Source organism: Fringilla coelebs (assembly GCF_963513975.1).
Source record: "Fringilla coelebs genome assembly, chromosome: 28".
Classification (NCBI taxonomy): domain Eukaryota; kingdom Metazoa; phylum Chordata; class Aves; order Passeriformes; family Fringillidae; genus Fringilla; species Fringilla coelebs.
The window spans coordinates 1,229,229-1,296,959 of record NC_140054.1 but is presented as its reverse complement, the minus strand read 5'-3'; the positions used below and the strand labels follow the sequence as shown (position 1 = coordinate 1,296,959).

Genomic DNA, 67,731 nt, shown 5'->3' with positions numbered 1-67,731 from the left:
TCCCCTGTGTCCTTGAGGAAGAGGAGGGTGTCACACTTCTTGCTCCAGAGGTAAAGCTCCGGCGTTTGACCCCTGATCAGCAGTTGGCAGAAGTCTATAAAGGATTATCTGAGCCTCTGTGGGCTCCCAAAATCTGCTGGCAGGGCACAGCCCTGCAACAGGAGAGGTCAGCACCCGAAAACTGCGCTCTGATCTCAGCTGCTCTCAGGTTTCTCCTTTCCGGAGGCGCTGGGCGGGCACATCCTGCCCCGGGCACGGGTCTGGCAGCGCCCGCGGCCCCGGGGCGCTCCGGGCTGGCTCTGACACAGCCCCGGCCCGGCTCAGGGGGTCTGGCAGCTCCCGCCGAGTCCTGGCTGGGTGTCAGAGCCCGTGACATCCGCAGCGGCAATGTCCTTCAGTCCCTGTGCCCTCGGAGGGACACATTGGCCGGGCAGGTGTTTGTCCCCTCGCTCCTGCTGTCCTTGCAGGCACATGAGCTCGCTGGCACGCCGGGAGCAGGAATCCTTCCGTGCACCCTGGAGGGACCCGTCCCGCCCCCGTCGCTGTCCCCTGGTCCCTTTGATGATGCCACCAGATGGCAGTGCCGGAGTGAGGCACTGCCGGACACCGGGGACGGTCACCGGCCTCCGTCCCTGCCGCTCCCGGAGCGCCACGGGCACGGCTGCCAGCAGGGAGAGGGTCCCCCCCCGCCTGGCAGCGGTGTCCCCCACCGGAGGCCACCCTACCGCCACCGCCCCCAGCATCAGCCCCCCGTGCCCTAGTGTCGATGTCCCCGTGTCGATGTCCCCTTCCCGGGAGGGGCTGTGGGCAGCCAGGGCCGCCCCGCCCGGGCGGGACCAGCGCTGTGACAGCCGTGTGACAGCAGTGTCACAAGTGACAGAGCCGTGACGGCCCCGCACAGAGCAGTCTCACCTCACCCCGCACCCAGAGAAATGTGGGATGGCACCAGAGCTCAGGGACATGGGGCTGCCTGCAGCCGTGCCAGCCCGTGTCCCACCACTGGGAGCATCCCTGTATCCCAAGAAAACTCCTTTTCTCCCCTCTGCTTCTTCTCCTGCATCCCTCAGCATCCCCCAGACATCTCTCCCCCGGTGTGATTCATTAGGGCACCCAAACCCTCAAATGTGGCTCATGAGGGCCCCATTCCTGCCCCCGTGGGGGTTTGTAGGGCTGGGGGAGCAGGGCCGGGAGCAGCCTGCCAGGGGGGCCTGGGAAAACAAACCCTCTCATGTGACAGTATCTGGGACAATACCAGCTTAGCTGTGGGTGCAGCCAGCAGGAATCCTGCTGCTCCCAAGCCCTGCTAGTCATGGATAAACCTACATTAGAGCAATTAATAATAATTAATAATTGGGACTGCATTTAGAAAAGCAGTTAAACCCAGCAATGCTCTCCAAAACAATGGCCTGACACAGAAATGCAGAAGGTACAATTTTGGGGTGGGGGGTTTGGGGTTGACAAACCCCTGGTCTGTGGGGCTGCCCTGCCTTTGGCATCCTGGGGGCTCTGGGGTGGGATTTAGGGCACGCAGGACCCTTCCCCTCAGCCCCCAGCTGCAATCAGGCACATCCCAGCCTTGGGGGTTGGGGGTCCCCCTTCCCACCCTGTGCTGCAAGGAGGGGCAGGAACGGAGCCCCCCAAGTGACTTTGCTCAGCTCTGCTGCCTCCCTCGGGGTGTGAAGCCCCAGGTGAGAATGGAGACAGGCACAAAGCCAGGCTGGGATGGGAAGGGTGAGTGCAAAAGGGCTGAGATGGAAGCAGCCCCTTCCCCTGCTCCGAGGATGCCTCTGAGGCAGGCAGGGAATTTGTTTCCCACTAAGCTGCTCTGTGATAAACAGAGACACACACGGGAGCAATGGGCCTTTAATTACAGCCAGCCAGGGTGTTCAGGGTCACAGGAGCCAGGATTCAGACCAGGGGAAATGAGGGGGATGATTTTCAGGAGGAGCACTGCAGGAATCTGCAGAACCTTCTATGCCTGAGCTCCTTTGTTGTCCATTTCATCCACCAGGACCCTCCTGTCTTCCCAGCCCAGAACATCTCAAATCCCACAATTGTGGATAACAGAATGTCCTGAGCTGGAAATCCACAAGGATCATCAATCCCAGCTCCTCTCCCTGCCCAGACCCCAACAATCCCAGCCTGGGCATCCCTGGAGCAGTGTCCACAGGCTCCTGGAGCTCTGGCAGCCTCGGGGCCGTGCCCATTCCCTGGGGCACAGCCCTGCCGAGCTGCCCAGCACAGGAGCCTGATGGAGCCCCAGAAAACCCTCTGAGCCCTCTTGACAGCCTTCCCACCCCCTGGCACTGCTCCTGGCAAACTCACTGAGCAACCGTGACCCTCTTCAAGGACCTTTTGCCACTGGGGTGACACAGAGGCCGAGGGGCTGTCACTAAACCTGTCCCTTGTCATGTGCTGGGGTCTTCCCCCCACAGCCCCCCCATCCAGGGGGATGAAGGGCTGGAAGTGCTGTCCCTGAATACTGTCGCCCTGATTTTTTAAAATATTTTCTAAGCCTGCTGATGTTTACATTCTTATAACGAACTTTCTCACACACTTTATGTAAATAACTCATTGTTTTGCATTCTTTTATCAAAGAGGAGAAATTTGATGGGCTGTTGGTTTGTCCAGTGTCACTGGAGAGGTGGCACTGTCACCCTCCAATCCACTGTCACTTTTGGAAATCTGTAAATGTTGGAGTCAGGATATTAAAAAGTCCCTTTTACCTTGAAAAGAGCAGCGTGTCCACATGGTGTTATTTGGTGTCCTACAGTGACAGAATCCTGGTTTGTCCTGGGCTCCCAGACACGGGGACAGGCTGGGAAAGCTGCAGTGCCTCCCCACTGAGCTTGGACAGATGCTGTTTGTCTTTCTGCAGGCGGTGCCCAGACGCCTGCCTGCTGATGGATGGCAGTGTCACAGCAGAGATTCTGCGCTGTCACAACCACTGGGGCTCTCATGGGTTGGAAAATGTGGGGGGTTACTCCACCGTGAGCTGATTTCCTCCCCAAGGATCTGAGTGCCAGAGGTGGGGGTGGGGACCCTGCCGAAGGAAGCAGCAGGGTGAGACCTTGCTCTGATGTCCTTCATCCACCTGGCAGGAGGAGCTGCTTCTTCCCTCCCCTTCTGCTGCTCCTGCTTGGATCCTCAAGACCTGAGCCCCTCAATTTTCTTTCCTGGCGTCCACCCAACATCACCCAAAGTCACCCAAAGTCAAGCAAAGCCACCCAAAGCCACCCAATGTCACCCAAAGCCACCCAACATCACCCAATGTCACCCAAAGCCACCCAATGCCACCCAATGTCACCCAAAGCCACCCAAAGTCATCCAAAGCCACCCAACATCACCCAAAGCCACCCAAAGCCACCCAATGTCACCCAACATCACCCAAAGTCACCCAACATCACTCAACATCACCCAAAGCCATCCAATGTCACCCAAAGCCATCCAAAGTCACCCAAAGCCACCCAACATCACCCAGTGTCACCCAAAGCCATCCAAAGTCACCAGCCTTCCTCCAAACTCCCTCACGGGCCCTCCTGAGCCCCTCCACGCATTCCCCGCATCCCCTGGCTGACAGGACAGCTCCAGCTGGGTGCACAGGGGCCAGGGCAATGCCGTGGGGATGGAAATTTGGGAGAGCTGCCCAAGGCACGCGCGGCTTTTGAGCCTCTTCATCTGCAGCCTTAACGATTCTCCCTCTCAGAGAAGGGTTAATGAGCCATGGAGATCTAATTAGACTTCCCTGCTCGACCTTTCACCTCCTTCTTGCCAGTTAAAACCAAAAAAGAGAAAAAAAAAAACCCACAAGTGGTGGCGTGGAGACAATTAGATCAGTGTGTGCTTAATGAGTTCATGGATGCAGCAGAAATGTCCCTGTTTGACAGGAGAGGCAGGAGCCGAGCTGAGCCCGGCCCCGGCTCTGCTGAGCCTTTGTGGGGTGCAGAAGAGCCCTCCGTGGGTTTGGGATTTGGTGACGAGCCCTCCGTGGGTTTGGGATTTGGTGAAAAGCCCTCCGTGGGTTTGGGATTTGGTGAAAAGCCCTCCGTGGGTTTGGGATTTGGTGAAAAGCCCTCCGTGGGTTTGGGATTTGCTGCCTGCATCCCGTGGGTTTGGGATTTGGTGACGAGCCCTCCGTGGGTTTGGGATTTGGTGACGAGCCCTCCGTGGGTTTGGGATTTGCAGACGAGCCCTCCGTGGGTTTGGGATTTGGTGATGAGCCCTCCGTGGGTTTGGGATTTGGTGACGAGCCCTCCGTGGGTTTGGGATTTGCAGACGAGCCCTCCGTGGGTTTGGGATTTGGTGACGAGCCCTCCGTGGGTTTGGGATTTGGTGACGAGCCCTCCGTGGGTTTGGGATTTGCAGACGAGCCCTCCGTGGGTTTGGGATTTGGTGACGAGCCCTCCGTGGGTTTGGGATTTGCAGACGAGCCCTCTGTGGGTTTGGGATTTGCTGCCTGCACCCTGTGGATTTGGGATTTGCTGCCTGCACCCCGCGGGCTCCCAGGGCTGTTCTTTGTTAGCCACAGCAGCCGGCCGGCCTTTCCCGCCGTGTTTTTCCAGGATCGGGGATGCTAACCAGCTCCAGATGCTCCAGATGGGTGGGAGCGCCGCGGAAAGCCGCGGGGTGCGAGCAGCACCGGCGCTCCCGGGCGGGGAGAAGGGACCGGAGCCCGGCCCAGCGGGCATCCGGGGCAGCGCGGGGTGACAGATGCCACCAGCGCGGAGCTGGCGGTGTCCCCCGGTGCTGGCGGCCCCCCCGGGCCGCCGAGGCTGCGGCGGCGCTGCCAAGCCCCACGTGGCCGTGCCGAGCAGATTTTGCTTGGCTGCCTGGGCTATATTTAGCCGCCTGTAAAAGGGGTTAGCGAGCAGCGCTGGAGCCAGTGGCACAGCTAAGAATGTCAACGTAAGAGCAGCCAGGGATAAAAAAAGCCCAGGCCGGGCGCTGGGAGCTTTGCACAAATCCCCGCGGCTGCGGGAGCTGCAGGCGGGCAGGGCGGCGGGCGGTGCCCGCATCTCCCGCCAGCACCGGGCCCTGGCCGCTCCCTGTCCACCCACCGGGAGGCTCCTCACAGTTTTCGGGCGGGTTTGCAGCGTCCCTGCGCTCAGCTGGGCACTCAGAGCTTGGAATCGGGTGGGTTTGGTGAAACCCCTGAGCTCTGGGGGTGGGTGTGCCCTCTGTGCACAGGCAGGAGCACGAGGTGCTCCCCCGGGCTGGGAGGTGTTTGTGAGGCTCCACATCCCCATCCAGGCATCTGGAAGTTACTGGAGCATGAAAATAGATTTGAGCGCTTCTTTTTTTGCCTGTGAACACATTTTTTTGGGGATGCTGCCTTTCTGCTCGGTTAACTCCAGCACACCTTTCCTCCCAACGCTCCCCTCAGCGCCCTGATCTGGCCCTTTAAAGCAAGAATGGGGCAAATCCCACCACGTCCCAGCTCTTCCAGCCCCATCCCAGCTCTTCCAGCCCCATCCCAGCTCTTCCAGCCCCATCCCAGCTCTTCCAGCCCCATCCCAGCTCTTCCAGCCCCATCCCAGCTATTCTAGCCCCATCCCAGCTCTTCCCAAGCAGCTCTTCCAGCCCCATCCCAGCCCTTCCCAAGCAGCTCTTCCTCCCCCATCCCAGCTCTTTGCACCCTACCCAAGTTCTTCCACCCCATCCCAGCTCTTCCAACCACATCCCAGCTCTTCCCATCCCAACTCTTCCCATCCCAGCTCTTCCAGCCCCTTCTGTGCTGCTCTGAGCTGTCCTGACCTTGCCTGGGCTCACTCCTGCCTGTGCAGCCCAGGCTGTGCCCAGAAATGTGGGATTGCAGCCAATCCCAGAGCCAATGCACAGGCAAGGTGGTTTCCTGAGCTAATTCCCAGAAATAATTTGCACGTTCTGCTGGTCCACTGGGGCAGGGGATGAATATTTTGGTGGCTGAGCCCCGAGAGAGGCACTTTGAGTCATCCAGTGCCCCCTTTTCCCCCAGCTCCTGCGATGAGCTGGCAGCAGGATGTGCCTCGGGCTGGGATTGGGTCTGGCTGTGGGATCCACCTCACCTCTGGGTCAGGAGGGAGCTTCTGCTGCTGCAAAAACAGCAACAAATCATTCTTTTGGTTGAAATTTTCCATTCTGCCGGGGACAGCCAGGCTGCAGATGAGTTGCAAAGACCTGTGCAACTCACTGCAGATATTCCAGCTGCCCTGACAGCCTGAACTAGGGGATAAAATCAGGAAAAGCAGCTGGTGTGCTGTCCCCCCGTGGGGCAGGATGCTCTGGGCAGGGCACACGCTGTGGGGGGAGGATCTCCAGAAGCTCCCTGATGTCCTGGGGGCAGATGGAGCTGCAGAATCCCTGTGCCCTGTGAAGGACAGGGCGGAGCAGCACACTGGGATGCAGATGGCAGAGTCCTGGAGCACGGAGGGTGCCTGGGAAGGGCACTGCTGCAGCTCTGAGATGGCCAGACTCTGCTCTGTGTGACGCCCCAGCCTGCCTGGTGACAAATCTTCTCCCTGGGAGCTCTTTGCTGGCATTTTCCCTCTGCTTTGAAATCCTGCAGGCAGGGAAACTCTCTCGCTGCCTTTGCCCCCGAGATCTCACAGGCAGGAAGGTTTCCCCCGAGGGCTGAGGGCGTTTCCTGCAGATCCATCCTTCAGGAGCCACCTCCATCACTCCAGGGTGGCCTCGAGGCCGTGTCCTGCTGGAGCTCATGGAAAGTCCCAGCCCCCAGCCAGGGAACAACTTGCAGGTCCCCAAACCCTGTGACCCATGTCCCAAAATAGCCCCTTAAGGGAGGCACTGACGCAGCCCCTGGGCTCAGGAATGACCTTCCCTGCGTCACCTTGTCCCCAGCAGGCTGGAAATGAGAAAGGTGCCTCTAAAAGGGGAACAGCAAAGGGCTGCTCTCCCCCAGCAGTGACTTTTAGCCCAGATCAGAGCCCACAGTGCTGGGCAGGGGAGGGAAAAACATCTCTGCTCCTTCCCTGCTGCCTCCAGGAACGCCAGGAGCCGCCCCAGACCTGCAGCAGCCCGAGGGTCTGTGGGGATTATTGACCCTCCTGCCCCAGGGAGATGAAGCAGCCAGGCAGCAGCAGCAGAACAGATTCTTCCAGACTGATTTTCTCCCAGTTCTGGATCCTGGGTTTTTGGGGAAAATGGGATTTAGAGCAGAGCAGGGAGCAGTCTGAGCCCATCCTCGCTGGCTTCACATTCCTGATTGACCAATCAGGGGCTCTCCCAAAGCTCGGGAAGGCACAAAGGATAGATTTTAGTCCCCTCATCCTGCTGGGAGCATGCTGGGAAGAGGATCCCCAGGCCTGCAAAGCCCCAGAGCAGCAGCTGGAGGAGCAGAGAGAGCACAGAGCAGCCTTTGCCCCCACGCTGGGGCAGCACCAAGCACCACGGCCCTGCCATGGACCAGCTCCCAGTGGGAGCTGCCTGAGCAGGGAATTATTTTGGAATAATTTGTCCTTTCCCAGCCTCTGTCCTGGATCCCTGGGGTTTATGCCCAAGTTCTGGGAGCTCCAGCTGGGGCTCTGGGCTGCTGCTGCTCAGCATGCCCTGGATGCAGGAGGGTTGGGAGAGGTTATTCCATGCCAGCATCGCACTGGCAGGATATGGAGGCACTCAGACACTTCTGGTGTGCCTCAGTTTCCCCAGCTCCCCCAGCCCAGCCATCCCAAAGGAGGGATGGGGAGGGAATTGTTCAGCCTCGGAGGAGATGGATGCGGTGTGGCTGCCCTTCAGCTGTCCCAGGGCAGAGCACCCGCCGGGGCCGCTCGGGAGCTGCAGAGAGGAAGAACTCTCCAAGGTGCTCCGAAGCCCCGCGGGCTCTCCTCCCGTCCCTTCCCATGCCCGCAGCATCCCCCCCCCCCTCGCTCCCAGCCGTCCCCTCGGCCCGCGACAGCAGTGTCACATCCGATCGGGTGCCAGGCAGGATAAACATCGCCGCTGCTCGGCCCGACACTGCTCCGGAGAGAGGAGACAGTCAAGGAGAAAGCGAAGCGTGAGCAGCTAAAAATAGCGGCTGGCGAAGGCTCCGCTCCCCGCCGGCCGCGCGGGAGCCGCCGCCGCCCGTCCCCGCCGTGAGCGGGCAGGATCACCTCCGTGTCCCCCCCCGGCTGCCGGGCACGGCCCCTGCCGAGGGTTTGGGGTTCGGGGGTACCAGAGCGAGCACCGGCCGTGTCCTGGTGGCGCCCGGCCGTGTCGCTGTCCCCTGGCGCAGCCGGGGCCGGCCCGCTGCTGGCTGCGGGGCTCGGGGAAGCATCGCCCGTCCGGGCCAGCAGAACCGCCCCACGAGCTCCAGGGGAAGGGACGGGATGGACACCGCGCTCCGAGTGCTGAGCATCGCCCGCGGCCATCGGCAGCGAGAGGAGCTCGGCCAGAGCCGGGAATTTGGGGTCACGGCCCAGCCCCGCTCCTGCTGGGAGCAGTGTCCCCCTGCAGGGATGGGGAGCACCCCGTCACCCGAGGGGGTCTCTCCCAAAGCACACCCCGCTGCCCCAGCCCTGGGGACAGCCACCTTCAGGGCCGGGAGGGGCATTTTGGAGCCTCTCACCAACCCCACGCGTTTCCCAGTGCGGGGATGCCGATGGAAGCGGTGGGAGGCGGCCACTGCTCCTGGCTGGAATTCCAGGCGGTTTTAATTCCCCCACCTCGCTGCCCCTGACCCAGTTCGGGGTGCGGGTGAGAACCCCCAGCTCACACCCTCGGCGTTGGCCTGTCCCCCCCTCAAGGTGACACCGCTGTCAGGCCGGGAGCAGCTGGTGGCATCTGCTCCTCGCCCAGGCTGTGCCCAGGCTGTGCCCAGCGGGGCCGTGCCCTGATCCGCTGGATCTGCCAGCCGCAGTCGGGGTCTCCCAGCCCCCCGCCCCCTCCCCCACCCACCACATGCCACACGGGTGCAGCCACGGAATTTTTAATTCTTTTTTCCCCCCAAAGATTGGGAGCCTGTCATTGGTTTTGGCCGCACTACCCGGACCTGTGTGGGCTGGGGTCAAACTGTCCCGGTGGGGGAGCAGAGGCCCCTCCACGCACCCCCCTGGGGGGCTCTGCAGCCGGGGGGCCGAATCCAGAGCAAATCGGAGGGAAAATTTCTCATGTCCCCGAGCAGGGCTGGTGGCCACGCCGGGCTGCGAGCCCCCCGCCCGGGCCGGGGGTCCGAGCGGGGCAGAGTCCCCCGGAGCTCGGGACCCGGGGGGATGGCACAGCCCTCCCTCCCCTTGTGTCAGCGCGGGGGGACGCGGGGACACGGCAGCCCGGGGGGGGGCCGAGGGGCGGCCCCGGCGGCGGGGGGAGAGGGGGGGCGGCGGGCGGGGCCGGCGCTGGGTCCCCCCCGCGCCGAGCAGGGGCCGGGCCGGGCGGGAGCGGCGGCGCTGGGCGGGCGGCGGCGGCGGCGGCTCGGCCCCGGGTGCCCCAGGGCCGCCTGGAGCCGGAGGCTTCCCCGCGGCTCCTGCCGAGCGCCGAGCATCCTTCCCCCGGCAGCCGGGCTGGCACCGGCACCGGCATCACCATCGGCACCGGCATCACCATCGGCACCGGCATCACCATCGGCACCGACACCGGAATCAGCATCAACAGCGGCACCGGCATCGCCCCCGGCACCGACATCCCCATCGCCCCCGGCACCGGCAGCAGCATCAACACCGGCACCGGCGGCGGCATCACCTTCGGTGTCACCATCACCACCGGCGTCGGCACCGGCACCGGGATCGCCGCCGGCACCAGGTGAGCGGCTGGTGGCTGCTGGGAGCAGGTGACGCGGTGGCACCGAGGCCCTGGGCCACCGCGGAGTGTCCTGGGCTCCCCGGGGCGAGGGACCAGGTTCCCGCCCCGGGGACTGGGCGGCCCCCCCGGAAAGGACGTGCCCACCCCGGGCACCTCCCTGGGAAGGTGGAGAGGCCGGAGGGTCAGGGGGTGGCGGTGGCTTCGGGGACAGATGGGTTTCGGGGGGATGAAAGTTGGCAGCAGCTGCGGTCAGGTGTCTCTCGAGAGCTTGGGGTGTCTGTGCCACCCTCCAGGGCCAGGGGGCTCAGGGGAGGATTTGGGGGAGCAGAGCTGAGGCACCGAGCAAGGCTCGTCTGTCCCAGGGTGGGCACTCAGATCAACCCCCACGGTGGCACCTCTGTCGCAGCCTGCATGTCCTGGGCCACCGCTGCCCCCTCCACCCTTCCCCCTGCCCTGTCCTCCTCTCAGCTCCCGCTTCTACCCCACCCCCAGCTCCAGCCCTCAGCTTCCCGGGCTGGAGCTTCCCAGGCGATTTGGGCCCGGGGAGCTGCGGGGGTCTCCAGGCAGCGGAGCCCCCCAGGGCCGAGCACCCCGCGCAGGGGACACGCTCGTGCGGTGCTTCCTCCCGGGAGGAAAGGGCTTCCCCCAGGCACAGCCCCTCCTCCCCGCCTTCGGGGCATCGTGTTGGCAGATTGCCCCTGCAGATGCTTGGATCGGGTCCCTTCGGTCCCCGGAGCTGGCTGCTGTCCCCTGGCTGGGTGGCAGTGCCACCGAGGAGGCGGCAGAGGCAGGATGTCCCCTGCTCACCCCGAATGCTCCCAGCCCGTGACCTTGGGGTGTCCACCAAGGGACACCCCAGTCCTCGCTGTCACAAGGGACCCAGCCCTGCCACTGTGCCCTGTCCTCACCCTTCCCCCCAGAGCAGGAGATGGGGGAGGGGAAAGGTGGAGGCAGAGCCCGATCCTCGCTTGGAATTGAGGGAATCCCGGCATTGCTGCCCGGGCTGGGGCGCTGGGAGGCAGAGGGGGGGAGCTCTGGGGGTTTGGTTGTGGGGAGACCTTGGGCTTCAGCTCCTGGGGCAGCTGGAGGAGCCCTGATGGGGGCTCCAGACCTTGGGGCACATGAACAGGATGGGGACCCCGGCCCTACTCTGTCCTTGGCTCTTGGAATGGCAATTCCAGCTCCTGGAACAGCAATTCCAGCTTCTGGAATGGCAATTCCAGCTCCTGGAAAGGGCAGTTCCAGCTCCTGGAAAGGGCAGTTCCAGCTCCTGGAATGGCAATTCCAGCTCCTGGAAAGGGCAATTCCAGTTCCTTGGGCTCCTGGAATGGACAATTCCAGCTCCTGGCTCAGCCCTGAGCCATTGGGACTGGCTCTGCTCCATCACGGATTTCCAGCCATGCCTCTAACCCCAGAGCACCTGCACAGATTTCGTCCCTCCTTGGCTGCTGGTCCCCTCCCTGCCAGCTTGCCAGGGCTGGGGTTTTGGCACAGGTGGTGGCACCTGGAGGGTCCTGATGGTGCTCCCACCCTCGGTGCAGGGAAACATCTGGATCACCTCCACGCAAGGCCTCACCACTGGGTGGGAGTTGCTGCCTCAGAGCTGGGTGCCCTGGAAGTTTCCCACCTCCCCGGGGCTGAGCTACAGTGGGAAGGATCCACAGGCACCCAGGGGCTGGGGAAGCCATGCCCAGGGCTCCCCAGAGAGACAGAGCTGCCAGGGAAGCTTCAGCTGCCTCTGCTCCCTGGAATCCCGGTGCTCCAGCAGGGCTGGGGGCCTCCTGCAATCCCAGCTGGACCAGGGTCCTCCCCAGGGTCCTCCCCAGGTGGCACCGGTGGCAGATGGAGAAGGAGCTCCTGCAGGGAGATGGTGTCTGAGCTCTGGTGCCACCCAGCCCGTGGCACTCCCGGCGTGGCACAGCCTGGGACGTGCTTGGTGGCACCCAGCTGGCACCCTGTGACAGCCCCCAGCTCTCTGGGTTTCCCCTGGCACCCATCCCGGTGCCACCCACACTCCACAGCCAGGAGAGCCGCGGGTGTCCCCGTTCCGTGCCTGGATCCTGCCCGGCAGCTCCAGCCGGGGCTGGAGCAGGGCTGAAAACCCTTTGGGGAGAGGGAGCCTGGGCCTGGCCAGGAATGGAACCGCTGTGCGTGTGGGTGACACCTTCATTATGCTAAATTACCTGGTTGTATGATGCAAATTACAGTTTGTGGTGTGTCAGAGCAGGGAACTGAGGGTTCTGCTGGGAGCTCCATTACCCAGGGCTCAATCACCCTAATTACCCTCATTAGATCACTTCCTTCCCCACGGAGAGGCAGAGCTGCTGTTGACTCCCCTGAGTCCCAGAGCAGGGCTGGGTTATCCAGGTTACCCAGGTTTGGTTATCCAGGTTAACCAGGCTGGTTTGTCCAGGTTATCCAGGTTAACCAGGCTGGGTTATCCAGGTTACCCAGGTTTGGTTATCCAGGTTAACCAGGCTGGGTTGTCCAGGTTAACCAGGCTGGGTTATCCAGGCTACCCAGGTTGGGTTGTCCAGGTTAACCAGGCTGGGTTATCCAGGTTATCCAGGCTGGGTTTTCCAGGTTAACCAGGCTGGGTTATCCACGTTAACCAGGCTATCCAGGCTGGGTTATCCAGGTTAACTGTATCCAGGCTGGGTTATCCAGGTTAACTGGGCTGGGTTGTCCAGGTTAACCAGGTTGGGTTGTCCAGGTTAACCAAGCTGGGTTATCCAGGTTATCCAGGGTGGTTTGTCCAGGTTATCCAGGTTAACCAGGCTGGGTTATCCAAGTTAAACAGGCTGGTTTGTCCAGGTTAACCAGGCTGAGTTATCTAGGTTACCCAAGTTGGGTTGTCCAGGTAAACCAGGCTGGGTTATCCAGGCTGGTTTGTCCAGGTTATCCAGGTTAACCAGGCTGGGTTTTCCAGGTTAACCAGGCTGGGTTATCCAAGTTAACCAGGCTGGTTTGTCCAGGTTATCTGGGTTAACCACGTTGGGTGGTCCAGGTTAACCAGGCTGTGTTATCCAGGCTGGTTTGTCCAGGTTATCCAGGTTAACCAGGCTGGGTTATCCAGGTTAACTAGGCTGGGTTTTCCAGGTTAACCAGGCTGGGTTATCCAGGTCATCCAGGTTAACCAGGCTGGTTTGTCCCGGTTAACCAGGCTGGTTTGTCCAGGTTATCCAGGTTAACCAGGCTGGGTTAGCCAGGTTAACCAGGCCAGGTTGCCCACTCATGCCCAAGGGGCCGTGGTGTTTCCCCCTTGGACTCAAAAAAGGAGCTGGATGCAGCTGATGGGAATGAGGAATGTGGGGAGGGAGGCTCACCCTGCACCTCTGCAGGGTCTCTGATTGGCACCCAAACTCCCCAGCAGGAATCCCTGTGCTCCTCCCACCACTCCAGCTGATTACCTTTAATCAGTTAATTAAAGGGAATTAACTGATGGGGGTGGAGGATGGAATAGGAATAGCTCTGGAACAGGTCATGGCCTACAGGCTGGAGAACACCTGGCTGGGCTGGGAGAGGCTGGAGCAGCCTCCATTCCTCCCTGGGATGGGGTGGGATCCATCCCTTCCTTCCTTCTGCCACTTACGCCATGTCCGCCACGTCCGCCACGTCCACCACTTCCTTCCTTCCTTCCTTCCTTCCTTCCTTCCTTCCTTCCTTCCTTCCTTCCTTCCTTCCTTCCTTCCTTCCTTCCTTCCTTCCTTCCTTCCTTCCTTCCTTCCTTCCTTCCTTCCTTCCTTCCTTCCTTCCTTCCTTCCTTCCTTCCTTCCTTCCTTCCTTCCTTCCTTCCTTCCTTCCTTCCTTCCTTCCTTCCTTCCTTCCTTCCTTCCTTCCTTCCTTCCTTCCTTCCTTCCTTCCTTCCTTCCTTCCTTCCTTCCTTCCTTCCTTCCTTCCTTCCTTCCTTCCTTCCTTCCTTCCTTCCTTCCTTCCTTCCTTCCTTCCTTCCTTCCTTCCTTCCTTCCTTCCTTCCTTCCTTCCTTCCTTCCTTCCTTCCTTCCTTCCTTCCTTCCTTCCTTCCGCCACTTCCTTCCTTCCTTCCTTCCTTCCGCCACTTCCTTCCTTCCGCCACTTCCTTCCTTCCGCCACTTCCTTCCTTCCGCCACTTCCTTCCTTCCTTCCGCCACTTCCTTCCTTCCTTCCGCCACTTCCTTCCTTCCGCCACTTCCTTCCTTCCTTCCGCCACTTCCTTCCTTCCTTCCTTCCTTCCTTCCTTCCTTCCGCCACTTCCTTCCTTCCGCCACTTCCTTCCTTCCGCCACTTCCTTCCTTCCGCCACTTCCTTCCGCCACTTCCTTCCGCCACTTCCTTCCGCCACTTCCTTCCGCCACTTCCTTCCTTCCTTCCTTCCGCCACTTCCTTCCTTCCGCCACTTCCTTCCTTCCTTCCGCCACTTCCTTCCTTCCGCCACTTCCTTCCTTCCTTCCGCCACTTCCTTCCTTCCTTCCGCCACTTCCTTCCGCCACTTCCTTCCTTCCTTCCTTCCTTCCTTCCTTCCTTCCTTCCTTCCTTCCTTCCTTCCTTCCTTCCTTCCTTCCTTCCTTCCTTCCTTCCTTCCTTCCTTCCTTCCTTCCTTCCTTCCTTCCTTCCTTCCTTCCTTCCTTCCTTCCTTCCTTCCTTCCTTCCTTCCGCCACTTCCTTCCGCCACTTCCTTCCTTCCTTCCGCCACTTCCTTCCTTCCTTCCTTCCTTCCGCCACTTCCTTCCTTCCTTCCGCCCTTCCGCCCTTCCTTCCGCCCTTCCTTCCGCCCTTCCTTCCTTCCTTCCGCCACTTCCTTCCGCCCGCCACTTCCTTCCTTCCTTCCTTCCGCCACTTCCTTCCGCCACTTCCTTCCTTCCGCCACTTCCTTCCGCCACTTCCTTCCACCATTTCTGCCACTTCCACCACTTCTTTTCTTCCTTCCTTCTGTCACTTCCGTCACTTCCACCACTTCCTTCCGCCACTTCCCTCCCTCCCTCCCTCCCTCCCTCCGTCCCCCCACTGAGGGGCTCTCCCTGCTGGTGCCCGGTTGGATCCCAGAGCTGTCTCCTGGTGCTGGGAATGAAGGCGCTGCCAGCCCTCGGGATGGGCCCTGTTCCCGCAGGGAATGGCCATGGCTGCCGGTTCCGGGCGCTTTCCTCACCCCTGGTGCTGCAGAGGGGACATTGCTGCTGTCCCTGAGCCCTGTCCCTGCCGTGCTCTGCCCAGCCCAGGGATCAGAGCTGGCCGGGGAGCTGATCCCTGCCCCGGGGCTGCCCTCCTGCCAGCAGCATTCCCAGAGCCCCGAGTGCCTCCTGGCAGAGGGACCTCGCCCTCACAGCGCCCCAAACCCTGCTCCGTGTGCTGGGGAAAGCCAGAAATCCTCCTTGGGAGCACAAAGAGATGGAAACATCCCCCAGGGGAGAGCTGGGATCCCAGGGGAGAGCAGCCTTGATGTGTGCTGGGCTGGGAGCTCAGGGGATGAGCACGAGGAGCTGGGATTTGGCATTCCCTCTCTGGGCTGAGGTTCTCCAGGCTCTCCATCCCTCCTGCAGGTTTGGGGTGCAGTGCCAGCCCATGGCCTTGTGCCTCTGAGCCTCTGGTGCTCTGCTCTCCAGTCAGGCCTGTCCAGGGCTGGAATCCAGCTGCTCCAGAGGGAATCACACAGCCAGGTTTGCCAGCTGCTTTCAGCTTCTTTCCAGGATGCCCCTCGTGCTGCTCCCAGGGGAAAAACACCTCGATTTTATCCCGGTGTAGACTCGTGGGAGATGCTGAGCTCAGCAGGGCAGTGCCAGGATTAATCTGCTGAGTCCTCTGGAGCGCTGTTCCCTGGCCCAGTGCAGGCCTGCAGGATCCAGAGGGGAATTTCTCTGGGCTCACTGCACGGTGGGGAAGCCAAGCCCTGGTGTGGGATGTGGTGTGAGCACCCCCAGGTCTGCAAACACCTGGATTTGGGTTGGCAGAGTTTGAGTTTGCCCGGGGAAATTTAGGGTTGGGATGTCCGGGAGCACAAGAGCTGGGCTCACTCCCACACCGGAGCAGGGCTTGCTCTGGTTTGTGTTTCCAGCACTAAAAACCAAAGGGACAGTTTATACAAGCAGCCTGAAATCCCTTCTGGACAGACTCAGCTCGGATTTTAGGCACAGCTGAACTCTGCCATCATCCCCCTGAGTGACAGAGCAATAGCAGAGCTCTGCTCCTGCCGGCGGCTCCATTCCGCGGCTGGCGGCAGCAAACCCCTCCTCCCCTGCACATCGCCCTGCTGGAAGCCGGGAACTGCAGGGAATGGAGCTCACCACCGTCCCAGTTCAGAGCCCTTCCTTCTCCTTGCCTCCAACAGGAATTTAGGTCTCAGCATCCCACAAGCCCAGCTGAGCCCCTGAAGGGAAGGGTTTATGCTTTGCCCAGGCTGGTGTTAGCTGGGACACGGCTCAGGTTTTGTGTGGAAATAAAAATTCCGAGTCCTACAGCTGGGAAAAAACCCCTAAAAAAAAAAAATTGTCATAGAATGCCTGGTTGGAAAGGACCTGAAATCCCACCCAGAGCCACCCCTGCCATGGCAGGGACACCTCCCACTGCCCCAGGTGCTCCAGCCTGGCCCTGGGCACTGCCAGGGCTCCAGGGGCAGCCCCAGCTGCTCTGGGCACCCTGGGAGAGCCCAAACCTCTCCAACCAGGCCTTGCCAGGCTACAAACCCCCTGTGGGAAATAGCCCTGGGGCACCTGGAACCTTCCAGCAAATCATTCTTTCCTTTCCTGGATCCATTTGCTGCAATGGGCTTTGCTCCTGGTTCTCATCCTGGATTCAGGAATCTGAATGCCAGAGTGGTTTGGGTGGGAAGGGATCTTCAATGCCAGCTCCTTCCAGCCCAGGGACACCTCCCCCTGTGCCAGGTGCTCCAGCCCCAATGTCCAGCCTGGCCTTGGGCACTGCCAGGGATCCAGGGGCAGCCACAGCTGCTCTGGGCAGACCCTGAATTGTGCAAAAGGAAGCAGAGGATGAAGGCTGATCTTTAAAAGGATTCCTGGGATCCAGGGAGGTGTCTGGGTGGAACAATTCAGGATTTGGGTGTGAGCAGGGATGGGACTGAGCCTAAAGCTGGTCCTGCCCATCTGCAGGGCAGCGATGGAGACCAGGCAGGGAGCAGGGGAAGGGATGTGAGGGTGATGGAGGGGACAAAGAGACCCTTCAGCATCTCCCAGATCCATGGGTGACATAATCCAAGCACAAACAGGAGTGGTGGAGAAGAGGGGAAGCTGGTCTGGCTGTGAGGATGAGTGTGCAAGAGCAGGAGGAAGGCCAGAGCTCAAGGCAGGACACAACAGGAGGGGGCTTAGAGGGTGATGGGGATTCCTCTGGAAGGGGAATTATCCCAGCAAGGGGGATCTGCTCCACAGAGAGGGAAGGAGTGGGAGCCACTTGTCCAAAGCCTTTGGAATGGGGGGTTTGCTGGGAAGGAAATCCTGGGGAAGAACCAACCCTGAGGGTACCAGGATGTGCCAGAGCTTTGGGGAGCTGCCAGTGTCACCCCTGCTTAGAAATCCCACTGGAACAATTCCTCAGAGCTTTGGGAAAGAGCAAAGGAGGAAAAGAGCCAGAGGAAAACTGGGGGGAAACCAGTGGGAGACCTTGCTGGTGCTCCAAGCAGGATGCAGGCTCACGTGCATCCCTGCACACTTCACTCCAGACCATCACTCCCGAGGTGCCCAGCGAGATCTGAGCTGGCCCAAATTCCTGCCTGGCCCACCTGGAATCCTGGGGATTTAGGGATGAAAATGCCAGGCCATGGTTGGAGAGGTTCTGCTGCCCAGGGCAGGCAGGGGGGTGCCAGCATCCCACAGGAATGGGTCTGGAAGCTGCATCCCTGCCAGGAGGGATCATCCTCTCCAGACACTCCCTTGTGTGGAGCAAAACCTGTCCCAAAAGTCGTTCTGCACCTCCATGTTCAATATTCCTGCACTATCCCACATTCCTGCAGCTTTTCCCCCTTTCCCAGGAAACTCTGAGTTCAGGACTGTGTTTATCCCCCTCTTTCCCTCTCCCTGGGATCCTGGAGCTGTCCCTGGGCAGGTGACACAGCCTGTTCCCACCTGGCTCAGCATCCCCAGGGCTCCTGCAGCCACTTCCCTGGAGAGGAGCTGAACCTGCTGCCTCCCCAGGGGAGCTCCAGGCTCTCCAGATTTTATCCTGTGTTTAATTATTGCCATCTGCTGCTCCCAGCTCCGGGGCTGCTCAGGCTGCCTGCTGGCTCCCAGGCTCTGGTTAAGCCAAGCCCATTGGATTTTCCTCCTGTGTGGACTCCTGGCTCATTTTCCTGGTGATGCTCCCATTCCCTTCTGACCTGGGGCATCTCTTTCCTTCCCATTCCACTCAATTTTACAGTTTCATCTCGCTAAATCCTTCCCATTTTTCATCCTGTTCATCGGCGTTGAGGGGTTGCTGGTGGATTTTTGATGGTTTGTTCCAGGCTGCAGCACTCCCTGCACAGATCCCATAAAATGTTGAACTAAACAAGCAGGAGGAACCCCCCAGAGAGAGGAAGCCAAGATCATTAAATGCCCCAAATCCCCTTCCAGAGGAGCTCCTGACCCACTAACAACTCAGAAGCAGAAGAAGCAAATCCTTGTGGTTAAATGAATCCTCAAGATTCCTGTAACACCTCCCAGGCCCTGAATTCCTGGAGCATTCCTGGTCTGTTGTCTCTGGTCTGGGGGAGAGCTCAGCCTGCTGTCCCAGCACACATCATAAGTGGGTGTGCCTGGTGGTCTCCAGGCTCCAGGTGCAGTTTGGGCTCCCTGCCACCTCCAGCAACCCCAAAAAGTTGGGACACACTGCTGCTGAGGGGATCATGGATGTGTGTGACCCTGACCTGGGCTCCTGTGACTGCTCCAGCCCCAGCTGGGTCTCTGTGGTCGTGTTTGCAGGGGGCCCAGGATGAGGGAAGAGATGAGAATCTTGACTCCATGTTTCAGAAGGCTGATTTATTATTTTATTATATATATTATATTAAAATGATATATTAAAACTATACTAAAAGAAGAGAAGAAAGGATTTCATCACAAGGCTAGCCAGGAAAGGAAGGAATGATGATAAAATCTTGTGACTGCTCACAGCCTTGACACAGGTGGCTGTCATTGGTCATCAAGTAAAAACAATTTCACATTCTGGGTGAACAATTCTCCAAATCACATTCCAAAGCAGCAAAACATGGGGAAGCTGAAGCTTCTCAGGAGAAACGATCCTGGCAAAAGGATTGTTCCTAAAATATGTCTGTGACAGGTCTCACCTTTCTCTGCCCCTTCAGCACCTTCCTCCCCTCCTCCAGGGCTCTGCTGCTCCCAGGGAACCTGACCAAGGAGCTCATCCCTGTCCATCTCCTCCCTCCACCTCTCCCAGCACCTTCCCTGCCCATCCCCAGTGGGGATTAAGGTTTATTTCTGCCCTTCCCTCCTCGATCCCATTAGGGGCATTAAAGCAGGAGCCAGCGGCCCCAGGACCTTCCATGTGACTCTGGGAGCTTTTTTAGGCTGAGACCAAGCTAAGCCACCAAAAGTGTCCCTGCTTAGAGGGGGAAATCTTCCCTCACCGGGTTTATCCAGGGGGATTTGCCCCGTTTGGGTTGGAATTGCCTGCATAGCTGTGCTGTGGTGGCCCCAGTGACGGAGGAATGATGAGGGGGACTCCACTGATATCAGAAGGCTAATTAATTACTGATACTGTATTATTCCATCTATATTACATCACATCTAAACTGAATCTGCCAAGCACTCAGCCCTGCACACACTGCACAGAATCTGGTGACTGTCACCCAACACACACACACACACACCTGGCCCTGACAGGCCAAGGAAACAAAACCCCATCACTCTGGGTAAGCAATCTCCACACTGCATTCTGCTTTGGCACAACACAGGAGCAGTAAATGAGAGAAGAATTATTTTTCCTTTCTCTGAGGTTCAGAGAATGTGAAACCCAGAAATATTCTTGGGAAGAATTGTGCCTTGCTTTTCTCTGTGAGGAGGAATGTGGGGCTACAGACCTGGAGGTCGTGGCATGGGGCAGGTGTTGGTGGCTTGGCCATTGTCCCCAGGGCGTGGGGACAGCCCGATGGGCCCCTGGGACTGCAGTGCTGCATCCCAGGAGAGCTCGGGGTGGTGACAGCGCCGGGTTTGTGTCCCCAGCCAGCAGCAGGGCCCTGGTCCCGGTGGGGCTCTTCAGAGCGGGTCCAACCCCGTCCCCATCCCGGGGAGCCGCAGGAAGGGCACGGGCAGGGCCGGGCGGGGCCGGGGCCGGGCGCTGCCGGCTCCCAGCGCTGTGTGCCGGGGGAGCGCGGATCCGGCCGGGCTGCGGCTGGGCTGGGGCGGGGAGTGTGCGTGAGTGTGAGCACGGGTGTGAGTGTGAGCACGGGTGTGAGGGAGTGTGTGAGTTTGTGTGTGAGTGTGAGCACGGGTGTGAGTGAGTGTGAGTGTGTGAGTGTGAGCACGGGTGTGAGTGAGTGTGTGAGTGTGTGTGTGAGTGTGAGCACGGGTGTGAGTGAGTGTGTGAGTGTGAGCACGGGTGTGAGGGAGTGTGAGTGTGAGTGTGAACACGGGTGTGAGGGAGTGTGAGTGTGTGTGTGAGTGTGAGCACGGGTGTGAGGGAGTGTGTGAGTGTGTGTGTGAGTGTGAGCACGGGTGTGAGGGAGTGTGAGTGTGAGTGTGAACACGGGTGTGAGGGAGTGTGAGTGTGTGTGTGAGTGTGAGCACGGGTGTGAGGGAGTGTGTGAGTGTGTGTGTGAGTGTGAGCACGGGTGTGAGTGAGTGTGTGAGTGTGAGCACGGGTGTGAGGGAGTGTGAGTGTGAGCACGGGTGTGAGGGAGTGTGTGAGTGTGAGTGTGCGTGAGTGTGAGCACGGGTGTGAGTGAGTGTGTGTGTGAGTGTGAACACGGGTGTGAGTGTGAGTGTGTGAGTGTGAACACGGGTGTGAGTAAGTGTGAGTGTGAGCACGGGTGTGAGGGAGTGTGTGTGTGAGTGTGAATACGGGTGTGAGTGAGTGTGAGTGTGTGAGAGTATGAACACGTGTGTGAGTGTGTGAGTGTGAGTGAATGTGAGTGAGCGTGAATGTGTGAGTGTGAACTCGTGTGTGAGTGTGTGTGAGTGTGTGAATGTGAGTGAGAGTGTGTGCGTGAGTGAGTGAGTGTGTGAGTGTGAGCGTGAACATGTGTGAGTGTGTGGTAGGGTGCGTGAATGTGAGAGTGTGTGTGAGTGTGAGTGTGAACACGTATGTATGTGTGTGAGTGAGTGTGTGTGAGTGCGTGTGTATGTGTGTGAGTATGAGCATGAACACATGTGAGTGTGAGCGTGAACACATGTGAGAGTGTGTGAGTGTGTGTGTGAGTGTGCCTGTGAGTGAGTGTGTGTGTGAGTGTGAGTGTGCACACGTGTGTAAGTGTGAGCGTGTGTGAGCGTGCACACGTGTGTGTGAACACGGCGTCAGGGACCCGCAGGGTCTCACCGAACCCCTCAGCCTGGCAGTGCCCGCCATCAGAGTCCGGCCGTTCCCTCGGCCACCGCCCTGTCCCCAAGTGCCACATCCCCGTGGTGGCTCCTGCGCAGCCCTTTCCGTGCAGGACCTCTCCCTAACGCCTGTGCTCGTGTGCCCACACCGGCACACAGGGTGTGTGTCCCCAACCCCCCGGGGACACGGGGGGACACCCCGGGGGTGGCACACGTGTCCCCGTGCCAGGCTCAGGCTCCCCCGGGTGCTGCTGTGGCACAGGCGGTGCCTGGGGAGGGACGTGACCTTGAGCGGGTGGGGGGTGGGACAAACTCTGGGACAAGGAGGTGACACGGCTGTGGCACCGGGAGCCAGGAGGGGCCACACGGGCAGGCACAGCGACAGGGAGTGCCACACAGTGTGGCAGGGGGTGTCACACAGGCCACATGTGGCAGAGAGTGCCACACTGTCACACAGACGTGTCAGGGAGTGTCACACACACACAGATGTGTCAGGGAGTGCCACACTGTCACACAGATGTGTCAGGGAGTGCCACACACGTACAGATGTGTGACAGGGAATGCCACACTGTCACATAGACGTGTCAGGGGGTGCCACACATGCACAGATGTGTCAGGGGGTGCCACACTGTCACACAGGTGTGACAGGGAGTGTCACACGTGCACACACCTGTATGGGCACAAGGAACAGCCCAGCCACAGGTGACACACACAGACACACGTATCTGTGACAATGCACACACACATGACAATTCACACACATGTGACAATGCACACACCTGTGACAGTTCACACACGTGACAATGCCCACACCTGTGACACTGCACACACATGTGACACTGCACACACCTGGGACAATTCATACTCATGTGACACTGCACACACATGTGACAATGCACACACCTGTGACAATTCACACACATGACAATTCACACCTGTGACACTGCCCACACCTGTGACACTGCACACACCTGTGACAATTCATACACGTGACAATTCACACATGTGACATTGCCCACACCTGTGACACTGCCCACAGCTGTGACACTGCCCACACCTGTGACTCTGCCCACACCTGTGACACTGCCCACACCTGTGACACTGCCCACACCTGTGCTGGAGCAGTGCAGGTGGCTCCAGGGGGCAATGGCTGTGCAGGTGTACAGGGAACCTTTGTCCCCACCCCTGCCTTTGTCACTGCCAGCCTGGCTCCGTGCCTCAGTTTCCCCCCTGAGCAGCACCCAGGTCCTGCTCCTGATGGCACAGCCACCCCAGCACTGATCACTAATTAACGAATCACTAATCACCTCCCGGGTTAATCATTTCTTTCTCCTCCTCCCCGCAGCTGTGGCCACCCCTCCCGTGCACACAGCGCCCGCTCCCAAGGACCTTGGCTCGTCCTCCCTGCAGTGACTCCCAGCAGGGATTCCCAGTGACTCCCAGTGACTCCCAGTGACTCCCAGTTACTCCCAGTGACTCCCAGCAGGGATTCTCAGTGACTCCCAGTGACTCCCAGCAGGAATTCCCAGTGACTCCCAGCAGGAATTCCCAGCAGGACACCGGTGAGTTCACGCCCCCACTGTCACCAGCTTGGGGACACCAGTCCCAGCATTGCCACCAACATCTGGCCTGGAGTGGATGGGGTTGCTGGGGTGGGATTTTGGGGTCCCTGTGCTCTGGGGGGGTGGAGAGGATCTGGGGGGGGGGGGAGGGCCCCTTGTCCCTGCCAGCTCCTGTGCCACCCCTGGGCCACCCCTGGGCCACTCCCCCCTCCCATGGCAAAAGCCCAAAGTGTTTCCAGAGCTGAGCAGACGCCTCAAGAAGGTCCCAGCAGTGTGGGCATCTGGATGGCTCCGTGCCAGTCGGATTTTCCTGGTTCCAGGGGCTTCCCAGGAGTGCCCCCACCCACCCAGGGCACCCCAGCAGTGCTGCTGCCAGCCTGGCTCAGCAAGAGCCACTCTCCAAGGGACACGGTGGTGTCCCCAGGTTGGGGACTCCATGCAGTTCCCTGGCAGTGCTGGCTCAGCCTCCATCCCTGTCACCTCTGCATCCCCATCCATCCATCCATCCATCCCCCATCCATCCATCCATCCATCCATCCATCCATCCATCCATCCATCCATCCACCCACCCACCCACCCATCCATCCATCATCCATCATCCATCCACCCACCCACCCACCCACCCATCCATCCATCATCCATCCATCCATCCATCCATCCATCCATCCATCCATCCATCATCCATCCATCCATCCATCCATCCATCATCCATCCATCCATCCATCCATCCATCCCCCATCCATCCATCCATCCATCCATCCATCCATCATCCATCCATCCATCCATCCATCCATCCATCCATCATCCATCCATCCATCCATCCATCCATCCATCCATCCATCATCCATCCATCCATCATCCATCCATCCATCCATCATCCATCCATCCATCCATCCATCATCCATCCATCCATCCATCCATCCATCCATCCATCCATCCATCCATCATCCATCCATCCATCATCCATCCATCCATCCATCCATCCATCCATCCATCCATCCATCATCCATCCATCCATCCATCCATCCATCCATCCATCCATCCATCCATCATCCATCATCCATCCATCCATCCATCATCCATCCATCCATCCATCCCTCCATCCATCCATCCATCATCCATCCATCCATCCATCATCCATCCATCCATCCATCCATCCATCCATCCATCCATCCATCCCCCATCCATCCTCCATCCATCCATCCATCCATCCATCCATCCATCCATCCATCCATCCATCCATCCATCTATCCTTCCACCCACAAAGGAGGCCCTGGGGGTGCTGTGGGTGCTCCCATGGGGTCCCAGCCCATGGTCACCCCCAGACCCGCTCCCTGCTCTGTTTTCACCCTCCTTTGTCCTGCCCCCATTGGTGACCCCTGCTCTGCCTCCCCCAGGTCAGGGCCAGAGGGGACCCAGCCAGGACGGATCCCTGTCCCCCGTGGTGTCCCTCACCTGGGCACGGGGCAGACGCGGTGCCAGGCCAGGCTGGAGGGTGCCCGGTAAGGCTGCCTGGGCTGGGGGGGCTGGTGGGACCCTGGGAGCCCCCTCCCTCCAGGCCGCAGTGCCCGGCAGAGATCAGAGCCCCCAGAGGTGCCAGGGTGGTGGCGAAAGCCCCAGGGGCTGCAGGGTGGTCCTGGGGGCAGGGGGAGTGCAGGGGGGAGCAGAGGGCACCAGAGCAGCCAGCCCGGAGCAGAGCCGGGCCCCTTTAGCTGGCCATGCTCCGGGGGTGACAGAGGGGACATCTCTCCGCAGGGTTAGCATGACCGAGGTGGAACCCGTGCTGGACTTCGCATCCTCGGGCAGGACGGGCCGGCGCAATGCCCTGCCCGACATCCTGGGCTCGCCGGCCGGCGTCAGCCCCGCCGACCTGCCCCTCAAACTGGCCGAGATGTCCCTGAGCGCAGGTGGGCGACCAGGAGCGGGGGGAGGATGCGGGGTGAGCAGGGACAGCGGTTCCCGTGTTCATCCCGTGCTGGGGGACAAGGACACTGAGGGGCTGGAGCGAGTCCAGGGAAGGGAACAGAGCTGGGGAAGGGGTTGGACCCCCAGGAGAGGCTGAGGGAGCTGGGAAGGAGCTGGAGAATTCCTGAGGGAGCTGGGCAGGGGCTGGAGAATCCCTGAGGGAGCTGGGAAGGGACTGGAGAATTCCTGAGGGAGCTGGGAAGGGGCTGGAGAATTCCTGAGGGAGCTGGGAAGGGGCTGGAGAATCCCTGAGGGAGCTGGGCAGGGGCTGAGCCTGGAGCAAAGGAGGCTCAGGGGGCCCTTGTGGCTCTGCACAGCTCCTGGCAGGAGGGGACAGCCGGGGGGTCGGGTTGTGCTCCAGGGACAGGAGCAGAGGGAACGGCCATGGGAGGTCCAGGTTGGATATTGGGGATAATTTCTCCTTGGAAATGGTGTCCAGGCATTGGAGCTGCCCAGGGGGGTTTGGAGTGCCCATCCCTGGAGGTGTCCAAGGAACGCCTGGTCACTGGGCTGGGGACAAGGCGGGCATCGGGCACAGGCTGGACTCGATGCTCTTGGAGCTCTTTCCAAGCCTCGATGACTCCGTGATTCCGCGTTCTGACCCCTTGCCATGACTCTGTCCCCGTCTCTCCCGGCAGGCAGTGCCCAGGACATGCAGTCGCCCTCAGCGGAGGTGCCCCCTCCGCAGCCCCCCAGCCCCGAGCTGAAGGACACGTCCTAACCCCGCCGGGGGGACATTTGTGACCGGCGGAGGAAGGAGGAGGCCGTGGGGCACCAGCCCAGCTCTCCTGGCTCAGCCGGAGTCCGCTGGGATTTCCTCGGTGCTGCCGCAGCGAGACCCCGGAGCGTCCCCCGGCCATGGGGGAGCCGCGCGTGGCGGGGACATGGAGGGGACATGGAGGGGACCTGCCGTGACCAAGGGGCGATTCCCACCCACGCCCTGGGCCAGGACTCGGGGGGGTGGGATGTTTTGGCCTCCCCGGGGGGAGGAATATTTTTCTTCTGGGGCATTTGGCGGAGCCGAGCGCGGGGGGGTCCCGGGGGGGCCCTCCTGGCCGCAGGAGCAGCCACGGGTGTTTCTTGCTGAGTGTGGTGTTCACTGTGATGTTTTTGGGTACCCCCTCGTCTCCTGGCCTTTCTTCTGGGTGACTCAGGGAGCCACTCCCAAATTTTGGGGGGTGTGAGGTTGGAAACACAACCCGAGAGCCCCCCAGCCCTTAAGCAAAACTGCCAGCACGTCTCTGAGGGGTCCCCCTGAGGAGCGGAGCCCCCCAGCGTGGTCCCCCCTCCAGGGAATGGGGGATGCTGGTGAGTTTTGGGGTGGGGAGCAGGGGATGCTGTTCGGAGCACCCCCAGCCCCCGAGCCAGGTCACCCACTGTCCCCACGCCGGATCCCCTCCCCAGCCCCGGGCGGGGCCAGCCGGGTCCTGTGGCGTTTGGGGACGCGGGGGACACGGAGTGGGGCTTTCCCGGGCTCTGGCCGTGCTCCCCGAATCTCTGCTCTGCCCCCCTGCCCGGGCACTGAGGGACTGAGGGAGGGCTCCTCTGCCGGCCCTGGGGGTCGCTGGCCGCTGGCCGGAGCCGGAACTCCTGGGAAGCCCCTGGAATCAGGACAATCCAACTGGCATGGAGCCATCCAGATGCCCGCGCTGCTGGGACCTTCTTGAGGTGTTTGCTCAGCTCTGGAAACACTTCAGGCTTTTGCCACGACAGGCGGGAGTGGCCCAGGAGCGGCACAGGACCTGGCAGGGACGGGTGGTTGGACGTGGGGCCGGGCCCACCCCATCCCTCCCTCCCTCCCTCCATCCCTCCCTCCCTCCCTCCATCCATCCCATCCCGTCCCGGACGGTCACCTATAGCTGTCGCTGTGGCACCAGCAAAGGAATCCCGCAGCCCGGGTCCCCTCTGGCCGTCTCCCGGGGACCAGGAGAGCCGTGCGGGGCCACCGGCGGGGCCACAGGCGGGGCCACCGTCCCCAGCACCCCACGGTGTCGCGGCCACCCTGGGGCTCCCGGGCACCTTGGCGTGGAGGGCAGTCCTGGATGGGAGGGAGGGTTGGGGGTGAGTGGACGCGTGCATGGGCATCCCTGTGCGTGGGCACCCGTTTACACCGTCATGGGCTCTCCTGTGTGTGTGTGTACCCATGTGTAGGGTCATGGGCACCCCCACACACTGCAGTGGCTGTGTGGGGCATTTGTGTGCTCATGGGCACTGGTTTGTGTGGGTTTCATGGGCATGGAGTCCCGTGTGAGTGTGCATCCGTGTGTGTGGGCATCCACGGGCACCCATGTGCACGGGCATTTATTTGTGTGTGCATCAGTGTGTGTGTGCACGTGTGCAGGGATATATGTGTGTGTGTGTGTGTGTGTGTGTGTGTGTGTGTGTGCATCTGTGTGTGTGCACCTGTGTGTGTGTGCATCTGTGTCTGTGCATCTGTGTGTCTGTGTGTGTGTGTGCATCTGTGTGTGCGCATCTGTGTGTGTGTGTGCATGTGTGTCTGTGTGCATCTGTGTGTCTGTGCATCTGTGTGTGCATCTGTGTGTGTGTGCATCTGTGTGTGTGCATCTATGTGTGTGTGCATCTGTGTGTGTGTGCATCTGTGTGTGTGTGTGCATCTGTGTGTGTGTGTGCACATCTGTGTGTGTGTGTGCATCTGTGTGTGTGTGTGCATCTGTGTGTGTGTGCATCAGTGTGTGTGTGCATCCGTGTGTGTGTGCACGTGTGCAGGGATATATGTGTGTGTGTGTGTGTGTGTCTGTGTGTGTCTGTGTGCATCCCTGCAGGTGGGTGGGAGGCCGTGTTCATGGGTGCTCCTGCTGGTGGGTGTGCAGGGGCAGCCATGTGGGTGTCCCTGTGTCCTGGTGTCCCTGTGCCCCGGTGTCCCTGTGCCCCGGTGTCCCTGTGCATGGGCACTCCTGTGGATGGGTGACCCTGTGGATGGGTGTCACCATGCATGGGTGACCCTGCCCATAGGTGCTCCATGTGGATTGGTGTCCCTGTGTTGGGGTGTCCCTATGCTGGGTGTCCCGGTGCCGGGGTGTCCCTTTGTTGAGGTGTCCCTATGCTGGGGTGTCCCTGTGTTGAGGTGTCCCTGTGCCGGGGTGTCCCTGTGCCAGGGTGTCCCCGTGTTGAAATATCCCCGTGTTGAGGTGTCCCTGTTCTTCGGTGTCCCTGTGCTGGGGTGTCCCTGTGCTGGGGTGTCCCTGTGCTGGGGTGTCCCTATGCTGGGGTGTCCCTGTGCCTTGGTGTCCCTGTGCCAGGGCAGCCGTTCCTGTCAATGCTCCAATCTCAGGGTCTCGTTGTAGAGCGAGCACCCAAGGGGACAGGGCCGTGCAGGGACACCCACCCAGGTGAGGGGACAGAGGACAGTCCTTGCCCTCTGTGTCCCCCCCAGGCCATGAGGGCTCTGTCTCCCTGGGGAATAAATTGTCCGTGTGACCCTGGCACGCAGAGCCCTGCCCGGTGTCCCCGCCGGGGCAGGGGACACCCGTCCCACGGGGACAGGTCCTGTGCCCCCAGGGCACGAGGTGAGGGGTCCTGCTCGGTGGCGGTGCCAGCAGGAGGACGCTGAACACGAGCTCCGGCTATTTTTGGGTTTGTGTGATGTCACACAGGGGCCAGAGACAGGGAGAAGGTGTCTGCGGTCCCTCACGGCCCGGGTGCCTTTGACCCCCGAGTCCCCAAGACAAGGGGACACACTGCTGTCACCGGGCTCAGGGACACCTGAGCCCCCAGCTGGGTCCCTCCACGACCCGGGGATGGGGGCAGGGGCGGGCACCGTCCCCTGGGGTCCAGGGGACAGCGAATGCCATGGCCAGGGGTGACCCCACCCGCGCTGGGAAGGGGCTGGGGATGCGCTGGAGCCCAAAGCACGGGGACATGGGGGGGACCTTCTGAGGTCCCACAGCCCCGTGCCTGTCCTTGTCCCCAGCGCCCCCCGGCACCCAAAGCACCACTGGTGGCACACGCGTGTGTCCCCGCGCACACAGGAAGGGGACAGGTTCACACACAGGCACACCGAGCAGGGAGCGGGTCCCGCGTCCCCACAGACACACGGAATTGAGGGGGTGTCACAGGTGTCCCCACACTCTCCTGGAGCCCCCACATGTATTCCCACACCCCCGCCGTGCTCCCTGCTCCCCGTGCCTGTTTCCCCAGCTCAGCTGCCCGTGCCTCAGTTTCCCAGCTCAGCTGCCCTGTCCCCGTGCCCCAGTTTCCCCAGCTCAATTGCCCTGTCCCCGTGCCTCAGTTTCCCCAGCTTATCTCCCCTGTCCCCGTACCTCAGTTTCCCCAGCTCAGCTCCCCTATCCCCGCCACCCGTGTCCCTAAAGGGCACCCCCACTGTCCCTGTCCCCACGCCCTGACTGTGCCCAGGGCCAGCACCTGCCCCTCCCCACGCACCCACGGGACCACCCGGGCTGGGCACACCCCCGTGCCCACCTCCGCCCCGCCTCAGCGCCCCCGTCCCCGCCGAGCCCCGCCGAGCCCGGGCACGGCTCAGGACCCGAGCGCCCCTCTGGCGGTGCCCGGCCCTGCCCGGGGGTCGGGGCGGGGGGCGGTGGCCGGGGGCGGGTGGCCGGCCCGGGGTGGCCGCTGGCAGCGCTGCCGGGGAGTATTTCTGGAGCGCGTTGTGCTCTTTCCAATCATGTGATGAGGACATTATTTAAGGCGGCTGCGGGGCCGGAGCAGCTGCAGGCGGTGCCTCGCTCGCAGCCGGCCGGACCCCCGCGCGTCTGCGGCCCCCCCGCGCCCCCTCGCCATGGTCGACGCCTTCGTGGGCACCTGGAAGCTGGTGGACACCAACAATTTCGATGAGTACATGAAGGCTCTGGGTGAGTGGGCGCGGCTCGGAGTCACATCACTCCCTTTTTTTCTTTTTTTTTTTTTCTATGTCCCCCCAATTTGCTTGGCGAACCCCCACCCCCCCCCGGGGGTCTGGCTTGGGGGGCTGCAGGCGGAGGGGGGGTCGCTGCTGCCTCCGTGGGTGGTTTAGGGGGGCTCTGGGGTTTTGTGCACGTGGGGCCGGGTTGGGTGAGGGGGTCCCAGGCTGGGTGAGGGGGTCCCAGGCTGGGTGAGGGGGTCCCAGGCTGGGTGAGGGGTCCCCGGCTGGGTGAGGGGGTCCCAGGCTCGGTGAGGGGTCGCGTCTTTCCCGTGCCCGCCCCGGGCGCAGCCTTTGGCAGAGGGTGGAGGGATGAGATGCCCCCCGTGGGTGCAGGGGGTCGCTCAGGACCCCTCCATCAGCCAGCCCCAGCATGGTCAGGGCAAAGCAGGACGGGGAAGGGGGGACAGACACCAGTGTCCCCCCCTCACCCAGCTCAGGGTGGGTGGGTGCTGGTCCCGGATCCGTCCCTCCCTGGCCCCCCCACTCTGCTCCGGCCCCGGGGGTGCACGGAGCCCCCCAGGACCATGAGGGGCAGCAGTTTTGGGGTAAACCCTCCACCAGCGCGGGGTGGAAGAGCTCGGGGGCGATGCCGGGGCTGGGTGGCCGCATCGTGCCCCTGCACGCCCTCACCCCTCGGTCCCCAGGCGTGGGCTTCGCCACGCGGCAGGTGGCCGGCTTCACCAAGCCCACCACCATCATCGAGCTGGACGGCGACAAGGTCACCGTGAAGACCCAGAGCACCTTCAAGAACACCGAGATCACCTTCAAGCTGGGCGAGGAGTTCGACGAGACCACGGCGGATGACAGGCACGTCAAGGTGAGCTCCCAGCCCCTCCCCGCCCCGCGGCACCCCCGAAAGGCTCTGTGGGCTCCGGGGGATCCCTCCATCACCCCGGGGCTCCATCCCTGCTGCCTGTGACAGGGGAGCACCTCTGTGCCCGCTCGAGCCTGGTTCCGTCCTGGCAGCCCCCCCGACCCCGTTCTGCAGCTGGGCTGTCCCGGGGCAGGACGGAGCTGCCGGGAAGGTTGAGCAAGAGCCGGGCTGGCGAGTGCCAGCTTGCTCAAGAGGAGGCCAGCGGCCGTGGTGGGGCGGTGGGAAGTGTCCGTGCTCCGGGGGAAGAGGGGCACCACCCCCCTTTTTATGAGCCCACTCCCCTCTGTGCCTGCAGGGATGGAGCTCCGGGACAATCCCAGCTGGTCCGTGCCACTTCCAGGGCTCATCCCAGGGCCGCGGCTCCCTGGGGAGCTCAAACCTTCCCAGGCCAGGCTGCTCCTCCCTGTAAGAGCAAGGAAAAAATCACCTGAGGGAGAGCGGTGACTTTCCTGGCCTCTCCCACCCTGCGGGAACATTTTCCCTCGAAGGAGTGGCCCAGCTCCTGATTTTTCCTAGATTCCAGCTGCCGCTCCATGCACGGAGCAGCTGGCAGCTCTGCTCCCCACACCCAGCCCGGGGGCACCTCGGGAGGAACCTGGGGGCTCTTTGGCCACAAACCCCTTTCCTGGCCCCAGAGCAGGCAGCACAAAGGGCCGGGCTCGGCGTGAGGCTGGGGGAAGGGGCTGAGTGTGAGCTCCCTGCCCGCCCCAGCTCCTGGCGGCCGCTCAAGGGACGTGTGACCGGCCCGCGGCTCCTGCCCAGCCCGGGCCGTGCCCTTGGGGTGTCCCTCGGCCGGGGCCAGAGGGCACGTGATGGGTCAGCGGGGCCAGGACGGCTGCCCGAGGCACGGGGCTGGACAGGATGGGGTCAGCCGTGGGGTGCAGGGAGTTGTGGGGCACCCGGGATAGCATGGAATGGTTTGGGTTGGAATGGAAGGGAGCTGAAATCCCACCCAGTGCCACCCCTGCCATGGCAGGGACAACTCCCACTGTCCCAGGTGCTCCAGCCCCAATGTCCAGCCTGGCCTTGGGCACTGGCAGGGATCCAGGGGCAGCCACAGCTGCTCTGGGCTCCTGTGCCAGGGCCTCACCCCCTCCCAGGGAGGAATTTCTCCTCAGTATTCCATCCATCCCTGCCCTCTGGCTGTGGGGCTCCCAAACCCTGCGGGTACCCAAACTTTTGGACAGCTGAGCAGTGGGGGGACCCAGCTGTGGGGGGCATTGGGGTCTGAGGGAGCGCCCGGAGCCTTGTGGGGATCCGGGGCTGGAGCACACCAGAGACCCAGCCATGGGGGCACCGAGGGGCAGCCCCCGGCTCCGGAGGGGCTGGTGTGGGGCACAGGGCAGGATGGGGACAGGCAGGCGGTGCCAGTGCCGGTGCCAGCGGCTGTCCCGGCACCACCCCGCCCTGCGTGCCGCGGCCGGCGCTGTCACAGTAACCTTGGCACGGGCCGGGCTCCCGGGGCTGAGTCAGCAGCGGCGCTGTGCAAACACCAGCGCGGCCAGAGAGGCGCGTTGGCCGCATCAGCCGCTCCAAAACCCCTCGGCGGGCCCGGCAGGGCAGGGAAGGTTCGGCTCCAAGCCCCGATCCCCGCCCCGCCTCTCCGCTCCCCGCCGGAGCCGGCGAGCGGCGCTTGGGAGCGCGGCCGGGACAGGTCGCGGTGGCGCAGGAGCGGAGGGCAGGGTGACCGTGCCGGTGGCACCCGGGGTCACAGGGGGACAGCCGAGGCCGTGAGCCAGGGCAGGATCCGGGCTGGGCTGAGCGCGGCTGACCCAGCCAGGCGGGCACGGTGCCAGGTGGGCATCCCCGCAGCGGCACCCCCAGGCTGATCCCGAGCCCCGCGGGGCTCCAGGGTCCCCTCTGAGGGATAAACCCCGGAGAGGAAAATAACTGCGGGTCTCGATCCCTCCCTGCAGTCCTTGGTCAAACTGGATGGAGGCAAACTCGTGCACGTGCAGAAGTGGGACGGGAAGGAGACATCGCTGGTCCGGGAGCTGAAGGATGGGAAATTAATTCTGGTAAGGAAATGGTTTTATTCTGACGTTCCCAACTCGGAACTGATTTGAAGTGGGAAGAGCTCAGCTCGGAGCTGGGCAGGGCAGCACTAACTCCCCCACTCTCTGTCCCCAGACTCTCACCATGGGCAACGTCGTCTCCACCCGCACCTACGAGAAGGCGACATAGACGCTGTCCCAGGTCCCCTGCCTGTCACCCGGTGCCACATCGTCCCCAGCTCCTGGCCCCGTGCCAGGCACTGCTTCCCGTGCGCTCGGAGCCGCTGCCCCAGCGGGGCCGCCCCTGGCCCCGCCCGGCGCCTGCAGGGGCTCGAGGGGCTCGGGTGGTGGTTTCGTGGTTTGTTGTTGGGTTCTTTTTTAATTGATAGTGGGAAAAGTCACATGGAAAAATAATAAAGGTGTTGTTACAGCTCTGTGCTCTGCTTACTCGGGAAAAGGCAGTTTTGGGCCTTTGTGTCCACCCACACGGGTGGCAGGGATGGGGTTAACGGCCAGTGGTCCCAGTAGCCCATCCCAGCCTCTTCTCCACCCTGCGGGGATCAGATCTTCAGTGCGCTCTCCGGGAATGCCCCTCCCGGCCAGGCCGATTCAGAAGGCAGCCCCACAGCCCCAGCAGAGGGGCTCTGTCCCCTGGGACACAGGTCCTGAGCTCTTGCATCAGGGTTTGGGAAGGGAAATGGCCCCAAAGGGGGATGCAGCCATGGGGAGCTAGGGTGGGAAGCACAGGGAAGGAAAAGGGCTAAGGAGAGGCTGCATCAGCAGTCCCAATCTCCTGCCACACCAACAGCTGCCAACCCGTCCCAGCTCCCTGCAGAGCCCGAGGCTGCTGGGGCAGCTCCTTCCCCCCTTCACATCTGTGCCAGCAGGGCCAAGGTGCTCCTGGCACCCTCCCCTGCCATCCCTTCCCCTGACCTTCAGCTCCAGTTACAAGATTTATGCTCCCTCCAGGCTTCTCCTATGGGTTACCTCAACACACACCCCCTTCCCACCCCAGGGAACCTGGGGAAGCAGCCAGAACTTCCCAAAAAAACCCTTTCCCATCTCCTCCACCCAGCCAGTGCTGTTCTCCCCCTGCCCAAGATGAAGTGTGGAGGGTACAGAAGAAAGGAGTCGGTACAAAGTACAGCTGGAGAGCGCAGAGATTTATTTTCCATCCCTTTCCAAGGCAGCAAACACTCCACAGTCCATGTTTACTCCCAGTATCTCCACTCCCCCACCTGCTCCTTGCTCCTGCACTCCCCGTGTTTGCAGAGACACCGAGGGAGCCGGGGCAGCTTTGCAGCCCAGAGCTCTGTGCCAGGGGCTGTGCTCACACCAAACCCTGGCCCCAGCACGGTGGGGGCCTGGCTGTGCCACCCCAAGCTCTGCAGGGCTGCTGTCCCCCAGCTGTCACAGGAGCTGGCAGCAGCTCCAGCAGGACTGTGGCACAGCAGGGGTGCCCTGCAGAGTGTCATGAGCCTGTGCTGGCAGCAGCTGTGGGACAAATAGCATTGCTGCTGGCAGCAGCCTGTGCCCAAGGTGACAGAGGACAGCTCATACAAGGTCAACACCTGTAACACCACTTGTTCCTTTGAAACCAACTCCTTGGCCTGGAGCAGGAGCTGCTGGTCCCTGCTGGCTGCACCAGGGAATGGCTGTGGCAGCAGCCCAGCCTGTCCTGCTCACCCCTGGGCTACTTCTTGTGCTTCTTCTTCTTCTTCTTGGGAGCCTTGCTGGGTTTCCTGGAGTGCCTGGGCCTCTTGCTGGAGGGCTGAGCTCCGTCACTGTCCGAGGCCGAGCTGTCCAAGTCCGACTCTGAGGACTGCCTGGCCTTGTGCTTCTTCTTCTTCTTCTTCTCCTAGGAAAACACAGGAAAAGCCTGGGAATGTGGGAATGCCCTCCCTGGTGCTCACCAGGGCAGCACAAGCTCTTCTGGGCCTGTGTCTGCATGGAAAGGTGCCCCAGGAGGCAGGAGTTAGCTGCAGGGCAGGGCACAGAGCACGGCAGGAATCGGAGCAGAGGGGCAGCCACGTGGAAATCCACGGCTGGAAAACCCTGGATAAGTCATGGAAGGAGAGTTCTTGCTCTGATTCCATTATTTCGTTGCTCTTTATTAATAAAAGTTGGAAGGATGAAGCGTTTTTGCCCAAAAAGCGCGTTTCTAAACCAGCCTTGAGCACCATCCCTGCAGCCCCAGCCCACCACCAGCCCCAGCCTGCCAGGATGGGAGCACTGGAGCACCCAAACACTCCCAGCTCAGGCAGGAGAGCCCAATGGAGCTCCCCTGGAGCAGGACAAGGTCAGTGCCCTCCTGCAAGATGTGGCTCCTTGCACAACCTCCCTAAAGATTTCACCATCCCCTCCTCTTTCCCAACTTCCCCTGTGCCCCTTCCTGCTCATCAGTTTCCTCTGCACCCCTTCCTGCTCCCCAGTTTCTCGTGCACCCCATCCTGCTCATCTTCCCATTGCACCTTGTCCTGCTCCCCAGTCTCCTCTGCACCCCTTCCTGCTCCCCAATTTCCTCTGCACCCCTTCCTGCTGATTCCTTCATACTCTCCTGTTTCCCTGTTTTCCTTGCACACCTTCCTGTCCCCAAACTTCTCTTCCACCCTCCTGTGCTGCTCTCTCCCCCAGGCTGTGCTTCTGCAAAGCCCTGAGCCAGCAGCTCCACACTGACCCTTGGCTGCAGCACGAGAACAGCTGGTGCTGGAATGAAGCCCATGAAAACTCTGAAATGGATCTAAACCCTCCCAATTTGTGACAAAGCAGCAGGCAGAGATTACCCTTGGGTCAGGCCTGGGGGGCACTGGGATCACCCCAAGGCACACCAGCAGTGTTTGATGATGCAGGATGGCAATTTGGGGATATTTAATCAGGACACAGGCCTGGGGAGAGGATCTGTCTGATCCCAGGGTTCATCCCCTGCATCCCCTTCCAGCAGGGAACAGGAATGCTGCCAGCAGCTCCCAAGGGCCTGGCAGAGCCCATCCTGCAAAAACTCAGGTGCTCCCTCCCCTTGGCTCTGGGAAGTGAAGGGCCTCTAAAAAACTGCACCTTGCACATGGTGAATGCACAGCTGCAGCTTTCTGTCCCAGCACCAGGATCCAGCAAGGATCCAACTCCAGCCATGGCCAACCAGGGCTGAGAGACTTTCCTGGCAAAAGGCTCTGAGGATCGTGGAATGGTTTGGGTTGGATTGGAAGGGAGCTGAAAAACCACCCAGTGCCACCCCTGCCACTCCAGGGACACCTCCCACTGTCCCAGGTGCTCCAGCCTGGCCCTGGGCACTGCCAGGGCTCCAGGGGCAGCCCCAGCTGCTCTGGGCACCCTGGGAGAGCCCAAACCTCTCCAACCAGGCCTTGCCAGGCTACAAACCCCCTGTGGGAAATAGCCCTGGGGCACCTGGAACCTTCCAGCAAATCATGATTTCCTTTCCTGGATCCATTTGCTGCAATGGGCTTTGCTCCTGGTTCTCATCCTGGATTCAGGAATCTGAATGCCAGAGTGGTTTGGGTGGGAAGGGATCTTCAATGCCAGCTCCTTCCAGCCCAGGGACACCTCCCCCTGTGCCAGGTGCTCCAGCCCCAATGTCCAGCCTGGCCTTGGGCACTGCCAGGGATCCAGGGGCAGCCACAGCTGCTCTGGCAATTCCAGCCCAGCCCCTGCCCACCCTGCCAGGGAACAATTCCCAATTCCCAAGATCCCATCCAGCCCTGCCCTCTGGCACTGGCAGCCATTCCCTGGCTCCTGTCCCTCCATCCTTGTCCCCAGTCCCTCTGCAGCTCTCCTGGAGCCCCTTCAGGCCCTGCCAGGGCTCTGAGCTCTCCCTGGAGCCTTCTCCTCTCCAGGGGAGCCCCCCCAGCTCTCCCAGCCTGGCTCCAGTGGGGCTGATCAGGAATTTTTGCCCTATTTGAGGACTCAAGCAGAGAAGCCAAGGAGGGTTTCAGGGAGCAGAGAGGGCCACTGAGGTGACCAAGCCCTGGGACAGGCTTGGACAGCCCCAGTGAGGAATGTGGCCCAGCAAGCTCAGCTCAGGGCTCTGACTAACCCAGCTTTTAAGCACCTGTGCCCAAACTGGATTGGGTGTCCAAGCACCAGGCCCAGGGGAAAAAGGAGAGGAGGGGCTGGCAGCTGATTTTTAATCAAACAGAACAACTTTTTTAGGGAACTGGAAGAGCAAAGACAACACCCAGAGCTGAGCATCCAGAAGATTCCTCTGGGATTCCAGGGAAGGGAGCAGAGGATGGAGTGGCTCCACACCCACCAGACCCTTGACACATTTTAGCTCCATAACAGCAAACAATGTCACCCAAAACTGACTCTGTTTTCCTGTGGGGTAACAAGAAACTCACCACAAAGTCCCTGACCCACAGAACAAAGGCAGAAGCAAATCCTCCCAGTCCTAGGAGGATGGGAAGGAGTTAAATCCTCTAGAGAAGGAGATGCAGCAAGGAGAATTTTCTCAAGCTTTTCCAGGCCGTGCACATGGTGAGAAAATTTGACAGGACCTTCACAACCAAGAGTTTCATTCCAAAGCTTGGGAAACTTTCTCAGGATATGAAGGCTGAAGGCAGGACAGGATGTCACACACACTCTCCTGGACAAAAAGCACACATGAGCATTGTGCTGGCTGGAAAAAAATCAACAAACCCTCACTCTCCCCTTTTTGGGAGCTTCTAACAGCCAGGATCACTCCAAGAGAGACAAATCCCTTTTCTGGCACACAGTGGGGTTCTTGGGGTGTCCTGTGCAGGGCCAGGAGCTGAACTAAGTGATCCTTGTGGGTGTCTTTTCCAAGCCTGGATATTCCAGGATTCTCTGATTCTTCCAGTGCAGAAGTGCAGGCAGAACAGCAAACACAGCCTGGGCTGGAAGTGCAGGAGGAAACAAGGAGAGCTGAGCATTCCCAGAGGAAAAAATGTGGCTGCTCCACAGCTGGAAGGGCTTTGGAGCAGCCTGGGACAGTGGAAGGAGTCCTGCCCATGGCAGGGATGGCACTGGATGGGATTTAAGGTCCTTCCAACCCAACCCATTCCACGATTTCGTGATTTTCAGTAGCAGGAGGAAGCACTGCTGCAAAAATCCTCCAACAGGAGCAGCATCCTGCCCCAGCCCTGGAGATCAGCACTGAGGTCACCAGGGAACTCAGTGTGCAGGGGATGTTTGCAGCTCAGGGACTGAGCAAAGCTCAGGTTTGTGCCTGCAGGGACACCCTGAGCTGCCAAGTGCCCTCCAGCCAGGCTGGATGGGGCTCAGCTCGGCTCTGGCACACCCAGCTCAGCTCTGGGCACACCCAGCACCCCACACACTGCATTTTGGGGCAATATTTGGAGAGGATTTGGCTCAAGCAGCTCTCAGTCAGCCTCACACAGAGCACACAGAGCTGCTCTTCACGGATGCTTGCACATCCTGCCCCACCTATGCAATTACACAGCAGAACCCAACAAAAGTGCTCCAAAACCTCTCTCTGAGCCCCTGCTGGAGCTGCCAGCAGGACAGAAGCAGGCTGGGCTGGAGCCTGAGTGCTGGTTTTCATGGAATTCCTTCCCTAATGCCCCAGAAATTCCTCCAAGAGGGGCCCCTCCAGCACTCCAGGCTCCCTCCTGTCCTTTGTGAGGAAACTGCTCCAGGCTGTGCTCTCAGAATGTTCCAACAGCTCATTCCTCCTAAAACTATTTGGGGTTGAGATAAGAGGGGAGTGCCCAGAACTGTCCAAGAAGTTGAAATATTTTTCACCAGGCCCTTCTGAGGAGTTAAAATCCCATTCCAAGACTTTGTGTCTTTCCTTGTGAAAAACAGGAATGGATTCCTAATGTCTGCATGCCCAGGGGTGTGCCAGGAATCCTTCTAGGCTTCATCATTTTAGTCTTTATCCTCATTCCAAAAGCCAATTTCATTCCAAACAAGATTCATTACCCAATCTAAAGGTGTTTTTGCATCCCTTGTTGGAGGAGCAGTCAGAATGAAGCTGAGGAGAAGAACCCAGCCTAGAGCCAGTAAATGAAGACAGCCAGATTCAGAAAAAAATCCATTAAGACAACGTGTGAAGGGCTGTGCCTTCTTCATGCCATGGAAGAACCAGTAAAACCAGTAAAACAGAGCATGGACCAAGGCTGGATGAGCCACAGGTCACAGAACAAACACACTTAGGCGTGGTTTTAACATGAAGATCTGCAAATCTTCCACGAGGTGGGGAAAAGAGCAGGAAAATCATAAAAAGCCCCAATCCCAAAAGCCACCCAAAACCACCTCAGGGATGAGCTGCTCCATGTGGAATAGAGCTCATAAGGAACTTGGAGATGGATCTAAACCCCAAATTTGAGGTTGTGTGAGCAGAAGATGGGATAAACTCAGAGAATTTCAATGCAAGGGGTTATCCCTCAGTCAGCACTGCAGGTTTTTTTTAGAGGACAAAGGCAGCAGGATGAGAAGGGCTCAGCCATTCCCAGCCTCCTGCCTCCCACACAAGCCCAGCAGGGACCCTGCTGTTCCCACAGGAGCTCCCTCACCCCCTGACCCCAGGAGGAGAAGGGGACACAGAGCCTGGGCCTGCCCAGCTGTCCCAGCCAGCTGCAGGGCTCACCCCTGGCACAGCACCACAGAGCCCTGGAATTGTTTAGGCTGGAAAAGCCCCCCAAGATCAGCCAGTCCAACCACAGCCCCAGCAGCACCTGCATGTCCCCAGGTGGTTTAGGAGGGATGGGGACTCCACCATTGCCAGGACAGTTTCATCAACCCTTTCTGGGAAGGATTTTTCCCAAATATCTGCATGGGAGACGGGTATAAAAAGGAAAAAGCAGACAAAGGAGTGAAAACCTCAAAGAGAAGTCGGGGGGGGCAGGGGGGAGAACCCCTCCCTAAACCTCCAAACCATCCAGACTGCTGGGATGGCAGGGAAGTCAGGAGTGGTTTGAAGCAGAGATGGGGTCAGAGTAGGTGCCACCTCCTGGGCCAGGGGACAGGAAACACGGGCATTCTGCACCAGTGGCTCAGTGCTGGCTCTTCCTTTGCACTCCAGGGCCTTCTTGCCCTGCTCTGGGAAAGAGGAGAGGGAGCAGCTGTGCTGAAGGGGCGAGGATGGGGAGAACAGCCACGTTATTGCTCTGTCAGGCTGCACACACATGGAAAACCTTCAAATGTCTCGTTTTTCTAACTTGCCCTGGGCTAAGCAGTGGCAACTCTAAATCTCCCTCAGCACAGCTTGAGGCTCTTTGCTCTCACCCCTCCCCTCATTCCCTGGGAGCACCCCCAGCTGTCCCCTCCTGGCAGGGAGCAGTGCAGGGCCAGAAGGGCACCCCTGATCCCCCTTTTCTCAGGCTGAGCCCCTTCCCCAGCTCCCTCAGGATTCTCCAGCCCCATTCTCTTCCCTGGACACCCTCCAGCCTCTCCCCTTCTCCTTCCACCACCCTTTTCTCAGGGATTACAGGAGACAGGACAGGGCTCAGTGCTGCCACCCAAGGATGTGGCACTGTCACACCAGTGCCACTCCCACACAGAGAACTGAATCAGCTCCAGCCTGGGAATACTGGGGGCCTCAGGCAGGAGGGAAAACAGGAGCTGGGAACCACTGGGAAGGCAAGGTGAAAAAAAAAACGGGGGGTGAGGATCCTGGAGGAATATCTGGGAAGAGGAGAAAAACCCCAGAAACTGCAGGGAAATACCAGATTCAGGAAAGCACAAAATGCTGATCCTGAACAATCACAAATATTAATTTTATTGCTCTGACACTCAGTGGAGATGGAATCCCTTGGGAGCTGGCAGCTCCCTCCTCTCATTTAAAAGCCCCAGGGCCACACTGGTGTCACACACATGGGAGGGGACAGGTCAGCAAGGAGATTGTCCCTGAATCCACAGAGATACTGCCACGTGCTGTAAATCCCTGGAGCTCCAGGCAAGCAGGGAAGCACATGGTGCCTCCCAGACAAGATCTCAGCAGGCACTCCAGACTACAAGGGAACCATTCATCTCCAGGATCCCACATCCTGCCTCCAAAAAAGCTCCAAGTTTTATTATTCCAGCTCTGGAAAACATCTGACAGCTTTTGATGTCACCCTTGAGAAGGGAGGGAGATCAAAGGAACAAGGGAGATTTCAAGGAAAGCTATTAATCCACCAACCCCAAAAAAATCAGGAACAAATTCAGGACAGTGACCCACATTTCCTGTAGTGTCAGCAGGGCAAGACTCCACTGGGAATCCCCATCCTAGTGGATGGGCAGGGGAAGGATAACAAGCTATTTGTGCACTTCTTTGTGTTATTTTTCCCCAAAACTTTTAAATAACTTGAGCCTTTTCTGCCTGTTGCCACTCTCCAGGGATACAGAGAGGCCACAGAGCTGGAAAGAGGGGAAAAAATAGAGAAAGGGTTTTGGAAGAGTAATTAAAAGTGGGACTGTGAAGGGGCTGATGGAAGAATTAATTTATTGAAGTCCTGACCTGCATTGTGGCTGCCCCTGGATGTGTCCCAGGCCAGGCTGGATGGGGCTTGGAGCAACCTGGGAGCATGGCAGGGGTGGGATGGGATTTGGGGTCCCTTCCACCCCAAACCCTCTGGGATTCTGTGAATATTCATCCCTGAATAATGCTGACCACCAAAAGCTCCTGGCTTGGGTTCAAGTCTCACCTGTGTTTTATTTTATCTCATCCTGCTCTGAGCCAGAGGTCAAACACAGCCTGGGAAATGTCTCTGATCCAGTGCCATTTTCACAGGGACAGAAAGTGCTCTGGAGCCTGGGAATGCTCCCTGTGCAAACACAGCCAGGGATTTTCCCCCAGAGTGTGCAGATAAACCCAATTCCCACAGCTCTGGCAGGGTCAGGGTACCCCTGGAGCCAGCAGGGCACTGAGTCCAGATCAAAGAAGGGTGTGAGGGCAGGAGAAAGGAGGAAAACAGGAATCAGAGGGTTGAGGACACTGAAGCAATGCCTGCAGAGCCTCACAAAGACCAGCAAAAACAATCATCATCTTTTTCTCACTCTAAGAATATCTTTTGAGAGCTGTGTGTTGTAGCACAAAACCAGCTTGAAGGGAACTTGACAATAACAGGAGAAAACCTAAGAATTAATAGGAAATCTGCAGGGGAGGTTCCTGTTTTGCTACAGAATCTGCCCAAAACTGAGGCACCTTCTCAGCCCACACCTGGATACTCACACCCACATTGCTGGAGTAACTCACTTGTAACTACAGAGCAAATTCCCATCCCCCATTTTCTTTTCCAGGCCAGCCAGAGGCCACTTCATACCTTTTTCCTCTTTTTTGAAGACTCCTCAGCCTTGCTGATCTTTTTGTCCCCTTCAGGTCCTGCTGCTGCCCCCTCCTCTTCCTCCTCCTCTGGAATGAGGCTGTATTTGGTTCCTCCAGGCTGCATGAAACACTCCTTGGCAAAGTGACCTGGAAAAAAAAAAAAGGTGTTTGAAGGAAAAACCCAGCCCCTTTTCCTTTTTTTTTTTTTGTTCCTTTTTTAACAAATGCATTTCATACACCTGAAGTGCTGCCAAGGCTTTTTTGATTATCAGTCTTTTTCAAGGAGAAAACTACACTGGACATTTTTTATCCTGAAATTTCAGCTGCTTGAACGTGCCCTGATCAAACAGGACAGGGAACAAACATAACCCAGGTCATTCTGGAGGGATTAGTTAGGCAAAAGAGAAAATATTCTTGTCTCAACAAGTAAAAATCTGTCTCTGCAGGGGCTTAATCAGCCCAGAAAAGAATAGGGGAAAGGTAAATTGGTGTGACTGGCACCTGGAAAACGAGCTAAAGCCACAAAGAGAGAGAAATTCAGCTCTTCTGGTTCTACCCTTTCTACTCTGGAGACATCAAAGTTGACCTACTAAGCTGCAGGGGAAATTTGGAGAGCTGGCACCTGCTGTTAGGAGGAGACACCATTATTAAAAAGCAGATTGAAAATAGGCATAATCCTGGTTTTTGGGGTTCTTTAAAATAGTGTTTTATACATAAGAGTTCTTTAAATAGTAATAATTCTTTAAAATAGTATTTTAAGGATACTTCTCTACAACTACAGAGGCCACACTCAGCATTAACCTCCTCCAAAATAGCATGAACCCCATTAACCATTTCCTCTAAATAACACAAGTAGGGCACAGCAAAAACTCCTGCACAAAAAAACCACCTTGCACCTCAGCAAATTGAATAAATCTACTGAAAGGCACCACAAAATCATCTTCACACTGCTGAACCAGGCAGGACATCATTTCAGCAGGGCACAAACTTGGGTTTAGCCCTAAGAGCTGTGTCTTAAGTGTCCCACCAAGTGAGCAGAGCTTCCACTGAAGGGTGTTCACAGGGGGATCACCCGCTGAAGGTTCGTTTGCTTCTTCAAAACCAAAATCAGAGTAATTACCCCAAATGAGACTCAGCAGTGGGGATGGTGCATCCTGCACTTTGCTGAAGCCCCAGAGATCAGCTCCTTGCACAGCACAGGCTGTTCCTGTGCCTCTCCTGTGCTCACCTTGCTGTCCCCCAGTGCTCTGGGGACTGTGACAACTTTGCCACCCTGAAGGGACACAGCGGGGCTGTCATGGAGCTGCACTACAACACGGATGGCAGGTGAGGGCAGGGGCTCACTGCAGCTCGGGGAACAGGGCTGGAGCTCCAGGAGGGGCTGAGGGAGCTGGGAAGGGGCTGGAGAATTCCTGAGGGAGCTGGGAAGGGGCTGGAGAATTCCTGAGGGAGCTGGGAAGGGGCTGGAGAATTCCTGAGGAGCTGGGAAGAGGCTGGAGAATTCCTGAGGGAGCTGGGAAGGGGCTGGAGAATTCCTGAGGGAGCTGGGAAGGGGCTGGAGAATCCCTCAGGAGCTGGGCAGGGGCTGAGCCTGGAGCAAAGGAGGCTCAGGGGGCCCTTGTGGCTCTGCACAGCTCCTGGCAGGAGGGGACAGCCGGGGGGTCGGGCTGTGCTCCAGGGAACAGGGACAGGAGCAGAGGGAACGGCCTCAGGCTAGGCCAGGGCAGGCTCAGGGTGGGCACAGCAGGAATTTCCCCATGGAAAGGGGGCTCAGGCCTTGGCACTGCCCAGGGAGGGTTGCAGTGCCCATCCCTGGGGGTGTCCCAGGAATCCCTGGAGGTGGCACTCAGAGCTCTGGGTTGGGGACAAGGTGGGCACTGGGCACAGCTTGGATTCTTGTTGTTCTTGGAGCTCTTTTCCAACCTAAATGATTCTGCCTCCCAGCAAGAGGCACAGGATGGTTGGGGTTGAAGGGATCACCTGGAGCAGGTGACACAGGGACACATCCAGGGGGTTGTGATGGCTCCAGAGAGGGAGACTCCACTCCCTCCCTGTTCTCTGGCACTCTCCACAGACAGAAGTTCTTCCTCACAGTGAGCTGGAGCTCCTTGTGTTTTACTTTCTGACCATCACTCCTTGTCCTGTCCCTGAGCAGAGTCTGCACCATCCTCCTACACCCCCTGGGGATATTTGTGTGGATTGATGGGATTCCCTCTCAGTTTTCTTCTCCACAACACCCAGGCCCAGCTCCATCAGTCTCTCCTCATTTCTCCAGTCTTTCATCACCTTTGTGGCCTCCACTGGCCCCTCACCAGTAGCCCAAAGGGGTGTGATTTTAAGGAATAAATATTTTTTCATTTTTTTAAGGACTTTAATTAAATCTTTTGGTTTTGTAGCAAGTGATAAAAACTCCCTCCTCTAAAGGACAAACACAGAACCACAATTCAGTCCTTACAACACATGTAACCATGTCAGCAGCTGTGGCTGGCCCTGGATCCCTGGAAGTGTGCAAGGCCAGGTTGGACATGGGGCTTGGAGCAGCCTGGGATGGTGGAAGGTGTCCCTGGGGACTGGAATCAGGTGGGATTTAAGGTCCCTCCCAACCCAAACCATTTTGGGATTCCAACCACGAGACAGACACTGATACAAGCCCACCAAGGGTCACTGCTGGCTGGGACAGAGCCACAAAGCAGCAGCCCAGACCCACCTTTGCAGCCACACTTCTTGCACACCGTGTTCAGCACGGCCTCCAGGGTGATCTTCTGGCTGGTGTAGTCCCTGAAGGAGCGTTTCTTCCTCTCATCCTGCCTGGGAGGACAAGAACAGCTCCATTTTCAATCCATTCTCATCTTTAATCCCTCATTTTTGTACAAACAAAAGGCTTTTACATTTTTGTACGACCACAAGGCTTTTAAAGGTTATTTGGTGTGGTGGTTTTGGTTTGCTAATTTGAGATTTCACTAATTTTGAGATCACTTATGGCTGCAGCTCCCTTCACAGAGAGCAGCAGGCACAAGTTCCCAAGGATTTCTCCTAGGCAAAGGCAGTGAGAAGCTCAGAAAGGAAGAGAAAACAATTCTTATTTCCATTCACTGCTCCTGTTGTTTTGCACCTGTGGAATGTGTTATGGAGATTGTTTACCCAAAGTGATTTGTTAACTGGACACTGGTGAAGGTTGTTTTGATTCCTTGGATAATTGGGTCAAAGCTGTGTCCTGGCTGTCCCAGACAGTCACAGGTTTTTCTTTTTTAATGTAGTACCTTTTAGTACAGTATCTCTTTAGTATGCACTTTAGTATAGTATTAGTGTAATATAGTACAGCTTAATAAAGCATTTCTTCAGCCTTCTGAATCATGGAGTCAGAGCAGATTATTCCCTACATTGGGCTTGCCCTGCACCAACAATCACTTCTGTAAATGTCTCCTGCTGCAATGGATTTGCAGGGTCAGGCCATAGTGGGCACAGCCAGCCTGCTCCTGAGTTTGCTTTCAGAGCCTCAGGGACTCCTCAAGGCTATTGGAACAGAAATTGTGCAAATTAAGAAAGAAGAGGCTGAGAAACCGAATACCAAGAGCACAAGAACAGGATAACAGGGCTGTGAAACACCTGCACTGTGACCAATCACACACTCTGAGAAATGAAGGCAGAACACAGAGAGCAAGGCAAAGGCACCGATGGAGCAGTGTGCACTTAGCAGCCTGTGGAATCTATAAATATGTGTGCAATGTAAACCCATCACACACATATTTATAGATTTATAATGTAAACACATTACACACATATTTATAGAGGCTGCTGCTGGATCATATTGGTCAGTTCTTCAGGAGTCCTGCATTTCCTGCAACAGTCTCCCATGCAAAACCAGGACACTCTCAAAGTAAAACTTTCTAAAGCCAAAGAGCAGAGCTGACCTGGCCTTGGACACCTCCAGGGATCCAGGGGCAGCCACAGCTGCTCTGGGAATCCCATCCCAGCCTCCCAGGGAACAATTCCTTCCGAAAATCCCATCCATCCCTGTCCCTATGCCAGGTAATAATTAGCATTGATTCCATGGTTCACAGAACATTGATCAATACCTATCTTTTTTAAGAAACCCATTGCTTTTATAGACAGTTACAATACAGACAGACTTAATAGGTCCTCTAATCAAAACACCACCACCACTGGTTAATTAGGAAACCACTTTGGTAAACAAATCTCCATAACACATGTTCACAGCAACAGGAGCAGTAACTTAAGAATTGTTTCTCATTCTTTTCTCTGATCTTCCCACAGCCTTTCCCAGGACAATGCCTGGCAAAGTTGTGCTGCTCTCTGTGGCCAGAGAGCTGCTGCCACACAGCCCTGTCCTGTGGCAGAGGAAGCCGTGCCCTGTGTCCTGTGGGCAGCCATGCCCCCTGGGCAGCGACGTCCTGTGTCCCCTGGGTTGCCATGCCCTGTGGGCAGCCATGGCCCCTGGGCAGCCATGCCCTGTGCCCCCTGGGTTGCCATGCCCAAGGGCAGCCATGCCCTATGCTCTCTGGACAGCCATGCCCTGTGTCCCGTGGGCAGCCATGCCCTGTGTCCTGTGGGCAGCCATGCCCTGTGCTCCCTGGGCTGCCATGCCCTGTGTCCCCTGGGCTGCCATGCCCTGTGTCCCCTGGGCTGCCATGCCCTGTGCCCCAAGGGCAGCCATGCCCCCTGTGCCCCCTGGGCAGCCATGCCCTGTGTCCCCTGGGCAGCCATGCCCTGTGCCCCATGGGCTGCCATGCCCCAAGGGCAGCCATGCCCTGTGCCCCCTGGGCAGCCATGCCCCAAGGGCAGCCATGCCCTGTGCCCCCTGGGCAGCCATGCCCTGTGCCCCATGGGCAGCCATGCCCCAAGGGCAGCCATGCCCTGTGCCCCCTGGGCTGCCATGCCCCAAGGGCAGCCATGCTCTGTGCCCCCTGGGCTGCCATGCACTGTGCCCCCTGGGCTGCCGTGCCCTGTGCCCTGTGGGCAGCCATGCCCTGTGATCAGCCATGCCCTGTGGGCAGCCGTGCCCCGCAGCCGTGCCCTCTGTTCTGCTCAGATTTACCCACTCAAGGGAAACGTTGTTGGGATCCAGGTCCTTCCCCGTGCCTTGGTGAACAACCTTCATGGAGAGGGAGAGCTTCAGTTTGTCATCCTTCATCTGCAAGCCACACAATTAGCAGTGTGTTAAAATGTCACCTAACGATGCTAATGAACACCAGGACAGTTGACTTTAATTAGGGTTACCTCTCTCCCAATGAGCTTGACCCAGACCTTGTCCCCCACGTCGAGCATCTCTGTGGGTTTGTCCACGGGGCAGGAGGACATGTGAGTCCTGTGCACCAGGCCTGGGGGGATGGGACAGAGGGGACAGGATCAGCCCCAGGGGATGGGACAGAGGGGACAGGATCAGCCCCAGAGGATTGGACAGAGGGGACAGAATCAGCCCCAGGTGTGCCTGTCATAGAGCAGCTCCTCAGGGGATGGGAGAGAAGGGACAGCCCCAGGGGATGGGACAGGACCAGCCCCAGGGGATGGGACTGAAGGGACAGAATCAGCCCCAGGGGATGGGACAGAGGGGACAGGAACAGCCCCAGGGGATGGGACTGAAGGGACAGAATCAGCCCCAGGGGATGGGACAGAGGGGACAGGAACAGCCCCAGGGGATGGGACAGAGGGGACAGGAACAGCCCCAGGGGATGGGACAGAGGGGACAGGAAGAGCCCCAGGTGTGCCTGCCATAGAGCAGCTCCTCAGGGATGGGACTGAAGGGACAGGAACAGCCCCAGGGGATGGGAGAGAAGGGACAGGAACAGCTCCAGGGGATGGGACAGAGGGGACAGGAACAGCTCCAGGAGATGGGACAGAGGGGACAGGAACAGCTCCAGGAGATGGGACAGAGGGGACAGGAACAGCCCCAGGGGATGGGACAGAGGGGACAGAATCAGCCCCAGGGGAGGTGACAGAAGGGACAGGATCAGCCCCAGGGGATGGGACAGAAGGGACAGGATCAGCCCCAGGGATGGGACAGAAGGGACAGGATCAGCCCCAGGGGAGGTGACAGAAGGGACAGGATCATCCCCAGCTGTGCCTGCCATAGAGCAGCTCCTCAGTGATGCAGGGAATGCCATGGGGCATGGAATGCATGTGCTAGGGTTAATAAGTTAATTAAAAAACCAAATTAACTATAAATTAATAAATAAAATTAATTAATTATAAATAAATCAATGAAAATTAATAAATTACCTGTAAAATAATCAATAAATTTAATAAATTACAAATTAATAAACATAAGAAATAAATTATAAATCCATAACTAAAGTTAATAAACAAAAAATTATATAAATTATAAATGTATTATAAATTTATAAAATCACTAAATTAACTATAAATTAATAAATAATATCAATAAATTATAAATTAATAAATTATATGAAGTGAACTTAATAAAATATTGAAATAAAATAAATAATAGAATTAATAACGGGATTAATAAAATAATAAAACTAATACATTATATTAATAAAATAATAAAGAAAATAATACCATTTAACAATTATTAGAGTTCATTTCATCCTTAGCTCATCCTTTTTTCAGTTTTATACAGAAAATTCTCCACTGAACCTTGGATTGGCAGTTTCCAAGTTTCCAAAGTGGCTTGGAGCAGATAATCATTTGGGGTGTGGGAAGAATGAGTTTTTATACCATTAATAACTAGAATATTAAAACTATTTATTTTATAATTTTAATTTTAAATTCATATTTATTTATATTTATTTAAAGTTATATTTCTTTAAAGTGATATTTACTTAAAGCTACATATTCATATTTTCATTTATATTTAATATTTTATTGATTTTATTTTTAAAATTATATTATTATTTAGATTTACTTTTATTTATTTTTGACTCATTTTTATTTCTATTTTTTGACTATTGTTTATAATGCAGGTAGTACTAGTAAAGCTGTAAATATTAATAATAAATACAAGTAATACATATATTTACAAATAATAAATATATTTATGAATAATAAATAAATAAAAATAAATACATTTCTGAATAATATATTTCTTAGTAATAGATGTATTTTAGAGGCTGCTCCAATGTTTTAACTGCTGAGACAGGATACAACAGCCCAGCCTGGATTGGAATTTGGATGACTGACAGTGGAGAGCAGGGCTCTGCAATTATTAAATATATTCATTTAAAATTTTATGAATAAATATAATAATAAATATATTTGTGAATAATACATTTATTAGTAATATATGTATTTTAGAGGCTGCTCCAATTTTTAACTGCTGAGACAGGATACAACAGCCCAGCCTGGATTGGAATTTGGGTATTGCAAGTGGAGAGAAGGGTTCTGCAATTAATAAATATATTCATAAAAATATTTATGAATAAATATATTTGTGAATAATATATTTATTAGAAACAGATGTATTTTAGAGGCTGCTCCAATTTTTAACTGCTGAGACAGGATACAACAACCCAGCCTGGATTGGAATTTGGGTGACTGATAGTGGAGAGCAGGGCTCTGCAAGTAATCAATATACTCATAAAAATAAATATATTTATGAATTATGAATAAATAATTACAAAATGTTTGTGAATATATTTATTAGTAATATATATATTTTAGAGAGTGCTCCAATGTTTTAACTGCTGAGACAGGTGACACCACCCCAGCCTGGAGTGCAATTTGGGTGACTGACAGTGGAGAGCAGGGCTCTGCAATTAATAAATATATTCATAAAAAATAAAAATATTTATGAATAAATATAATAAGAAATATATTTGTGAATAATACATTTATTAGTAATAGATGTATTTTAGAGGCTGCTCCAATTTTTAACTGCTGAGACAGGTGACACCACTCCAGCCTGGATTGGAATTTGGGTGCTGCCAGTGGAGAGCAGGGCTCTGTAGTGTGAAAAATGCCTATTTTAGGATTGGGTTTTCAAAATATTGACATGAATGTTATATGTGTTATGTTAGAAAGTGATGCTGGATTCACTTTCTCAAGTAGTTTTAGGTTATAACATAAAATAGAAACTATGCTATGCAGGATACTTTTTCTAAAGAAAGGACTTGCACTGAGACAGCAGCCACAGGACACCTCAATCTGACAGAGAAAAAGAATTTATTGCTCATTATCAGAAGAAATGGATTTCTTCCTGCCTCCTCAGCCCTGAAGAAGAGGAAGAAGCTGACACTGCCCAGACAGAATCCTGTGTTTGAATGGAATTTATGCACCATGGATGAGGTGTGTGAATATGCAACAGGCTGTTGCTTTAAGGGTTAATCCTCTGTCAACCTTTGCCACCCAAAATCCCCCTTTTCCTGCCCCATTTCCCCCTCAATCCCCCCAAATCTAAACCCAAACCCCCTCTGTGTCCTTTTTTGGGCTTATTTTGCCCAGAAAGAGGAACCCAGACTGTCTGTAACTCTTTGTTTTTATTGTCTCCTGTTGTCCTAAATCCTAATTATCCAAATTTTTATTACTCTAATTCTATTGCTATTTCTACAACCATTTTATTACGATTAAACTTTGAAAATTTTAAAAACAAGTGATTGGTGTTTTTCACTTGCAGGAGGAGCAATCTGGGAGCACGTGGCTGCTCCAGCCTGTGCCCCCCCAGCAGCCACAATCCTGCCCAAAGCCCTGCAGGGAGCAGGGAAGGGGATCCTCGGGGGCTGCAGCTGTCCCACAGTCACACACAGCTTAAATCTGATTTTCCACTTCTTTTTGATTTAATTAATTCATTTCACTTCATTTCTTGTAGTCCTTTTTCTCCATTCATTCACACTGACAATTAAAAGGAGGAAATTGGGCAAACTGCAGAATTTCTACAGTTCTGCCATTATCTTCAAATTATTCTCTCAAATATCCTGAATTTCCCAAAACCTCCACTAAAATCTGAAGGTAACAAAACCCCAAAATATCCAGAATTTCCTAAAATTTCCCAAAATCCCACCCCAAGATATCCTGAAGTTACCAAAAATTCCTTTGAGTCTTTTTTGGCAATCATGCAAAAGTCCATCATCTTCTAAATGCTTTCCAAATTCCTTCCTAATTTAGGAAAAACTCATTTTCTGAGCTTTTTCTGAAAGCCTTTAATTCTGAGCTGGCTGCTTCCCTTGGCCACAGCAAGAATGAAATAATTTCACAGACACCAACCTTGTTTCCTGCAGCCTGGGATTTTGATGAAGGCCCCATAATCTGTCACTGCAGCAACCTGGGGAGAAAACCCACAGCAGAGATGGAGGAAATCTGCTCCCAGAGAGGGGAGAATCTGAACAACAAACCTGCCCAGCTCACTGATCTGGAGACTGGCAGAGAATCCCAGAATGGTTTGAGTTGGGAGGGATCTGAAATCCCACCCAGAGCCACCCCTGCCATGGCAGGGACACCTCCCACTGCCCCAGGTGCTCCAGCCTGGCCCTGGGCACTGCCAGGGCTCCAGGGGCAGCCCCAGCTGCTCTGGGCACCCTGGGAGAGCCCAAACCTCTCCAACCAGGCCTTGCCAGGCTACAAACCCCCTGTGGGAAATAGCCCTGGGGCACCTGGAACCTTCCAGCAAATCATTATTTCCTTTCCTGGATCCATTTGCTGCAATGGGCTTTGCTCCTGGTTCTCATCCTGGATTCAGGAATCTGAATGCCAGAGTGGTTTGGGTGGGAAGGGATCTTCAATCCCAGCTCCTTCCAGCCCAGGGACACCTCCCCCTGTGCCAGGTGCTCCAGCCCCAATGTCCAGCCTGGCCCTGGGCACTGCCAGGGATCCAGGGGCAGCCACAGCTGCTCTGGCAATTCCAGCCCAGCCCCTGCCCACCCTGCCAGGGAACAATTCCCAATTCCCAAGATCCCATCCAGCCCTGCCCTCTGGCACTGGCAGCCATTCCCTGGCTCCTGTCCCTCCATCCTTGTCCCCAGTCCCTCTGCAGCTCTCCTGGAGCCCCTTCAGGCCCTGCCAGGGCTCTGAGCTCTCCCTGGAGCCTTCTCCTCTCCAGGGGAGCCCCCCCAGCTCTCCCAGCCTGGCTCCAGAGGGGCTCCAGCCCTGCAGCAGCTCCGTGGGCTCCTCTGGGCTCTCTCCAGCAGCTCCAGGTGCTGCTGAGGTTGGAATTCTGAGCTCTGTATGTGCAGAATCAGGTGACAGAAGAGGACAGGATTCCCCCCTCCCCTGCTGCCCGCCTCTATGGCAGCGCCCACACCTGCACCTGAACAAGCCCACGGGCACAGGTGTGTGCACCTGTACCGAGCTGTCCGCCACCCAAACCTGCCCCGCGCTAAACCCCGGCTGAACAAACACTGAATTCACTCAGAGCACGGCCCGGCCCTCCCGCACCTCGCCCTGGAAGATGGAGTAGAGCTCGGGGAGCGGCTCCATCGCCTCGCTGGGTGCCGTGACAGCCAGCTGGATTCAGCACACGCTACCGCATCTCCTCTGCAGGATACTGAGAAAAGAAACATTTCATTAACGCCCGAAAACGCGCAGAGAGCCCTCGGAGAGCCCTCAGAGAGCCCTGGGGTTTCAGCGGCTCGAGCAGCGCGGGGATGGACCGAGCGGAACCCGCAGTGCCCCGGTGCAGGACTGACCCGGACGGGCGCGGTGGGACAAGGCGACTCTTCCCGGAGCCCGCGGGGCGGTGCGGCCCTGTCAGCGCCCGCGGCAGCAACACCAGCGCGCCGCCATCGCCTCAGCCTCTCCCGCCATAACCCCCTCACGCTGAGAGGCCGCGCTCCCTGCCAATCACAGCGCGCAATGTTCCCGTATGGCTAACCACAGCCAATCAGCGTTACCCATGCTACCCAGCGCCCGCTCTCCTCCAATCAGAGCGAGGCGCGCCAGAAGGCGCCGCGCTCTCCACTCCATCCCCGGCGCGCCGGCACGGTGTCGGTGGGGGCGGGACATCCAGAGCGCTCCGCCAATCAGCGCGGCGGTTGCGGCGCCGGCAGCCAATGGGGAGCGGGGGGCGGGGCCCGGCGCCCGCCATGATCGAGCAGCAGAAGCGGAAGGTCCCGGGCCCCGGGCCTGGCCCCGGCCCCGCGCCCGGCGCCCCCCCGGCCCCCGCTGCCCCCGGAGCCGCCCCCGCGCCCGGCCCCGACCTCCCGCTCGTCCCTGTGCCCGCCAAGCGGCCCCGCCATGACCTGCCGGGGGCGCCGGGCACGGGCGGCGCAGGGGGGCAGCCTGCGGCCGGAGCTCTGCTGCAGGCGGTAACGGGGGAACGTGAGGGGAGGGTGGGAGGAGATCCGGGTGGGATGGAGAGCTGAGGGGAGAGGGGCAGGGGCGGCTCCAGTAGGAGGGAAGGGCCATGAGGGTTGGGGCTGGGCACAGCTGAGGCACCTCGGGTGCTGCGTTCGGTTCTGGGCCCCTCGGTTCGGGAGGGGGTCTGCGGAACGGGGCGGGGAACGGGCTGGAGCCCAGGAGAGGCTGAGGGAGCTGGGAAGGGGCTGGAGAATTCCTGAGGGAGCTGGGAAGGGGCTGGAGAATCCCTGAGGGAGCTGGGCAGGGGCTCAGCAGGAGCAAAGGAGGCTCAGGGGGCCCTTGTGGCTCTGCACAGCTCCTGGCAGGAGGGGACAGCCGGGGGGTCGGGCTGTGCTCCAGGGAACAGGGACAGGAGCAGAGGGAACGGCCTCAGGCTGGGCCAGGGCAGGCTCAGGCTGGGCACAGCAGGAATTTCCCCATGGAAAGGGGGCTCAGGCCTTGGCACTGCCCAGGGAGGGTTGGAGTGCCCATCCCTGGGGGTGCCCAAGGAATCCCTGGAGGTGGCACTCAGAGCTCTGGGCTGGAGACAGGGTGGGCGTTGGGCACAGCTGGGACTCGATGATCTTGGAGCTCTTTTCAAGCCTCAGTAATTCTGGAATTCTGGTGGGAAGGTGAAGATGCTCGGCAGGGGTGGCAGGCTGGCCCTCCCCTGGCCTTGTCCCTTGTCCCCTCACGGTGTCCCTCTGTCCCACAGGGCCCCCCACGCTGCTCCTCGCTGCAGGCCCCCATCATGCTGCTGTCAGGACACGAAGGGGAGGTTTACTGCTGCAAGTTCCACCCCAATGGCAACACCCTGGCCTCAGCTGGCTTCGACAGGCTCATCTGTGAGTGGCAGTGCTGTCCCCTCTGTCCCCCAGGCTCAGGCCCTGCTGCTGAGGGGTTTTAGCTCAGCCCTCACCTGCTCCTGGATGTGAATTGCTTCCCCAGGAAGCTTTTCCCAGCTCCTCTGGCAGGTGCCCTCCTGATGGTGCTGGAAGTGTGCCTTGCTGGTGTTATTGTTGTTGCATTAATTGAAGGGACAGGGCTAAAATGGGGTTAAAGCCCATTTATTGCTTAATAAACAACAGCCCCAGAGGTGTGAGATTTTGAGACAGCAGGCAGGGCCATAGCTCAAGATAGTCACAAATTGTTTGTTGCAGGACAGTATACAACTTTCTAACCTCATGGACAGCCACCACAGAGAATGTTTTTCTAACCTGTCACCTTTCTTACTTTTACTGCAATGCAGATACTTTTAACCAATGGGCTGTTATTACATGTACACATATACATGTATATTTTGTTATACCATGTAAACTCTTAATTTATTCTATGCAGTTACACCTTTACATTATAAACCTTTCACCATCTTATCAGTACAGTTTTTCACTTACTTAAAGCATATTCTTATTTATAACTAAAGAAGCATAAGTTTATTATTTCTCTACTTAATGTCTGCTTACTTTATTTTCACATCAATCCAAGCTCCTTCCAAGGCTGCAAATCAAATCTTCCTGTGTCTGTGGCAGTTTCTATCTTTCCATTTCCCACAGCTGGTGCAGGCTGTGACAGCCCTGTGTCCCTGTCACATGGGTTCCAGAGGTCTGCAGAAATGCAGCTTTTAATACTTAGGCTTGCTGAAGCAAAGATTGTTTCTTAATAAATTCACCTTAACCAAGATCCCTGAAGCTCCTCTGCCCTGGGGCTCACCTGGTGTTTTGTCACTGCTGTGAATGTCCCAGCTGGGGCTCAGCAGTGGGGATGGTGCATCCTGCACTTTGCTGCAGGCCCAGAGATCAGCTCCATGCACAGCACAGGCTGTTCTGTGCCTCTCCTGTGCTCACCTGTCCCTTGCTGTCCCCCAGTGCTCTGGAACGTCTACGGGGACTGTGACAACTTTGCCACCCTGAAGGGACACAGCGGGGCTGTCATGGAGCTGCACTACAACACGGATGGCAGGTGAGGGCAGGGGCTCACTGCAGCTTGGGGAACAGGGCTGGAGCCCTAGGAGGGGCTGAGGGAGCTGGGCAGGGGCTGGAGAATCCCTGAGGGAGCTGGGCAGGGGCTGGAGAATCCCTGAGGGAGCTGGGCAGGGGCTGGAGAATTCCTGAGAGAGCTGGGCAGGGGCTGGAGAATTCCTGAGGGAGCTGGGAAGGGGCTGGAGAATTCCTGAGGGAGCTGGGAAGGGGCTGGAGAATCCCTGAGGGAGCTGGGAAGGGGCTCAGCCTGGAGCAAAGGAGGCTCAGGGGGCCCTTGTGGCTCTGCACAGCTCCTGGCAGGAGGGGACAGCCGGGGGGTCGGGCTGTGCTCCAGGGAACAGGGACAGGAGCAGAGGGAACGGCCTCAGGCTGGGCCAGGGCAGGCTCAGGGTGGGCACAGCAGGAATTTCCCCATGGAAAGGGGGCTCAGGCCTTGGCACTGCCCAGGGAGGGTTGGAGTGCCCATCCCTGGGGGTGCCCAAGGAATCCCTGGAGGTGGCACTCAGAGCTCTGGGCTGGGGACAGGGTGGGGATCAGGCACAGCTTGGATTTGATGTTCTTGGAACTCTTTTCCCACCTCAGTGATTCTGGGATTGTTGCCCTTGCTCAGTCCATGGACACCAAGTCCTTGTCGTGTGGGCAAAGGATCTGGGGGCACCTGTGACCCCCCAGTGCCATTGATGCAGTTTTGGGGCACAGAGGGAAGTTTGCGTTGGGTGCCTGGGAGTCACAGGGGAGGGAGAGAGGGAACAAGTGAGATACTGGTTAATTTAAAAGGCTTTTCCACCGTTGCTGCCGAGCTGTCCTCATCAGATACTGCTTGAGGAGTCAGAAAAACAATTTCCAGCAGGGATTAAGGGGAGTGTGTCTGTGCAGCTGTTCCAGTGTCAGTGTTTCAGGCTTCTCCAAAACACCAATGGGAGAGGTTCTTCTCCCACTGGTTACTGGCTGTCTTGGTTTGGAAAGCCAGGTGTCTGCTAAGGAAGGCAGGAGCCTGCCCTGAACTGGAAAATGTAACCCCCCCTCCCTCTGAATTGCTATAAAGTTGAAATTAAAGGGCTCTCAGGAAAATATGGTAGCAGGAAATAACATTTCTTTGCTAGAGAAGAAATAAACAGATAAAATAAAGAATGCAGTGAACCAAACCAACAGTGCCAGAGCCAGAGCACAGCCTGACACCCTGTGGGTCAGGGTGCTGCAGCAGGGCCATTGGAATTGTGGCTCAGCCCTCCTGCAGTGCCAGGGGTGGTTCTGCTGGAGCAGGGATCCTGGAGAAAGGTGCAGCTGCCTCTGGAGATCCAGGGGCAGAGGCAGCTGCTGCTCCTCTGGGAATGCAGTGCAGAAGCCGTGCTGGTGTTCCAGAATCTCCAGATTCTATCCGGGTAGGAATGCTTGGCTCCTCCCTCTGGGCTCACATCTCCCAGTGGGATGCTGGAGCTCTTATCAGCCATGCAGGGACATTCAATCCCTGTTATCAGCAGGTGTCTCCCAGAGGGAGGAGTGGGTGTGGAAGAGATAAGGAAAACTGCCCCCTGAACAGGAGACAGCTGCCATGCAGATGGTGATAGATACAATTTGCTTGGTGATGCAGGACACTGGTAAGGAGTGATGGGAAGGGAGCTGAGCCCTCACTGTGCTTGTTGCCTGCAGCATGCTCTTCTCAGCATCCACGGACAAAACCGTGGCTGTGTGGGACAGCGAGACGGGGGAGAGGGTCAAGAGGCTCAAGGGCCACACGTCCTTTGTCAACTCCTGCTACCCTGCCCGGAGGGGACCCCAGCTCGTCTGCACTGGCAGCGACGATGGCACTGTCAAGGTCAGTGTGTCCTGGATTTGTGGGGTGCCCTATGGCAGGGAGGAATGATGAATCTGACTCCATGTTCTCACAGAAGGCTAATTTATTTCTTTATAATACTATATAATATTAAAGAATGCTATATTAAACTATACTAAAGAATACAGAAAGGACACTCACTGAATGCTAAAAGATAATAATGAAAACTCATGGCTCTCTCCAGAATCCTGACACAGCTTGGCCCTGATTGGCCAAAGAGTGAAAACAACTCCCAGCAGAATGCAATGGAACAATCACCTGTGGGTGAACAATCTCCAAACACATCCCACACCAGCACAACACAGGAGAAGCAAATGAGAGAAGAATTGTTTCCCTTTTTCTCTGAGGCTTCTCAGCGTCCCAGGAGCAAAATCCTGGGCAAAGGGATTTTTCCAGAAAATGTGAATGCCACAAGTGTGTGCCCTGAGCAACACCTGGGGAAAAAAGGTGGAAAAGTTTTAGGATCTTCCCATTTATCTGAGCTGAATTCAGCTTTTTGTTACTCATTTCATTATCGCTTGGAGTTCTGAGTCAAAAATGTGACAGCAAATTTCACTGCTCTCTTTTTTTCTGTACTTCTCAGGGGGGTGGGGAAGGTTGAGCTGCTCAGCTGGGATTTTTATGCTACTCTGGCTCTGCACAGCTCCTGCCAGGAGGGGACAGCCACGGGGTCGGGCTGTGCTCCAGGGAACAGGGACAGGAGCAGAGGGAACGGCCTCAGGCTGGGCCAGGGCAGGCTCAGGGTGGGCACAGCAGGAATTTCCCCATGGAAAGGGGGCTCAGGCCTTGGCACTGCCCAGGGAGGGTTGGAGTGCCCATCCCTGGGGGTGCCCAAGGAATTCTTTCTGGACAGAAAATCAGATATCAGAGTTTCTTTCTGGATTAGCAAAGCATGAGAAAACCATTCCTGAAATCTGGGCTGGCCCCTTCGTCTTTCTCCTGTACAGGCTCCTTTTTCCCTCTGCTGTAATCTGTGCTGGTCTCTTCTTCCCTCCCTTCATTCCTGTGCTCCAGACACAGCAGATTGAAGGTTTTTTATAAAGATCCCCAGATCTGTTGTTTTTATGAGACCTACAAAGGGATTTCAGGAGAACAGGCTGAGTCTCTGCCAATATCTCTGCATTGATTTTGTTGTTAAATATATCTGTGCTCACCTCTTACAAGTGCCACATTTCTTTCCAGCTGTGGGATATCAGGAAAAAAGCTGCTGTCCAGACATTCCAGAACACCTACCAGGTGCTGGCTGTCACCTTCAATGACACCAGTGACCAGATCATCTCTGGAGGCATCGACAATGACATCAAGGTAGGACCCTGTGTCCCTTTTCCTCCTGTCACACCTTGTGTTGATCAAGGACAGCTGTGGGTGCCACCTGCTGAATTTTACATCCCCAACCCCCCTGGGTGTGCTGTGTCCATCCCTGCTGGTGGTACAGGGCCAGTAAAGTGGCAGGGAATAAAGAGCAGGGGTGGAATGTTGGCTGTGCTGGCAGCCTGGGACAGAGCCATGTGTGAGGTAAGCTGGGGAGAACGTGCTGACGTCCCCTCTGTGCCCTCTGGCCCAGTTTGCAGCTCCCCTGGCACCTGATGGTGTGGAAAGTTCTCATTTCCCCGTGAGCTCAGCGTTCATTCAGCTGATTGCCCTGGGCTGCAGGGCTCAGGCTGTCCCCATGGCCTCAGCCTGTCACAGCCAGTGCTCAGTGTGACACTGCCACCACAGCTGTCATCAGCCCCTGCTCCAGCCTGTCCCCAGCCTGTCACAGCCAGAGCTTGGTGTGGCACTGCCACCAGAGCTGTCCCCAGCCTGTCACAGCCAGTGCTCAGTGTGACACTGCCACCAAAGCTCTCCTCAGCCTGTCACAGCCAGAGCTTGGTGTGGCACTACCACCAGAGGCTTTCTCAGCCTGTCACAACCAGTGCTCAGTGTGACACTGCCACCAGAGCTCTCCTGAGCCTGTCACAGCCAGAGTTCAGTGTGGCACTGCCACCAGGGCTGCTCCCACTGCCCCTCTTTGGGAAGAACAGCCTGGAACTGGGGGGCTCCTGCTCTGTGCCAGGGGATTTTGGGCCAGTTCAGGAGGAATTCTGCAGGCCTGGGGCTGCTGACATTGAACTCCTTGGAGGTTGAATGTATTCACTTAGAAATCTTCTCAGAGGCAAATTCTGTCTTTTTAGAAAGCCATAAATGTCCAGCCTCATGTTTTCATAGAATCAGGGAGTGATTTGCATGGAAAGGATGCAACACCAACGCCATGGCAGGGACACCTCCCACTGTCCCAGGTGCTCCAGCCTGGCCCTGGGCACTGCCAGGGCTCCAGGGGCAGCCCCAGCTGCTCTGGGCACCCTGGGAGAGCCCAAACCTCTCCAACCAGGCCTTGCCAGGCTACAAACCCCCTGTGGGAAATAGCCCTGGGGCACCTGGAACCTTCCAGCAAATCATTATTTCCTTTCCTGGATCCATTTGCTGCAATGGGCTTTGCTCCTGGTTCTCATCCTGGATTCAGGAATCTGAATGCCAGAGTGGTTTGGGTGGGAAGGGATCTTCAATGCCAGCTCCTTCCAGCCCAGGGACACCTCCCCCTGTGCCAGGTGCTCCAGCCCCAATGTCCAGCCTGGCCTTGGGCACTGCCAGGGATCCAGGGGCAGCCACAGCTGCTCTGGCAATTCCAGCCCAGCCCCTGCCCACCCTGAACAGTTCCCAAGATGCCATCCAGCCCTGCCCTCTGGCACTGGGAGCCATTCCCTGTGTCCTGTGTGTGTGGTACTGCTGCAGTGTAACTCCTTGGGGTTTGAACACATCCAGTTCCAAATCTAAGGCACAAATCCCATTTTCCTACAACTCCCATCCATCCCCAGCAGCTGGCAGGCACAGCTGTTGCTCAGAGCCTGGCTGGGTGCTGAGGGAGCTGCAGCAGTACTGGCTGTGTTTGTGTGCCAGGTGTGGGACCTGCGGCAGAACAAGCTCACCTACACCATGCGGGGCCACGCCGACTCGGTGACGGGCCTGAGCCTCAGCTCTGAGGGCTCCTACCTGCTCTCCAACGCCATGGACAACACAGGTACACCCTGCTGAGCCTCCTGGGCCACCTCTGGCTGCTCCTCCTGGGACAGCAGCACTGACCTGGGGTGGGCTGCAGGGAGCTTGGCTCCAGAGGTGAGCTGGGATTTTGGGTCCTTGAGGGGAGAGCCCTGCCTCAGGGTGGGAACTGGGGACAGGAGCCATGGCACAGGTTATCCTGCAGGACACTGGGGACAGGAGCCATGGCACAGGTTATCCTGCAGGACACTGGGGACAGGAGCCATGGCACAGGTTATCCTGCAGGGCACTGGGACACTGGGGACAGGAGCCATGGCACAGGTTATCCTGCAGGACATGGGGACACTGGGGACAGGAGCCATGGCACAGGTTATCCTGCAGGACATGGGGACAGGAGCCATGGCACAGGTTATCCTGCAGGACATGGGGACAGGAGCCATGGCACAGGTTATCCTGCAGGACACAGGGGACAGGAGCCATGGCACAGGTTATCCTGCAGGACATGGGGACAGGAGCCATGGCACAGGTTATCCTGCAGGACATCACAAGTTATCCTGCAGGGCAATGGGGACAGGAGCCATGGCACAGGTTATCCTGCAGGACACAGGGGACAGGAGCCATGGCACAGGTTGTCCTGCAGGGCACTGGGGACAGGAGCCATGGCACAGGTTATCCTGCAGGACACTGGGACACTGGGAACAGGAGCCATGGCACAGGTTATCCTGCAGGGCCTGTGTACAAGAGCCATGGCACACATTTGTCCCCTCAGCAGGAGTGACAGCCCAGCTCCTGCAGGACACTGGGGACAGAGCCATGGCACAGGGGATCTGTGCAGTCTGGGCCTGGCTCGTGTCAAGGTGGCTTGGCTGTGTCCCCTCAGCAGGAGTGACAGCCCAGCTGCCACCCTGCCTATCCCCTTGTCCCTCAGTGAGGCTGAGCCCATCAGGACTGTGCCCATGGGATGTGTCAGGATGAGGAAAATCCTCCTGGGAGGAGCTGGGGCTCCATTTTGGGCTGGCAGGTTGGGAAGTTTTTGTATCTCCACATTGCTGCTGTTTCTGCCAGAGCAAAGCCTCCTGCAGGGGAAGCTGCTGGTTCCCCAAGGCCTCTGGGGAATGGGGGTCAGGGAGCCTGTCCTGGGCACAGGGGCTTTGCCAGGGCTGCCTGTCCCTGTCCCTGTCCCCTTCAGCCTCTGCTTCTGTTGCAGTTCGGATCTGGGATGTGAGGCCCTTCGCCCCCAAGGAGAGATGTGTGAAGATTTTCCAGGGAAATGTCCATAATTTTGAAAAGGTGAATGTGCTCCCCTCCTTGTTCAATTCCCTCTGCTATTAACTTTTCTCTAAATTGTTTTTTTCACTTCAAGCTTAGGCCAGAAAGGCTTTAATAAGAACTCAAAGAAAGATGAATCCACAAAGTGGGTTCCAATTAAAGCCTCAGTAACAAGATTTCTTTGCTCAGTTCATTTGTAATTAGCTGTAAATTAAGTATTTTCTACACTTACCATCTACTTTGTGTAAAATAACAAGGCACTGACTGTTTCCAGCAATAAAATAAAATCTGTAATTACCATCTCATCGTCCAAGGGAGATCATTAAAGTGGTGCTGGTTAAAGTCTCGTGGTGATTTGAGTTCAGGGAAAAAGGGGAGCTAAGTAGATCTGTGCATGTTCTTTTGTTTCAGAACCTTCTGAGGTGCTCCTGGTCCCCAGATGGCAGCAAAATTGCAGGGGGCTCCGCTGACAGGTGAGTTGGCACTTGTGCTGGGGGCAGTGTTTCTCTGCCCCCAGCACCCCCTGATGGATTTGCAGCATTCCTGGATCAGAATCTCCAGGCTCAGGGTTGTGTGCAGAGGTGGGAAATCCCAGACAGCCCTGATTTCCACAGGGATGCGTTTCTGCTGCTTTGGGGTCTGTGGAGGAGCATCTGACTGCTGTAAAATCTGGTTATTACTGTCAAAAGCTGGCTGAGGCTCTGCCCTGTTCCACCACAGGATCCCCCAGCAGGTGACAGGGACATCTTTGCCACTGGCTTGGACCCCTGGGTGTCCTGGCAGAAGCCTGGGGGGCTCTTTGAGAGCAGAGTCTGTGTGTGGGGTTGGAGGATGAGGAGCACAAATCCCAGTTAAATCCCTGCATGGTGAGATTCCAGGGATCATTAATGACTCCTCCTTTAATTAAGGAGAAAAAAAAAATCAATTGGCACAACTCAGGCTTGTAAATGAAAGATTCTGTAAAGTGAGCTGAGGAGTGGAAAGGGCAGAGGGAGGAAGGAGAACAGGGTCCGAAGGTCCCTGTGAAGGACACCAATGTCCCCTGGAGCAAATCCAGGCCCAAATCCAGGGCCAGGGAGACAGGAATTCCTGCAGGCCAGGGGCCAGGGCATGGAGCAGCAGTAATCACCAGATTAATGAGCTTCTGATAGCAGAGAGGCAGAACTTGAGATCTCCCTGTCCAGATTTAGTGATGCAGCTGTCCCAGCAGGAGCTGGGGCTGTGACTCTGCCCCAGCCCTGCTGGGCTCTGAGTGGGGAGGGAGAATTCCTACCTGGGGAGAGCAGGGATCCCTGCCCTGGGGGAGAGAGCAGGATCCCTGCCCTGGGGGGCAGTAGAACAGGGATTCCTGCCCTGGCTGGGGGGGTGTAGAGCAGGGATTCCTGCCCTGTGGGGAGACAGCAGAATCCCTGCCCTGGGAGAGCAGCAATGCCTGCCCTGGTGGGGAGAACAGCAATCCCTGCCCTGGTGGGGAGAGCAGCAATGCCTGCACTGGGGGAGCAGCTCCTGCCTGGATCCCTGTGGCCAGGCTGAGCCCTGCTCTGGGCCAGGTGTGCCTGGAGTTTGGGTCACTTGGTTCATCCTGCAGGTGCTGCTGGAGCTCAGGGCTCTGACAGCTCCTGGGGCAGAGCTCCCCACAGCAGACACAAGGATTTGGGGCTCAGGTTCCCTGACTCTGAGACTGTTTTTAAGAGAAGTGTGAAAGATGAGCTGTGCCCGGTGCGCCCAGGGGAGGATCCTGGGGTGTTCTCAACCCAGGCAGGGGCTCAGGCAGGAGCAAGCAGTGGGTGAGGCCTGGCAGAGGGTGATCAAAGGGCTCAGCATGATCCCATCACTCCCTAATGAGCACTGGCAAGTGGCTCATGTGGCACAGCAGGAAGAAATCCCATCTTTAGAGCTGCTGGCTGGGCAGGGCTGCAGTGCAGCGGGGGCTGGGGGGCTCTGGGCTCCTCACTGCCAGCCCAAGGGGATGCCTGGATGTGCACAGAGTGTTTGGGGGTGTTTGGGAGGGTGAGACCCCTCCTCCCCATTCCCAGTGCTGAGTTGCTCCCTGTCCCTGCACTATGAAGGATTTCTTTGGCCTCCCAGCTTTCCAATCCATCTCTGTGCCCTGAGGGGTGAGGTGCACTGTTGGCTGTGAGGTTTTTGCCACTCTTGACTCCTGCCTGCTCAGCCTCTGCTCTCCTGGGGCTGTCAGAGCAGCATTTTTCCATTTTTCTCCTGGGAAGTTCCTGTTTATCCTCACAAAGATCATTCCAGCCAGCTGCAGAACCACCTGAGGGCACAGGCATTTTCCTTGGCCCATGCCTGCCCTCACCAGGACTCTGTTGCAGGTTTGTGTACGTGTGGGACACCACCTCCAGGAGGATCCTGTACAAGCTGCCTGGCCATGCTGGCTCTGTCAATGAGCTGGCCTTCCACCCCGAGGAACCCATCAGTAAGTGCTCCCCCTCCCAGGGCAGCAGCTCCAGGGCTCACTGAGCTGCTGATCCTCTGGGAATAGACCTCAGAATCGCCAGTTATCAGATTTAGGGGTGGCAGAGCCTTGTTTGCTCATCTCTAGTTGGGTGGGCTGAGCACAGGGACTCTGGGACTGGGCTGGGGACACCCAGAGGGCAGCAGGGTGGCTCTTGCTGTGGGCTGGGGGTGGCTGCCACTGCCCAGGGCCTTCCCAGGGTCCATGAGGAGCAGGTTTGGAATGGCTAGGATGCCAGGGCTATAACCATGTGTGGTGATTCCATCAGCACATGGAGCCCTGGGGGGTCCTGACTTCCCCAAAAGCTGTAGGAAGCAAATCAGAAAATCACAAAATCTCAATCCCAGAATGTATTGGGTTGGAAGGGACCTGAAATCCCACCCAGTGCCACCCCTGCCATGGCAGGGACACCTCCCACTGTCCCAGGTGCTCCAGCCCCAATGTCCAGCCTGGCCTTGGGCACTGCCAGGGATGGGAATTCACAGCTCCTCCATGCCAGGGCCTCCCCATCCAGGTCTGGAGACTTTTCCTGGTCCCTGAAGTGCCCCTGGAGCTTGAATGCTGCAGAAAACCAAGCTGGCAATTCCAGCCCAGCCCCTGCCCACCCTGCCAGGGAGCAATTCCCTCTCAAAATCCCACCCAAAGGAAGCTCTGGGTGCAGTGGGTCTGGGCCCTGTTCTGGAGGTGGCACCACACTCACAGCTGGCTGATGCAAAGCTCAGGTGGCATTTCAGAGCCATTTGAAGCTGGGACCAGATTCCATTCCCATCTCCTGGTCCAGCATGGGTGGGGCAGGACTGCAGGGTGCTGTGTTTCCATGGAAACACTCACCTTGGCCTGGTCAGCAGCCAGAAATTCCCAGCAGTCAACCCCAAAGGCAGGCAAGGGGCAGGGAGCTCTGGGTGGCCACAGCTCTGCTGGGCTGGGGCTGTGCTGGAGGAACAGAGCCAGCTCCTCTCTGGGTGTGGGATCCTGTGCTCAGCTCCTCTCTGGGTCATCAATCACTGGGCTTCAAATAACAATTAAAAAACTCTTACTAAAAACCCATTGAGTTGTGCAGCTGTTGGCTGGGAACTCCTGGGGATGTTAATCCATAAATCACTGCAGGATTCTCACCTGCACAGGCAGCCAGGCTGTGCAGGGTGAGAAACACTGGGCTGGGAATCGGTGCAGAAATCCCCAGAGCTCCCCTGGACAGGGATGAAACCACTGCTGGTATCTTCTGGGTCATTCTTGGGAATTCCCTGAAGAGGGGAAGGGTTTGGAGCCCCAGGAGAGGCTGAGGGATCTGGGAAGGGGCTGGAGAATTCCTGAGGGAGCTGGGAAGGGGCTGGAGAATTCCTGAGGGAGCTGGGCAGGGGCTCAGCCTGGAGCAAAGGAGGCTCAGGGGGCCCTTGTGGCTCTGCACAGCTCCTGGCAGGAGGGGACAGCCGGGGGGTCGGGCTGTGCTCCAGGGAACAGGGACAGGAGCAGAGGGAACGGCCTCAGGCTGGGCCAGGGCAGGCTCAGGGTGGATTTTTGGGAGGAATTCTCCATGGAAAGGGCTGCCCAGCCTGGCACAGGTGCCCAGGACAGAGGTGGATCCCCATCCCTGGAGGGATTTAGGAGCCCTGTGGATGTGGCACTTGGGGACAGGGGCAGGGCTGGGTTAAAGATTGGACTCGTTGATCTCAGAGGGCTTTTCCAGCCTTGATGGTTTTATAATTCCACAAAGACAGCAGAATCTGCCCCTTGTGACCCGTGGTGGAGTCCCCTTCCCTGGAAGTGTTCAGGGCACCTGTGGATGCGGCACTGGTGGGCAGGGGTGACCCTGGGGTGGTGCCAGGCTGGCAGTTGGGTGTGATGGTCTCAGGGGTGTTCCCCAAGCTCATGGATCCAGTGGCTGCGGCTCAGGGCCGGTGGGAGCCGCTGGGTTTTCCCTGTTCCCAGGCAATGCTGTCCTGGGGACACTTTCCTGGCCAGATGTGCCCTCTAGTGGCACCCGGCGCTGGCAGAGCCCGGGCTGGAGCTCAGCACTTCCCGGGCTGGAACCCCCACTGGGGAGCCTCACAGGGGGGTTCATCCATGGGAACATCCCCTGGGAGCTTTGCAGGGGGGGTTCATCCATGGGAACATCCCTGGGGAGCCTCACAGGGGGTTCATCCATGGGAACATCCCCGGGGAGCCCTGCAGGGGGTTCATCCATGGGAACATTCCTGGGGAGCCTCACAGGGGGGTTCATCCATGGGAACATTCCCGGAGAGCCCTGCAGGGGGTTCATCCATGGGAACATCCCCGGGGAGCCTCACAGGGGGGGTTCATCACCTCCCTTCCACTGCCAGCTCAGCCGTGCCCAGCAGCTCGGGGACAGAGGGTGGCAGCTCGGGGTGGGCTCAGTGGCACAGTTCTGTTCATGGCTGCCTTGGGAAGCAGCTGAGATCTGGCTTCCAAAAAAAATGAGGAGTTTGGGCTGTGTCCTCAGGGAGGTCTCAAACCACTGGGGTCATTATTGTATTCTATTTCAATTTTTATATTCTAATTTTTGTATTCTATTTTAATTTTTGCATTCTATTTCAGTTTTTGTATTTTAATTTTTGCATTGTTTCAGGTTTTGTATGTTATTTTAAGTTTTGCATTCTATTTCAGTTTTCATATTCTGTTTTAATCTTTATATTGTTTTAATTTCTTTGTTCCTGTCTTTTCTTGCCCCTCAGTTCTCTCTGCATCCAGTGACAAAAGGCTCTACATGGGGGAGATCCAGTGATGCCCCAGGAGCTGGTGGCTCTGTGCCTCGGTGCTGGCTTGGCAGGAGCTGGGTGCTTCCCCTCCCAGTGGAGCAGGTGACAGCAGCTCAGTGTGACAGCCCCCAGTGCAGGCTGTCCCCTTTCCACATCCCACTGGGCAGTTTTTCCCACCTTCCCTTTCCTTGGGAGGCAGGAAAACTTGGAATTGAAAGGAATTTTGTTTTGGCTGTGCCACTGACAATGAAACCCTTCTCTAGATCCCTTGAAATTGAGAACTTTTGGTTCAGTTCCACACGTGGCCTGTATATCCCTGTCCTGGTTTTTTTTGATACAGTTAAAACTGCAATAAATGGCTTTTTTTACACAGCTCAGTGCCTGGGGGTTAATGCTCTGTGTCTTGGTTTGAACAGCCAGGTGTCTGCTAAGGAAGGCAGGAACCTCTCCTGAAATGGAAAATGCAAACCCCCTCCCTGTGAATTATTGCAATTTTGACATTAAGGGGCTCTCAGGCAAAGATATGGGAGCAGGAATAACAGTTCTATACTAGGGAAATGAAAAATACCAATGCAACAGTGCAAGCAAAGGCCAGGCAGAGTGAGAGCAGCCCTGGCACGCTGTGGGTCAGGCTGGGGGCACAGCCCCATCCCAGGGGGGCTCAGCCCTCCTGCAGTGCCAGCTGTGGCTCTGCTGCAGCAGGATCCTGCACAAGGGGGGAGTTTTCCTCTGCAGCTGCAGGGCTGCTGGAGATGGGCCTGCTCTCCCTCTGGGAATGCAGGGCAGGAGAAAGCTGCTCCTCTGGGAATGCAGGGGGCAAAGGCTGCTGTGCTGCTCCAGGCTCAGATTGTATCCAGGTAGGAATGCTTGGCTCCTGCCCTGGGCGCAGCATCTCCCCATGGGATGATGGAATTGGATCAGCCCTGCAGGGACACTCAGTGGCCATGGACAGCAGAGATCTGCTGGAGGGAGGATGGGCTGTGGGAGAGAGAAAGAAAACTGTTGTTGCAGTGTGTTGCAATTTCCTGTTTTAGACTTCCCAGTCCTTTCCCAGGTAGCAATAGCTTCTCCCTTCCCCTCCCCTTGCCTCTTCCTAAGTGATGTCCATCAAGCTTAACATTCCAGCAAGGGCTTTGTGTGATTGGCAGAAGTTCAATAGAAGCTTCTCAGCCCTGGGGTCACTGGCCTGAGTGTCATTGTCCCCTGAGACTCACCTTCTCCCACCTGGTTGGTGGCTCACCTATCCTCTCCCTTCCCCCTCCCCCTGGGCTTAAAAGGACCTGGGACCATGCAGCTGGGATTCTACTGTGGCTGTACCAAGATTCAGAGATCTGAGACCCTGGAATAAAGCTCTGGATTAAACCCTGCGGTAGAATCCTCTCCTTTTCTCTTCACCTAGCCTGAGGATTTTCACCAGAGGTAAACCTGAGTTCTTACCAGCCTGGACTTGTTCTCAGTGTAGCTGCAACATCCAGCCAGCCAGAGGGATCTC

The 67,731-nt window shown here is 57.3% G+C and overlaps 4 protein-coding genes across 5 annotated transcripts; 3 read left to right on the top strand and 1 right to left on the bottom strand.

Moving 5' to 3' along the window:
• The first annotated feature begins 9,353 nt into the window (after window positions 1-9,353).
• On the top strand, window positions 9,354-25,800 carry LOC311163640 (cAMP-dependent protein kinase inhibitor beta-like). The gene is made up of 5 exons (XM_084222666.1): window positions 9,354-9,711; window positions 22,512-22,728; window positions 24,126-24,230; window positions 24,484-24,635; window positions 25,332-25,800. The coding sequence occupies exons 4-5, from the start codon at window positions 24,491-24,493 to the stop codon at window positions 25,412-25,414; spliced, it is 228 nt and encodes a 75-aa protein (XP_084078792.1). The 5' UTR covers window positions 9,354-9,711; window positions 22,512-22,728; window positions 24,126-24,230; window positions 24,484-24,490; the 3' UTR covers window positions 25,415-25,800.
• Window positions 25,801-29,365: 3,565 nt separating this feature from the next.
• FABP3 (fatty acid binding protein 3) lies at window positions 29,366-32,873 on the top strand. Its single transcript, XM_084222527.1, has 4 exons — window positions 29,366-29,525; window positions 30,220-30,392; window positions 32,366-32,467; window positions 32,580-32,873. The coding sequence occupies exons 1-4, from the start codon at window positions 29,453-29,455 to the stop codon at window positions 32,631-32,633; spliced, it is 402 nt and encodes a 133-aa protein (XP_084078653.1). The 5' UTR covers window positions 29,366-29,452; the 3' UTR covers window positions 32,634-32,873.
• Window positions 32,874-33,620: 747 nt separating this feature from the next.
• On the bottom strand, window positions 33,621-52,412 carry ZCCHC17 (zinc finger CCHC-type containing 17). 2 transcript variants are annotated; one of them, XM_084222495.1, is made up of 8 exons: window positions 52,280-52,412; window positions 52,029-52,137; window positions 50,862-50,919; window positions 46,923-47,023; window positions 46,745-46,836; window positions 44,392-44,492; window positions 41,683-41,831; window positions 33,621-34,301 (listed from the first exon to the last, which is right to left on the bottom strand). In XM_084222495.1, the coding sequence occupies exons 2-8, from the start codon at window positions 52,068-52,070 to the stop codon at window positions 34,137-34,139; spliced, it is 708 nt and encodes a 235-aa protein (XP_084078621.1). In that variant the 5' UTR covers window positions 52,071-52,137; window positions 52,280-52,412; the 3' UTR covers window positions 33,621-34,136. The 2 variants fall into 2 exon arrangements, with proteins under 2 accessions (XP_084078621.1, XP_084078622.1); XM_084222496.1 differs by lacking the exons at window positions 50,862-50,919; window positions 52,029-52,137; window positions 52,280-52,412 and adding an exon at window positions 48,222-48,323.
• Window positions 52,413-52,675: 263 nt separating this feature from the next.
• On the top strand, window positions 52,676-66,611 carry SNRNP40 (small nuclear ribonucleoprotein U5 subunit 40; the record flags this gene model as incomplete). The annotated part of the gene is made up of 10 exons (XM_084222720.1): window positions 52,676-52,897; window positions 53,644-53,773; window positions 54,794-54,887; window positions 56,558-56,723; window positions 57,924-58,046; window positions 59,679-59,799; window positions 60,985-61,067; window positions 61,458-61,519; window positions 63,380-63,483; window positions 66,216-66,611. 10 exons carry the CDS (start codon window positions 52,676-52,678, stop codon window positions 66,263-66,265), a joined length of 1,155 nt encoding a protein of 384 aa, XP_084078846.1. The 3' UTR covers window positions 66,266-66,611.
• Window positions 66,612-67,731: the final 1,120 nt, after the last annotated feature.

What these genes read in the sequence shown, in the direction of transcription:
- FABP3 (XM_084222527.1), top strand. Translation starts at nt 29,453, where the DNA reads ATGGTCGACGCCTTCGTGGGCACCTGGAAGCTGGTGGACACCAACAAT. An exon ending in TGAGTACATGAAGGCTCTGG is followed by an intron (nt 29,526 to 30,219) that starts GTGAGTGGGCGC and finishes CTCGGTCCCCAG; the next exon opens with GCGTGGGCTTCGCCACGCGG. An exon ending in AGGATGGGAAATTAATTCTG is followed by an intron (nt 32,468 to 32,579) that starts GTAAGGAAATGG and finishes CTCTGTCCCCAG; the next exon opens with ACTCTCACCATGGGCAACGT.
- ZCCHC17 (XM_084222495.1), bottom strand. Translation starts at nt 52,070, where the DNA reads ATGGAGCCGCTCCCCGAGCTCTACTCCATCTTCCAGGGCGAG. An exon ending in CCCAGGCTGCAGGAAACAAG is followed by an intron (nt 47,024 to 50,861) that starts GTTGGTGTCTGT and finishes CCATCCCCCCAG; the next exon opens with GCCTGGTGCACAGGACTCAC. An exon ending in CTTCAAAAAAGAGGAAAAAG is followed by an intron (nt 34,302 to 41,682) that starts GTATGAAGTGGC and finishes GTGTTTTCCTAG; the next exon opens with GAGAAGAAGAAGAAGAAGAA.
- LOC311163640 (XM_084222666.1), top strand. Translation starts at nt 24,491, where the DNA reads ATGACCGAGGTGGAACCCGTGCTGGACTTCGCATCCTCGGGCAGGACG. An exon ending in CGAGATGTCCCTGAGCGCAG is followed by an intron (nt 24,636 to 25,331) that starts GTGGGCGACCAG and finishes CTCTCCCGGCAG; the next exon opens with GCAGTGCCCAGGACATGCAG.